Below are 72,089 nucleotides of genomic sequence, written 5' to 3' on the forward strand. Positions count from 1 at the left end.
TATATAACTGGAATAATCAAATCATTCATGTTAAGATTTGTGAAGCCATGGCCTTGCCCAGCAGTGAAAATTATTCTTTATCCACACAGGACTGAATATATATAAATATATGTCACCGCAAAGTATTATAGAAGAAATATGCTTTCAGCATCCGAAACCATAGAAAGCGAGTTACACCATCCAGCAAATTGGTACACATATTTTTATTTCAGCAAGCAGGTCCGTCATGATGCATTTCAACCCACCAGGGTTGATGCATATAAACAGTGAGAATGGACTCCAAGTTGACGCATAAATACACATAGGAAACTCAAAGAGAGGGATGATAATTGCAGATGACATACCAATAATTTTAGATAAGCCAGTGTCACATTTAAAATGCTTTGGTCTTAATTTCATCAAAGTTTCTCACATTCCAATGTTCTAAATAGACATACTAGCTCAATATACTTGTTGCATTGGGGCACAAATCCCATTACATCCATTCAATGCTAGTCAATAATGCCACTCATATTGGTCATTCACCCATGATATATATTTATTGTCAGACTGTGGGTGCACCGCATCTCCTCCACCCAAAAAGTAATCAGTGTGTCTCGCTAACATTGCGTGTGGCCCTGCATGGGGCCGCTACTGTGATGCAGCGCACAAGGTTCAGCATGTCTGCTTTTTCTTAAAGTATGAACCCGACTGTGCAGGAGAGAGATACTTTTATCACATGTGGTCCTCTCCATACACTGACCACTAACCACAGAGGCCATCTTGGATGAGTATTAACCAGTTAGATTGGCTAGTACACTGCTGTTATTTACAGCACAGTGTCTCTTCACAGAGAGCCTATTAATCTTGGTCCAAATGGCTGACTTCTGCTTGTTATACTAAGGAATGTACCTTCAGTGTGTGAGCCAACGTGATCATCAGTGCATTTACCCCTTATATGATAGTGTCCGAATCATAACATCTCAGAAATGGGGGGTTATGAGAATGGTGCCTTATCCATTGTGCGTAATTACACACAGTGGGAAAATAATTTAGTACAGAGTACTATCATTGTCAGAACTAGAGTTACACCTTTGCTACACCTCCATACCTCCATTGTCCTGGGAATTATGTTAATACCCACCCTGCAAAGTACACTTAGTTGCAAATCACATACACATGTAATATCTATAAGGACAGATGCAATCCTCAAATATCACATTACAGCAAGTACGAAACATATTCATCATATTTCCATAACTTGGGGGATTTTGTTAATCACTACCTTACAAAATACCATCATATATTACATTTGCTGGAAATTTACATACACATGAAATGTTACTCAGGTCACAGGGAGAGGATGGTACAGGGGGCAATATCAACCATGAGAGAGGAAAACGAGGAATCAGACATACAGAATGTAGATACTACACAAATGGGCAAAAACCTTCCCCTCTCACCCATATTTAACTGTTAGAGAAGTATTGACCATAAACTAAAAGGTGTCCCTGGGAACTATTGTTGTTTTTCTACTAAGTGTGAATCAATATTATGTTCATACAGACCCCTGGCACATGATTTGTCAAGTTTATATGTGAATCATTTATTTGTTCATACAAGCCCCTAGAACGTCATGTGTTCTGTTTACTTTTGAATCATTGTTTTGTTGATACAGACCCCTGGAACATAATATGTCCTGTTTACATGTGAATCATTATTTTGTTCATACATACCGGGTACATGATGTGTCCACTTTTCACATGAATCAATATTTTGTTCATGCAGACCCCTGGAACATAATTTACGTTAAAAGTGTCCGGCGGTGTAAACAGGCACTTGTGTTTGGGTTTTGCATGGTACTGGATTTCCTGGGACCATAAATCTTCTGCTCGCTCTTTCATGTATGCTTTCCAAAGAACAGCTCAGACCTGCATAGCTGTCAACGACACCGTCATGAGTGTGATGTTTAGTGAGTCATACTCATATTTTAACAAAATGGCACTAAGCTTCCTGGAGCCTGTAGTTTGACTTTTTCCCACTATAATCTTTGTGTAGCAGCGGTGTAATATGCCCTAACAAAAGGCAGGAAAATGAGACATCAAGACCTTTAGCTGAATAGAAGTGGCCATGAATGGTTTAGAGCAGACATTAAAAGGAAGCACACCATTGATTACAATTGGCCTAAATGGGCTCTGCAGGATTAGTGTCAAAAATGTTTATACTAATCCCACAAAAATCCAGACTAGCATCCAAACTTTTGATGCTAGTCCCTTCACTATCGCCATGGTGAGCCACATTTTAAATTTGGCGCACACATGGTGGCATTAGGGGGGCGCTAAGGGGTGCAAGAAAAGTGGCACTTCACTTTGTGCAGCGACACTTTTCTTAAATATGCTGCTTATGCCCATATTTAAGAAAAATGACGCAAACTGTGCTAGCGCAGTTGTGAGTCAAAAACCTTACTGCGAGCTAACGACATTCCCTAGCACTATCTGTGTGCCATATTTATAAAATGACGCACAATTGCGCTAAGGAATGGTTAGCATAAACAAAATGACACTAATCACTGTGACATGCTGTAAGTAAAAATTACACTAATGCTGCAAAAGTGACGCTAGAACATTTTGTGGCATGTCTTTCGACGCACAACGTATTAGCACGTTATTTAACAGCATTGGCATAAAAAAAAAACACATGAGCAAGAAAAAAAATTAGAAGACAAGATGGAGAATGCAGACCAGGAGAGACCCCAGGGAGATCCCAAATAGCCAAGTACCAGCCAGGAGGGTCCAACAAAGTCACAGAAGAAGAAGAAGAGGAAGCAGAAGTATTGCTTTAGTGAGAAGGAGAATGACATCTTGGTCAGAGAGGTGACAGAGCACCAACAGGAGCACTTCATCACCTCCAAATTGCCAATAGGTAGGAGTAATGCTAGATGGCAGGCAATAGTAGATAAAGTCAACAGCGTGGCAGAGAGGAAGAGTACTGTTACTGATTGCAAGAAGCACTGGCATGATTGCAAGCACAGAACTCAGGAGAAACTGGCCTAGGAACCGAAAGGCAGCACTGCAGACTGGAGTTGGAAGTCCTGCACCCCAAGAGGACCTGGAGGAGATGGAGGAGATGGTGGCAGTGGTCATACTGGGGGAGCTGGTCATTGGAATTGCAGGACAGCGCAGACTAACAAGAACTACCACAAATGCAGGGTAAGTTGCAGGAGGGGCTGTCTCGAATTTCACAAATGACAGAAGGGCAGTGTAGGAAACTGGCACTTGTTGCCTTTACCCTTTCCCCACTTTTTGCCTGATATTGATGCTGACTTGACTAAGAGTGTGCTGGGATCCTACTAACCAGGCCCCAGGGTTCTTTCCCTAAAAATGTACCATTGTTTCCACAATTGGCACACCTCCGGCACACAGATAAGGCCCTTGTAAAAGGTACCAGTTGTACAAAGGGCCCAGTGACCAGGGAGGGTCCCTAAGGGCTGTAACATGTTTTGTGCCACTCTAAGGGACCCCTCACCTAACTCATGAACACTGCCATTGCAGATGCTGGTGGGGAGAAAAAGGCAAAGTCGACATGGCATCCCCCCTCAAGGTGCCATAGGTAAGTCACCTCTCTAGCAGGCCTTACAGCTCTGAGGCAGGGTGCACTATACCACAGGTGAGGGCATAGCTGCATGAGCAATATTCCCCTTCAGTGTCCAAGTCCATTATTAGACATTGTAAGTGCAGTGTGGCCATATTAAGTATATGGTCTGGGAGTTTGTCATTACGAACTCCACAGTTCCATAATGGCTTCACCGAATACTGGGAAGTTTGGTATCAAACTTCTCAGCACAATAAACCCCCACTGATGTCAGTGTGGGATTTATCAAAAAATGCACTCAGAGGCCCCTGTATTTTACCCAATCTTCTAGTGTAGGACTGACTGGTCTATGCCAGCCTTCCACTAGCAGACAAGTTTTTGACCCCATGGGGTGAGGGCCTTTGTGCTCTCTGAAGCCAGAAACAAAGCCTGCTCTGGGTGGGGGTGCTTCACATCTCCCCCCCTGCAGGAACTATAACACCTGGCGGTGAGCCTCAAAGGCTCATAACTCATCTTACAGTGCACCAGGGCGCTCCAGCTAGTGGAGATGCCTGCCACCGGACAAAGTCCTACTTTTGGCGGCAAGTTCGGCTGGAAAATTAGGAAAAACAAGGAGTGACCACTTCAGCTGGGACCACCCTTAAGGTGTCCTGAGCTGAAGTGACCCCCACCCTGCAGAATCCTCCATCTTGGTTTGAAAGACAAGGACCAATAGGGATGGGAATGTGCCCCCATCCCCAAATGGAGTGGACACAAGGAGGGTATACCCATCCTCAGGGACTGTAGCCATTGGCTACTGCCCTCTGACCCATGTAACGCCCCTAAATCTTGTATTTAAGGGCTTCCCTGAACCCATCTCACCAGGTTCCTGGCGACCTACAGGGAGAAGAAGGTCTGCTTAGCTGAAACACCCAGCAGAGAAGAAGGAGGACGACAACTGCTTTGGCCCCAGCCCCTACTGACCTGTCTCCTGCTTCAAAGAACCTGCAAAAGACCAGCGACACGTCCAGCAGGACCAGTGGCCTCTGCCCATCTCCAGAGGACTGCCCTGCATCCAAATGGATCACAAACCTCCGAGGACAGCGGCTCTGTGTAAAAAAAACCTACAACCAAGGACTCCCACCTCACTCCGGATGCATGAGTCTTGACCCCTGTGCCCCGACGCCCATGCCCATGTCCAGGAGGTCCACCCAGCAAGAGAGGGTCCCCAGGCAATTGTAAGAAAGTGTCCACTCTGGGTTTACCTCTCCACCCCTCCACGACGATGCCTGCAGGGGGAATCCTGAGGACCCCCTGACCGCGAAGCTCCAGACAAAGATATCCAACGCCTAAAGACACACTGCACCCGCAGCCCCAGGCCTTGGAGAACCTGACCCTGGGGTCTTCTCATAGACCAGCACAGAAAACCTGGCATCCTGTTTGCACCCTGCACCTGGCCGCCCCTGTGCCGCTGAGGGTGTGTGTTTGGGGACTACTTGTGGCCCCTTCAGTGCTCTTCTAATCCCCCTGGTCTGCCTTCCGAGCCGCGGGTAGACCTGATTCCGAGTACCTCGTCTCCATAGGAGCCCGTGTTAAATTTGCTCAACTTTGGCCTCTCACCGGACCGGCCCCTGTTGCTGGTGGTGGGTGGTTGGGGTTAACTTGAATCCCAACCAGTGGACTTCCTAAAACCTGGAGACTGAAAATGTAAGTGTTGTACTTACCTGTAAAATGATCTAACATTTCTTCCCCCCAGGAACTGTTTCTGAAAATTATAGTGTCCATTTTTAAAACAGATTATTGCTAATGGTTCAAAAACTGTATTACCTACATATTTCAAACAAAGTACTGTTGATACCTGTGTGAAATACAAAACGTTTAAGGTACTTACCTGCAACTTGAATCTTGAGGTTCTAAAAATAAATTAAGAAAACATATTTTTGATATATAAAAACTATTGGTCTAAAGTTAAGTCATTGAGTGTATGCTTCTTCTATTGTCTGTGTTTGTACAACAAATGCTTTGCACTACCCTCTGATAAGCCTAACTACTCAACTACACTACCACAAAAGAGGGCATTAGTATTAAATGCTTTAGCCTCTGTTCAGCTTTTGGGGAACCCCGGGACTCTGCACACTATATCTTACCTTGATATAGTATATATAGAGCCAGCTTCCTACAAGGAGGCACATAGGACACACTGAATGCATGCAAAAGGGTTGCATCGGGAGACATGGGGCCAGAATCAAAAGGCCCCATCGTCACCCGAGCCTCACTGTTAATGACACTCTGGTGGCACTATGCACTCTGACATACACACAACGTAGTCTTAAGCCACTTACTGTGGCGCAGCACCACATTGTGAGTATGGCCCGTTCACACGCAGCAATTTGCCTGGATCTGCTTGCAATCAGTGTGGCTATGCCACAGCAACACCCATTGCATATTGTTGTTGCCCAGGATCTAAGACAACATGTTCAACAGAGACTATGACTAAAGTCAACACCATCCCAGGGGTGGTGTCAGGATGGCGCAACAAGCCAAAATGCTTTCCATCCCCTTTGTGACTTTGCCCTTCTCATGTGTGCTGCTTCCTGTAGCACACATAGAAATGCCACCTTGCCATAGAGGTTGTTTATGTGCAGGAAGACAGACCTTCGTACATATAAACAATCTATTCCCTCAACGCGGGCACCCTTGCACCATGGTGAAAGGATGCTTGCGTTGGTGCAGGGAGCATAAAATTGTGCAGGCACTGGGGGAAACGCAGAAGTGTGCCGTATTCCAGAAAATACAACGCGTCCCTGCTTTTCAAAAGTGGAACAGTGCGGTGAGGCTATTTTTGTCGCTGCACAGAGCTGTGCAACTTAAGAAAAGATTGGGGCCTCAGTGTGCAAAAGTGGTACACAACTCACACAGAGTGGCCCAACAACAACTCTCACACACTTCCATGCACCATTTGGGGATGGCACAAAAGTGAACTTATACAACATATGGGGCATGTCTGTGATCATCATTTGTACTGCGGTACAAGTAGCTTCAATGTCACCATGTAACAGGTTGTCTGTGTTGTGTAAATGGTTGGTGTTGTGCATAAAGTTACACCCTCATGCATAAGAACAGGCACAAGTGACATCAATGTTGCCCTATGGGCACAATGTCACTAGCTGTAATGTAACAGGACCATCATACAAACAGTTGGCAATGTGGATCCGAGCTGTCTATTCCCCTAATGCCACATTAAAAAACACTCAAAATGCATGCATTGATTGACATTGTACATCCTTACACCAACATATGCCTGTGGCAGATATGCTGTATGCAAGGAAATGCCCCTAATGTAGGGAGGGACAAACTAATGGGGCTGACAATCCATTATGGTTGCACTGTGCCATCCAATTAGCACATGTGTGGGGCCTGCTAAAGGCAGATGACAAAGTAACACAAGCATTGTAAGCAATGGACCTCCCTGTGCTTTGCTCTACTAGTGCCACCATTCATCATGCTAATGCAGTAAAGCACCAAAATAGTGACAACACTCATAACACTACTGTGGGAATGTCCACAATAGTGAATTGGAATGTAAATAATGTGCTACCATGGTGTCAGTGGCTGGGGCAAGGGGCCTGGAAGGGATATAGGGGGTCATTACAACCTCGGCGGTCTTTTAACAAGACCACTGAGGGACCGCCGTGCGGAAGACCGCCAGTAGTGGCGGTTTGCCGCTCGGCGTATTATGACTGTTGGCTGCTCTCCGTCCTTTTTACGACGGAGAGCCGCCAACAGCCATACTGACGGGCGGCGGGGAAGTGGAGGTTGCTCCACCTCCACCGCCACACCAACAGAACACCGCCCACCGAATCACGTCCTGTGATTCGGCGCAGCGGTGTTCTGTTGGCGGTGTGGTGTCGGCGGAGAAGCCCCCATGGCTCCCGTCCCCTCCCGGAGGATCGACGGACAAGGTAAGTCGATCGTCCGTTAGGGGAGGGGGGGTGTGGTGGTGTTGTGTGTTGTGTGGGTGCATGGGGGTGTGCGTCTGTATATGTAGAGGGGGGTGTGAGTGTGTGGATGCTTGCGGGGGTGTTGCTTGTGTCGTAGTTTGGACTCTTGCTCTGAGCAAGACTGCTGGTCTCAAAAGACCGCAGCGGTCATTCTGACTTTCCCGCTGGGCTGGCGGGCGACCGCCAAAAGGCCGCCCGCCCGCCCAGCGGGAAAGCACCAGCAACGAGGAAGCCGGCTCCGAATGGAGCCGGCGGAGTTGCTGGTGTGCGACGGGTGCAGTTGCACCCGTCGCGATTTTCAGTGTCTGCTATGCAGACACTGAAAATCAATGTGGGGCCCTGTTAGGGGGCCCCACGACACCCGTTCCCGCCAGCCTGGTTCTGGCGGTGAAAACCGCCAGAACCAGGCTGGCGGGAAGGGGGTCGGAATCCCCATGAGGATTCACAGGGGCAGGGGAAAACCGGTGGGAAACCGCCGGTTTCCCTTTTCTGACCGCGGCTTTACCCCCATGGTCAGAATTGCCCTTGATGCACCGCCAGCCTGTTGGCGGTGCATCCTCCAACCCCGGCCCTGGCGGTCCATGACCGCCAGGGTCGGAATGACCCCCAAAGTCTCTTCCTTCAACTATTTGTAACTGTTGTCCAAACCTTACCGGCTTACTAGCAGTACCTCACCAGAAACACAATAGTAAAAGGTGATTTGTAGCAGTCGCTTTCGCATGGATTCAAAGTACAATATCTCAGGATTGTCGTGGTTAAACGGAAATTATCCTTTTCTGACAGATTTATTATGTCTCATACAAACAAAGGCAATAACACAGATGCAGTAAAGTTATAATAGTTTTTATTCAACATAACTGCAATTTGTGATAAGTTGCATGAACTGCAATGATTAGGATAATGAATATACCAAGCAACAGTATTGTAAGGAGGAGAGTCATTGTTATAAAGACCCCCACCATTATGCAATATATGAAAGAAATATATGTATATGTAAAAGATGGAATAAGCCCTAATACCCTAAGGAGAGTAGGTCTAACCTCCTACCTACAAAAGGAAGAGCTGGGTTCGTTAAACCTAATCTGCCAAAAGCCGTGTCCATGAGAGGAGCCCCCAACCCTCGTTACCTTGGAATGAGGTCTCTATCTCAGACTCCGCAGGGACACGAAGACTGGGTCAGTGTCAAGATGACTGCAGCATCGGTATCAGCGATGGTGGCGATGCCCTCTGGTCGGAATCCCTCTGATTATCTGTCTAAAAGTGTGTTGTATTTATACAGATCTACAAGGTCCCCTGACATAAGTGTTATTCATAACAATAGATAACAGGCATGCTTGGGACGGCAATTAATATCAACAATCCCTCGAAAGTATAGAGAGGGAAAATCCCTAAGTGTGAATGCCTACTGTATGTTTGTCTTTTGTGCTTGATCTTGACGCCTTGGTGCAGTGACACTGATAATAGAACCCATAACAAGTGGCCTAACTATAAACAAGGCCGCCATTTTAAAGGAAATAAATAATTAAATGGACTAAGCCAGAGCAAGCTAAGTAGGTTAAAAGTCACTGGGTGACGGGGGCACGAGTTTACAAGCCTACGGCTAAGCTAACTCCTATTAACCCGTTAAAACAAACTAGGATTCACTACACTTGTGTTGGGAATTAGTGCATGTATATCTGTATGTATGTCTGTATGGATGTGTGCGTGTATGTCTGTATATGGGTGTGCGTGTCTGACTGAGTGTGTGGATGTAGACCTGTATGTTGGTGTGTGTGCGTGTATGTGTGTTGGTGGTGCCTGCGTGCATGTCATGTGTGTGTGAGTTATGTGATGTTGGGGGTCGGGGTGGGGAGGGAGGCCCTGCCACCTTTGGGGGGTGGCAGGGGTGGTGGGGGGTGTAGGGGAGGGAGTCGGGTGGGGGTGGGGGAGACCCCTATCAGTGCCAGGGAAGGAATTCCCTGGCACTGATAGGGCTTACCGCCATGGATTTCATGGCGGTTCCTACCGCTGGAAATCCACGGCGGTAAGCCGGGTCAAAATACCGGCAGCGGTATTGTGACGCCCGCCAGGCTGGAGACCCACGTCTTTAGCCCAGGGGTCATCTCCGCCCCGGTGGACGGAACGGTGAAGCGGCGGATGACCATGGCGGTAACCGCCATGGTCATGATACTGAAAAAAAGACCGCCAGCCTGTTGGCGGTCTTACCGCCGCTTTAACACCGTCCGCCAGGGTTGTAATGACCCCCATAGTGGTGTGGGATCAATGCACAAAATACCTTGAAAGGCTGCCCCATGTGTGATGCACATTGCAACACATAGATAACAACTACAACCTAGGGTCTGTAACATGTCACTGAGCTTCCAATACCAAGTAAATGATGAGCCATGTCAACAGCCACTATAGTCACAGATTGACATTTCACTATCTCAGAGGATGATACCTTACCTCCTGCTGACCTGCCTGTCCTGGATTTTATAGATGACATTGATGACCAGTTGCCGACCATCAACGAAGAGACTCTCCAGGATGTCCTAGGTTCCCTCCAGACACACCTCCAGTTGCAGGGAGGACACACAGCTTTTGGGGTCTACACATGAACCTCCCAACTACGAACACCAGCACCAAGCAGTCCTGCCACAGCCCTGGACTCCGACGACCCAGACATCACCTTTCAGAGGACAGTGGTAGGAGTCCAACGGGAGCTGGCCAAGCAGGTGTGGGTGGGGATGGAGACCATGGCAGGCAGCCTAGAGGGAGTGAAGAGGTGCCCCAGTCGAAATAAGGACAACTCAGCTGACATCAGAGGCACCCACTCCACGCTACGTGGACTCCAGCAGTCCCTGCCAACATAGCTGCTGGCATGAGGCAGAGGCTTCGACAAATGCCTTCCCAAAGTGGCAGCATCATGATAGATAGCAGGTTGGGGGCAACAGAAAATGCCCTGGAGTCCATACAGCGGGAAGAGGCCTACCTCAGGGAAAACATGGCTGCCTACCATTGTGATGTAGCCTCAGTGTTGTGAAATCAGCAGTTCCTCCTTACTGCAGTGATGCCTTATGTGTTCCCAAATATGTCAGCTGCCAAGGCCTTTGATTCCACATCTCTACACCCTGATGTGTGTGGCCCCCTCAACTTCAACAACACCACCACCCATGGCATAAGAGGCACCACACACATCGGAGGATAAAGATGTTGAAAGAACAACATTCACATGCAAAATCACCTGGTCGCACCAGTCTCTGCCACATAGACAGTATCTCCTTAGTTCTGTGCTTAAGACCATGTCAGTGTTGTGACAGCTGACAATGTGCCATCTTCACTCAATCACTGTTGACATATCTTCTATAGACTGTCATTATCTCAATTCCTACCTACTGGAAATTCGGACAACTCCTCGGTAATGCACACTTTTCATGACCATGTCTCATGACATGTCGCTCACCCTTGGACTGTGAATGAACAAGAAATGGCTCAAGATCTTTCATGGAGTCTGTGAACTGAAGGTTTTATTGCACTGAAACATACACTTACACATACAAATAAAGCTCCACATTCACATGTATCATGTCATCTTTTTCTGTGATCCATCAACTCATCGAAATGTATGCATTGTGTGAAGCTATGTCAATGATAACAGAACCGAATTACAAGTGTGGCTTACTGTCAGACCTAAAGCCACACACTAGGACTCTAACATGAAAAAGGTTACTGGTGTTGTTGTGGGCTACAACCAACTTACAGCCTTAAAAGCATGCATTGAAAAGATATCCATGCAAGATGACATATGGCATATATGGGCCAGAACCAAGGTTGGAATTTACCCTGTTGAGAGCACCAGTACAATTAATTTGTGTGGAAGAGAAGATACAAAATTGATAAGTGATGGACAGCTGTCAGTGTGCCAGGGTACATACCTCAAATAAGGTGAAGTAATATGTGCTACACTTTACAAGATATTTTGTGACAGACCTCAGCGATGACAGTTGATGTTACATTCTTACCTGTCAAAGATTTTGTATACATACACAATGTAATTGTCAGGAACTGGGGATGACAAATGTTTTGAGTAGCTGATGTCATATTGCAGCCAACCTGACAGCATCTTTGTCATAGGGGATACACATAGTCATACATGTAAATCAACAAAGAAAGCATACCCCAAAGCATTCCTCTAACTTGAACATGAGAACACCCAGACACTCAATCAACATGGACACCTAATTGTCAACAACTAACAGGGTTTATTAGTACTTAAAAACAACACCTTTTAAAAACCTATTCTAGACACTATCCTACACTAAGATAACCTTCACTAACTTATCTAAACTTACTAGCTTTCCTAATATAAACTTATCGTATACATTTAATGCCTCTGACTAACTATTGTCCCCCCACCCCTCTTAAGAGACAAGATACAAGCAGGACAAAATTAACTAAAGCTACACATATACTAACAACCTATATCCTAAACAAATACATATATATTTTTTTTTTTTTTTAACATTGACCCCCATACATAATCTCCCACCCAATCCCCCAAAACAAAAATAAATATATTAAAACCCACCCCCAACTATACTTACTCTATCCTACAACTAACCTAATCTATGTTGTCTAATCTATCACTACCCACCTAAAACCCACTAACATTAATTACAAATTACAACCAGAATGGGAGGCTGTGCAATTACATAATTACACCTTCTTCAGCTTCTTTTTGCAATATTTTACCAACTTGAAATTGCGAGCATTGTTGTGCTCAATTCTGTCCAAACTCATCATAATGGCTGCCATTTACCTCCTCATGTCCGCATCAAAGTTGGAGGATGTGGCTGCTGCAGGTAGCTGTTGTGGTGGCTGTGTTGCTATAGGTGCTGTCGATGTAGAGGGTGTTGAACCAGCTAAGGCACCCCTGATGTTATGCTTGATGTGCTCTGCATTGTTGCAGCCTGTCTAGGAGGCCCACCATGTGGGAGGGCAAGCCAAGCCCCTGATGATTTTTCCCACCAATATCTCCTGGCCATCTTCCGGTACCCTGTCTGTACCTCCATGATGCATCAGAAATGCTCTGCGCTCTTATCAAAAGCCCTCTTCTGTTCTTTGGTCATTATGGCAGCCAAAACATGAGGAGAACATGGCATCAAATACTGCATTGGGTAGAGGTAGAAAAAACGTGCAATGTACACAGCACCATCAGATAACATATGCTGTCCACCAGCCATTCCACAACAATGCCACTTACCAATTCAAGACTAAACGTCCTACCAGCCATCTACAGTATCATACTCATGTCACTGGGATAACAGCTATCCATTGTTGGCCATTAGGGCCCAGAGGTAAGTAGACTAGTGCTTCCTTGTGCCACATTTGTATCATCATACTAGTGAGGATCAGGTGTCCCAAGAAGTCCAAACTCCCTGTGCCATAGTTTCAAAGTAGTGCAATGCATGTATTCCACCACATTGACATCCCATGCGCTACATTAAGCCTTGATCAGGCATCATGGGTGCAAGGTGGGGTTCACCCGGTAAAGGGGCAGGAAAAATGGCACCGGGAATTCTGAGGAATGCCAATACATCATTCATTTTTCCTTTGGTTAACCCCTGGTTCCAAGTACACACTCAGCATCCACATTCTATACGCACGTGATGTGACCAAGCTCACTCACAACTATCATGGTGGATAGATCATGTTGGTTAATCTGCACACATCTAGTTTGCTATAATCTATAGACAAGTCCCACATCCATTAAGAGCAGAGCTGAAATCTCATTGTGTACTCAACTGACTGTTGCCCAGCACAATAAGGCTCCTTGCACAGCCGCTGCCTCACTTAATTTCTGAAGAGTAGTGAGGCACCGGTGGTGCAAGTGTCCCCTTCACAAGCCCTCTAGAGACCTCAACACACGTACATCATTTGTACCATGTCCTGAGTAACTTAAAGCAAAATGTGGCACACAGTGTTGTAAAATGTGCTGTGTCAAATATGTTGGCAACAGGCATGCTAATATGATAAACAGCACCTCTGACACATCTTGACTGACATCACTGTGTTTGTGGGCATGCTTTTCTTTTCCTTACACCCACAATTCCATAGCAGCGCAGGTTGGCACTTGTGTAACAATCAACTTAATCTACATCCTCAACATTGCATCAGATATGATGTTAGTATCCTAACTCAGATGATGTTGTCTAATTGGTCACACATTGCCATTTTAACATTGCATTGCAAACATCATACTCTCTCACACAAAACCCTGGAATGACACATGACACATAAGGTGAGACCTACTGGTTGCATCGGAGTCTTCAAACTGGGACACCTCTCCAATTGTGTAGGGTGGAGGGTAAGACATGACAGGAACACCTAGCTTAGTCAATTTTGAACATTTATGAGCATGGACAACTGTTACACATTCAACTTGTTAAGCTGAGTAAGCAAGTCAGCTTTGTGTTAGGACTGAACAACTGTCAACCATTACATTTCTGTCTGTAAGACAAAGGGCCACATTAAAGAGGCCCTGGTACCACCAGAGTGTTACCTTCCCTGGCTGCTTTTCACTACACCATATGTACAAGGAGCTGTAATGCAGCGTTTTGTAGTGTAAAGCCTCCTGGTACATATGGGGCAGCATGACACAGTATTCTGCATTGGAGGGGCATGCAAAGGTTGTTGCAGTGGCCGTCCCATTGTAACACCCATAGCTTTTGACGCTGACCCAGATTTTCAAGACATCGTACTTACTGCCAGTGCCAAAAGACTAACAATAGCCCACAGTTGGTGCAAGCATGGAAAAGAATTGAGGAATGCTTTAATACCTCCTTGTTTCTTGCTTCTTATATGTGGGCACCCTCTGAAGGCACACTCAGTAGAGGTAGAATGCCATGGATATTTGCTTATGTGCACGTAGGTGTCCCTTCATGCACATTTACAAAATAACATAACAGAAGTCTTGCCACTACTATGTGGGTTGCATTCTGAAAAACACATAGAAGTTGCATATCACCATTGTAGATTGTTTATGTCCAGGAATGGATACCTACCTGCATATAGACACTCCCCTCAACACAGACTCACTTGCACTAGGGTCCAAGTATGCCTGCATTGGCACTGGCTGCTGAGTTATGTGCCGGTGCAGGTGCAGACGCAGGCCTGCCCCATACTCTAGGTAATACGGGGCAGGCCTGTCTTTAAAATTCAGCACAGCGCAGTGCTGCTGATGTTGGCACAGCACTGCGCTGCACCTGTTCCTCACATATGTGGCTCATAGTTATCACATAAGAACATGCACAGATTTGTGTGGCAAACGTATGTACATGTTTCAGATATATATATATATATATATAACAATATAGGGGGACAGGATAGTGGGTATTGGCTAGAGCATTGACTCTTGTACTTGAGCTATGTGAAGAAGCAGGCAACCACTCAGATGCTTGCCTGTTTTCAATCACAATACATCAACACATACTTCCATCATGTGCGTGCCATGTGTAACTTTTGGCAAACCATTGTGTATGTCAGGACAATGACATTGGGAAACCTGCCTGTATGGACGCGCTTGGCATTTGGCACCATACATGAATATGCTATATGTGCAAAGTGGAAATTGGCTTCTTGTTGACAAGGGAACATTCATGTAATCAACCAGCATTAGGCAGAAATATCAGTTGACTCCAATAAAGGAACAGTGTAACAAAATTGATGTTAAGGCTATACATTTCTGGTGCCACCTACAGCAGGAATACACAGCTTCCATTCCTCATGTCTGGTTCTGCTGTCATGTGGCACCAGTCTTTCACACTGCCACAATGCTTGCACTTGTCAAATTGTTGACATATGGTTAGGTAGCAGTTACCTCTAATGGCAACATCACCATCACCATCAAAAACAATTAGCCATAGATGTAGCATCATGAGGCTATCTCGCCTGCTTAGAGTTTTGTAACTGTCATGTCACTCTGCATATAAATGACTCTCGGCACACACACATCCATGACTGACAATAATCCTGCGTCATGTTTCCCATCACTTCAATTTTAATTACCCCATTTACACTGTTGTAATGACCATGATGGACATATAATTTTGTGCATAGGAAACACGTACCCTTTCACCATTGCACATGTGTGTCTGATATTTGACACTTTATGGGGTATATGTGATCCACAATATACACAAAAGAGGAATGTGCAATGCATCTGCAACCGGTGCATAAATAAGCTCTCTTAAATGACATTTGCTTTAGACACTAAGGCCCTCATTACAACGTTGGTTGTAACCGCCGTGCGGCCGCCAATGCGGCTGCACTCCCGCGGTGGCCATTATGACATCCCCGCTGGGCCGGGGGGGCGGGAAACAGAGTTTCCGCCCGCCGGCCCAGCGGGGATGTGGGCCGTAACATGTGAGCCGGCTCCAAATGGAGCCGGCGGTGTTGCGGCCGTGCGACGGGTGCAGTTTCACCCGTCGCACTTTTCACTGTCTGCAGGGCAGACAGTGAAAAGCCGCATGGGTCCCTGTCAGGGGGCCCCGCGACTCCCCGTACCGCCAGCCTTTTCCTGCCTCGGTCGTAATGACAGCCTGTTGGCAGTGCTTCCGTCATTTCAGCCCTGGCGGTCCTTTACCGCCAGGGTTGTAATGACCCCCTAAACTTTCTGTCCTGACCCTTGACAAAACATGCTGCAGTCAGCATTATGGGGGTCATTATAACATTGGGGGTAAAAGCCGCTTACCGCCGTGCAGAGGACCGTCAACACACCGCCGCAGCCACGGAATACCGCCACTGCCATTATGACCCACAGCTCGGAATCCGCCAAAATCTAGACACCCACACAAGTCCACCACACCAAAGGTCTGTGATAAACTGGCGATAACAAAACCTCCACCATCCTGCCAACAGGAATACGCCCACACTATCACGACCCACGAATCCACGCAGTGGTCTTTGAACCGTGGTATTCCATTGGCGGTACACACCGCCGCGCTCAAAATACACATTCACTTACAAAACACAACCACATTGGACAAATCAAAATACACACACCTGATACACATACACACACCACTCCCAAACACTCAATACACTATAAAACACACACCCAAATCACCCACAAACCCTTACGACAACAAATGCGACAGAAGGCCAAAGAGAGACACCACCAGAAAGAACAATAGCATCCACAGGCACTCAACACCATCACTCACACAACATCCACGCACCTCACACAACACACCTCTAAATATCACCCCACACATCACAACACACACCACCCCACACATCACCCACACCGCCCCATGGCACCGCAAAGACACCCCAGGTTTTCTGAGGAGGAGCTCAGGGTCATGGTGGAGGAAATCATCCGGGTAGAGCCACAGCTCTTCGGATCACAGGTGTAGCACATCACCATAGCTAGGAAGATGGAGCTATGGCGAAGAATCGTGGACAGGGTCAAAGCAGTGGGACAGCACCCAAGAACTAGAGATGACATCAGGACGAGGTGGAACGAGGGAAGGTGCGTTCCGTGGTCTCAAGACACCAGATTGTGGTTCAGAGGACTTCCAGCGGACCCCCACCTCCTCCCCCAGAACTCACTACATGGGAGGAGCAGGTCTTGGCTATACTGCATCCTGAGGGCCTCGCAGGAGTAGCTGGAGGAATGGACTCTGGTAAGTCAAACCTTTAACTACTTCATCCCCCACCCACCTGCATGCTATCACATACCCACACCCTCGCCCTCACCCCCATCACTCCAACTCCTCACATATGTCCTAATATCACAAACCACACATCCCAAACCCAAGCCCTGCATGTAACACCAAAGCATGGACACCCATCACCAAAGCATGTCCACTGCACATACCCATACACCCCCCTAAACCATTATCACACAAGAATGCAAGCACTGGGCTACAGGATCACCCACCCATTGCACACCATGACACAGACGGATGCAATAATCATGCATTTACTCCCCTGCAGGACCCCTACCCAACGTCACCAGACAGGGGGGTCCAGACATATCCACTCCACCCACAGAAGAGGCCCACAGTGATGACAGCAGCTCTGTCCAACTGGATCTAGATGACCAGCCGGCCCATCTGGGACCTCGGGACAGTCGGTTCCCCTCACACTGGCACAAGCCACAACAGAGCCTCCCCCCTCTGGAAAAACCAGCACAGCACCCACCCAGCGGGCCCCTACCTCTGTCCCCAGGACACGTCAAGCAGCAGTGTATCCACCACTACAGGGAACCCAGGCTAACCCACCCCCCAACAAAACCAGGGACCTGGGGTCAGTGGTAGTGGGCACACGGTTCAGGGGACAGAGGCCCAGGGAAACAGGGGAACTGGGAGGGCTGCTGTGCGACAGGGGGAGGACAGGCCCAGGGAACCCACTCTCCACGAGGCCCTTTCCAACATCATGGGAGCCTACCACCATTCCCAGGAGACGATGGCAACGGTACTGGCCAAGTTTCAGGAGACCCAGCAGCTGCAGGGGGAACAGTATTTGGGGTTCAGGGAGGAACTCAAATCCATCAATTCCACCCTGGGCACCACTGTAGGGGTGCTGAAGGAACTCGTCAACACCAGAAGGGACACTGTGGCACAACAAGGGGCCCCTGACACTAGCCTGGACGATGAACTGCCCACCACCTCCGCCGGCGCTAGTGGACAGGAGGCACCGCCACAGGGCCACGACACCAGCACCCCACACCCTGCAGATGGAGAACCACCCCGCAAGCGGTCCCTGAGATCTAGGACAAAGACAGAGAACAATGCCAAGACCCCCGCCAAGAAATGAGACCACCCTGATTGTCATCCCTCTGTCCCACTTTGTCACCCTGTCTATCCATCAACTGCCCCAGCTCCACTTCCTATGCCCCTTTGGACAATGCACCTGTGAGACTAATAGACTGGACTCTGCCATGGACATTCCTCCACCATCACCCCTGACCGTTTTACAACCCCCTCCACTATTTTGCACTTAAATAAACACCCTTAAATCACAAAACAATCTGGAATCAGTCTGTGCTTTCGAAAATGTGTATTAGCAATAACAGTGGCAAAATGCTATATCCAATGTAATGTCAACATACCTATGTCACACAGCTCTAGTCCATGCGGAAACAAAGCAGAGGTCACTCAGTGGGACCCACATCTGAGAAATCGAAAGAGAAAGTGACAACTCAGTGTCCATACACTGGGTGAAAATGACAGACAGATGAGAGGTAGAAGAATTAAATCAGATGTAGCAGGCAGTGTTGTCTCTTTACCTGTGTCTCACTGGAAGTATTTCTGGATCACCGTGTTCCTGTTGTCAATGTCCTCTTCTTCTGCTTCCTCGTCTTCACTGTCCACAGGCTCCACAGCTGCCACAACATCTCCATCTGGACCATCCTCCTGCAGAAAAGGCACCTGTGGTCGCAAAGCCAAGTTGTGAAGCATACAGCAGGTCACGATGATCTGGCAATCAATCAATCAATCATTCTATTTAAAATGCGAACTACATACCCGTGAGGGTTTCAAGGCACAGGGGTGCTGCTACTCCTCGAAGAGCCAGGTCTTGAGGTGTCTCCTGACGGTGAGCAGGTCCTGGATCTGTCTTAGGTCAGACGGGAGGGCGTTCCAGGTCTTGGTGGCGAGGTAGGAGAAAGATCTGCCGCCGGAGGATTTGCGCCAGACGCGGGGATGGAGGCGAGGACGAGGTTGGCTGAGCGGAGTTGATGGGTGGGGGTGTAGGAGCTGAGTCTGTTGTTCAGGTAGGCTGGTCCGGTGTTGTGGAGTGCTTTGTGTGTGTAGGTGAGGAGTTTGAAGGTGATCCTCTTGTCGATGGGAAGCCAGTGTAGGTCTCTCAGGTGGGGATGATGTGGCTGCGGCGGGGGATGTTGAGGATGAGTCGGGCGGAGGCGTTTTGGATGCGTTGGAGGCATTGCAGGTGTTTGGACGGGGTGCCTGCGTAGAGTACGTTGCCGTAGTCGAGCCTGCTGCTGACAAGGGCCTGAGGTACTGTTTTTCTTGTTTCGGTTGGGATCCATTTGTAGATTCTGCAAAGCATGTGGAGGGTGTTGTAGCAGGAGGAGGAGATGGCATTGACTTGTTTAGACATTGAGAGGGATGAGTCAAGGATGAAGCCGAGGTTTCGTTCTTGGTCGGTTGGTGTCGGGTGTTGGCACACCTTCTTTGGTGAGTAGAATAGGGAACCACCTGTCATATGGAGGCACCAGAACCTGGCCTTCAGGAGGCCGACGGTCCTCTCCATAATCCTCCTAGTCCGCCCATGGGCATCATTGTAGCGTTCCTCAGCCCTTGTCCTGCGATTCCTCACTGGGGTCAGTAGCCATGACAGGTTGGGGTAACCAGAGTCACCTGCAAATTTCGAGGGACAACTGTTAGACACACACTAACTCTTAAGGACATCCCCAGACCCAGACACCTAGTCACACTGTATTGGGTCCATCTCCTCACCTAAGAGCCACACACGGTGCCTCTGGAGTTGCCCCATCACATAAGGGATGCTGCTATTCCGCGGAATGTAAGCGTCATGCACTGAGCCAGGAAATTTGGCATTCACATGGGCGAGGTACTGGTCTGCCAAACACACCATCTGCACATTCATAGAATGGTAACTCTTCTAGTTTCGGTACACCTGTTCACTCCTGTGGGGGGGTACCAAGGCCACATGTGTCCCATCAGTGGCACCTATGATGTTGGGGATATGTCCCAGGGCATAGAAGTCACCTTTCACTGGAGGCAAATCCTCCACCTGAGGGAAAATGATGTAGCTCCGCATTTGTTTCAGCAGGGCAGACAACACTCTGGACAACACGTTGGAGAACATAGGCTGGGACATCCCTGATGCTATGACCACTGTCGTCTGGTAAAAGACCCACTTGCCAGGCAATGGAGTACTGACAGCACCTGCACTAGAGGGGGGACTCCTGTGGGATGGCAGATAGCTGACATCAGGTCTGGCTCCAACTGGGCACACAGTTCCAGGATTGTGGTACGATCAAGTCTGTAGGTGATAATTACATGTCCCTCCTCCATTGTCGACAGGTCCACCAGCGGTCTGTACACCGGAGGATGCCGCCATCTCCTCACCTGCCCCAGCGGACATGCTATTTGGAGGAGAACAGCGAGTAGAGAGTCAACCAACACTGAGGTAGGTAAACACAACTTAATCGGAAAATGTTTTAAAATCGACATATGGCTGTATTAGTGTTTAAGCAAGGCCTAGATATGTGTGATGCAGTCAAAAATAATGCCATGTGGCCCCCTGAAATGGCGGCTGCCTGACCTGTTATGTGGGACAAGGAGATATGAGGTAACTAAGCTGGCATTGTACACCGTCGCGGTAGGCGGTCGAAGACCGCGGCGCAATCCTGCATTGGTTAACATTGGACCCTATGGGTCCCAGGAGCCAATGACGATGTACACCGGCGATGACGGTACGTACCGCCACAGAGGTCACCGACATTTTCTGTTTGTTCAATCACTTGATACTTGATCTTCGACAGGAGAGGACCTACACTGCAAGTGCTGCTGTGACCACAGTCTGGAAGAGACAATGGCTCGTGTGTCTGGGGAAAGGGCCCCTGCCTTCAGCATGAGGAGTTGGAGAAACTAGTACACCCCAGTACCCCAGTACACGCTACTCTACGGTCCCTCAGACACACAGGTGAGTACACTGTGAGCATGCTGTATGGGCAATGCCTGTTTGGAGTGGTGTGGATGAAAGATGGCGGGGGGAGAATGAGGTGTGCATGAAACGATGGTGAGTGCATGTGCGTCATGGCAAGAGTAGGGATGCGGGTCAATGACTGTGACAGTGCGGACGGTTATATCTTATCCTTTTCCCCTGTACTATTCCTGTAGGTCAGCGCCCACCAGAAGAAGGATATTTGGCGTGCCATCACCAAGGAAGTCCAGACGGAGCACCCACTGCCGGAAAAGATGGCAGGATATTCGCCGCTGGAGCAAGAAGATGGCGGAGGCCCAGCTGGGGACGGCCTCCCAACGTGGGAGGGGTACCCGTCGCACCATGACCCCCCTTATGTTCCGGATCCTGGCGGTGGCGTACCCGGAGTTGGATGGGCGCTTGAGGGCATCACAACAGCCACAAGGGGGTGAGTACACTGTCATTCAGCACGCATTGTAGGTGTTTGGGTGGGGAAGGTGGGCTGTGGGTTCCTCTAGGCCAGGGCGAGTTTAGTAGGCAAAGTCCTTTCTTAAGTCAGACCCTGTGGCACCCCACCCCACCTGTGAACAGAGCCAACTACACCTAGTCAGGCTCCTGTGACTTCCATGTGTGCAGCAATCAGGCATAGCCTTGTAACTCATGTCCCTGTGATTGATTAGGGAACTCCAAGTGCAGGGGGTAGTGCAGGGGGCTTCTGTGTCTGTAGTGTCCGCCAACGGTAGTGGTATTGGATGCACTCAACATGTCTTTCTTCTGTCTTCCCCCCTATTTTTGTGGTCTCCCTGTGCTTGTGTGCATTAGCATCATCAGGCGGAGGAGCAGTGGCACCGGAGCAGGAGGGAGCTGCATCCCACATGGCCCTGGAAGGCGACACAATGGAGTCAGAATTCACCAGTGGGACGGAGGGCGAGGGGAGCTCCACGGCGAGGACAGGAGCTGAGACCAGTGACATGGACTCCTCATCTGATGGGAGCTCCCTTGCGGTGGTGAGCCCCTATGTGCCCCCGCATCTACAGGTACAGCCGCCACCCCCCCTACCAGCACTGCCCTCCCAGCAGCCCCTCAGTGTTTGCCCTGTGGCCGCCCACCCAGGAGGGTGGGCATCTCCTTTGCCCCAGGCACTTCTGGCCCTGCCCCAGTCATCCCTGCTGCCCTCAGTGACGAGGCCATTGACCTCCTCAGGTCCCTCACTGATGGGCAGTCTACCATTTTGAATGCCATCCAGGGTGTAGAGAGGCAGTTGCAACAGACCAATGCATACCTGGAGGGCATTCATTCTGGTCAGGCAGCCCATCAGCGAGCTTTTCAGACTCTGGCCTCAGCACTGATGGCAGCCATTGTCCCTGTATCTAGCCTCCCCCCTCCGACTTCCCTCACCCAGACCCAAACCCCTGTACCTCAGCCTATCCCAAGCACACCATCAGAGCAGCATGCACACACGTCAACACACAAGGGAAGCTCAGGCAAAGATAAGCACCACACATCCCACAGGCACTCACGCAATCATCATACACATGAAAACATACCAACAGCCACTGCCTCCACTGTGTCCCCCTCCTCCTCGTCTCCCTCCTCCCTCCCAGTCTTGTCTCCACTCACACCTGCATGCACTACATCTGCAGCCACTACCTCCATCACCAGCACACCCACCACCACACCCGCTCGCGTGCAGTCACCACCCCCACTACCATTCACACATCCCCTGTGTCCTCTCCCAGTGTGTCTGTGAGCCCACCTCCCAAGGTACACAAACGCAGCCACACACCCACCCAACAGCCATCCACCTCACGACAGCCTCCAGCCCATTCACCTTCACCCAAAGTCACCAAACGTACACCTCCTACAACCACTACCTCTTCCTCCACTCCCAAAACCCCCCTTCTACCCATCCCAGTGTGTCCAAAAAGCTTTTCCTGTCCAACCTTGACTTCTTCCCATCACGTCCCCCACCCCTTCAGTCTCCTAGGGCCCGCCTCTCCAGGTCCCAATCCCGGCGCCTCAGCCACAACATCAGCGGGAACAGTGGTGCCAGTAGCAACCTGCTTCTGGAGTGCGCCAGGCAGCAGGGCAGCCAGTGTGCCAGAGCACAAAAAGTTGGCCAGTGCCCGGTGGGAGAGAGGAAAAAAATCTTCCACAAAAGCCTCTCCCAGGGGTACAGTTGGGAGTGTGGAGACAGCTGCGCCACCATCCAAGGTGGGGAAGGGGCACTGTAAAACAGGCAAGTCTGAGAAAACCGCCACATGCACCGCTGCCAAGGACACAGCCACCACAAGCACTGCTGCCAAGGACACCACCGCCACAAGCACCGCTGCCAAGGAGACTGCCGCCACATGCACCGCTGAACAGGACACCGCCGCCACCAGCACCGCTGAACAGGACACCGCCGCCACCAGCACCGCTGAACAGAACACCGCCACAACAAGCACCGCTGAACAGGACACCGCCGCCACCAGCACCGCTGAACGGGACACCGCCATCACCAGCACCGCTAAACAGGACATCGCTGCCACCAGGACTGATGAACAGGACACTGCCGCAACAAGCACCGCAGGCCAGTGAGCGCCAAAGATTCCAACGCTACTGAGGCCGCCACAAGCAGGATGAAGCACTCTGGGCACAAAGCCCCATCCAGAGCCAGTGGAGATTCACATCCACTACCTCAGTCCTTGGCAGGATAAAGCACTCTGGGCACAAAGCCCCCTCCAGAACCAGTGGAGAAAGGCATCCACTTGAGAGACTGTGGCTTTGCACTCCCCAGGATAAAGCAGTGGGCAAACCACCCACTGGAGAGACTTCAGAGACTGTGGCTTTGCACTCCCCAGGATGCAGCAGTGGGCAAACCACACACTGGAGAGACTTGAGAAACTGTGGCTTTGTACTCCCCAGAATGCAGCAAGGGCAAACCACCCACTTGAGAGACTAGAGAGACTGTGGCTTTGCACTCCCCAGGATACGTCAATGGGCATGGAGCCCCCTCGTGGATCTGGCATCTTCCGGCAGAGGTGCCCCCACTTCCGTTCCCCCTGAGGTGCCTGTTGTATTTCTATCTGATGCCCCAGCAACGTTCTCTCCGTTTTGATCGGGTATTGAGTGTGGGCCTCGCCCATGCATTTTGGGCCCAGTGGTCCACGGACTATGATGGTGGAATACCTTGGACTTGTATTCTTGGTGTATATATTTGTTTCTAGTGTAAATATATGTATAGGAATGTATATATGTTTGATTACTGTATTTGAATAGATTACAAATGTTTGACTCATTTCCTTTTGCCGTTGCATTCTTCCAGGGGGAGTTGGGGGTTGTTAATGTAATGTATCAACATGTACTTGTGTGTGTGTTGTAGTGGGTGAGGGTGGGGCTCGGAGTGTTGCGTGTTGTGTGTGTGTGTCACTCTTTTTCCCTCCCCCCTCCCCTGTGTGGTAAGTGCAGTACTCACCGTGATCTTTGCCGCCGTCTTTGTTGTTCCTGGTAGAGAAGCAGGAAGATAAAGGCTGGCAGTATCTGGATCTCGGGTTCATGGCATCCTGATTCCTAATGGGGTGTGTAGAGGTGAGCGTTTTCCCTTCCAAGTCCTGTTTCCGCTGTGTTTTTGTTCACAGTGAATTCGCCCCAGAAAAGGTGGCAGATTTGACTGTTGTAATACAGTGGGTGGAATCTTGTCTTCCGCCTGTCTGTTGGCGGTTACCGCCGCAGTGTTTATTTGTACCGCCGTGGCGGTCGGAGTGTTAAAGTGGCTTTCTATGTTGGCGGTTTCCGCCACGGTCATGATTCCCTTTTTTTGACCGCCGGCCTGTTGGCGGTTTTACCGCCGCTTTAACACCAACCGCCAGGGTTGTAATGACCACCTATGTCTCTCTGTCATGCACATGCAAATGAGGATGTTGCAATGCAAAAGGGGTAATTACCAACTGGCCCACCTATCTGAATCACCAGGTGATCCAGTAGATCTCTCTCTCTCGTGCAATTAGGTCTGCCCAATGGTGTTTGATTTGGTGGTCCGTACACATGACACTGTAGATGGTGGAGCACCTTGCCCCACCACAGCTTCTGTGCCTCCGTTGGGTAGCCCTGGATGACCCGGCCACCCATACTCAACATTATGGGGAGTTAGTGCTTGACCAACCAGATGAACCCTCCCAGTTCATCTCCACTGATTCTTTGTGCTCTCCCCTTCCCCGACATATTGCAGTTTCCCTCCAGTGCAAATAAAATAGCCCCAAAAATAATTAAACACTACCCCACCTAACCCCAAATATCCCAACAGTCTAAGCTACCTCAAGAAAAACACCCCACACAACAATCACTATGAAAGGACAAAAACACTACACAAGTCTGAGCAAAATTACAAATTTGACAGGACAGCAACAGGACACAGCACAAAACTCTGAAAAAACACCACTCCTTGAACTGCAGCAGCTCCCTACACCCTCTCAGATTCACAGACAAAAAGACTGTAAAGTAAAAGTGAAATTTAAATCACTGTACCATGTTTGCAGCAAGGAAGTCCTATTTCATCACTTCCTGGCCGTGTGAGTCACATTTTCTGTTGATTTTTTTCATACATGACAGTCATGCATGGTATTGTTTCCATGAGGGCTGACAAGGCCTGTCTACTTGTGATAGACGCACAGGGGCCAGACATCATTTTATTGGTTAGCGAAGTATGGAGTATTGCTGTTTGCATGGAAAAATCTGACGCATAAAAGGAATGCAGGGATTTTGTTGGAAAGGCTGACAGTGCACCCAGATTCACATACCTTGTTACAGGCGCTATGCATGTATGTAGTCAGTATGGTATGGCACATGTGTGTGAGTGTGCATTCATATATGTAATGGTAACATCATAATGTGTTAATATATGTGTGTATGTGTGTGTGATGCAAACAATGACTGATACTGTTTGCATATGTGCATGTGTTGGTGTAATTTGTTCATATACATGTTACCACATGTGTACTGAGAGTGTAGATATGTGATGTTACACACAATTGTGAGTCTATCACATTGTTATGGCTGATTTCCAAATGTACGTTTGACAACACCACTTTAGATATGATGGGCTATGTCCAATATATGATCATGCATGTGATGCCCCTCACAAATCGTGCTCAAAGGATACAGTGGACTTTGGCTGGGTTGAGTCCACGTACATATGGCAACCTGAGTGCATGTCTCCATGTTGTGGTGTGTTGTATAGTTCAGGATTCATGATGTTATGCTACACGTGTAACATATGGTTCCCCATGCATATATGATGCAGGGGATGGTGTACTGACATGTGTCAATAAAGGTCGGTAAGTGATGTGTGTGGAAAGATATGTGTAGTGTAATATGTGTAATAAATGCCAAAGCGGTGTGTTCATGGGATATGAAATCTCCCAAATCTATCTTCCAGCATCAACACATGTTGGCCATTGTTTCATGGCTGTGTATTCATATCAGTGCCACCTATGTTTCTTTATATGGGAACATATCTGAAGGTCATATAATTCTATGTATGATCATGTGAAACATATACATTTTCATTAGTTGTGTTGTTTCTTCTCCACCTGTGCTGCACGATTGTCATCCTCCTCCTCATCGGGGACGTCTACCAGTTCATCCAAGGGGAGATTAGTCTGAATTCTTATGTTATGCAAGTTTGCACATACAAGGATCATCTTCCATACCAGAGGTGGTGCATACAAAAGGCTTCCTCCTCCACGCACCTGAACCTTGACTTCAGGAGCCCAAATGCCCTCTCCACCACATTTTGTGGCCTTCTGTGGTCTTCTTTTTATGCCCGCTCTTCCTCCGTTGTTGGGTTGCCAAAAGGGGTCATCACCCACAGCTGGATGCTGTAACCTTGGTCGCCTGCAAAGTAATGTGAGAACATGTGTCTGTCATGCATATTTGTTTTGTGTGTGCCATGGCAGATGGTATTTTTAGGTGGAGTGGTGACTCAGACTTGCATCTGGTATTGTGTGTGTTCCTGTTTTGTTGAAAGGTTGCATTGGTGTGTTGTGGTGGACGCTTTTATCGTGGGTTGTGGCTCATAGACCTGGTGATTCTCAATTAAAATCTGGACTGATAGTTCGACCATGCAAATTATGTGTTGTGTTGTCCATATTTTAGGCTGTGTCCTAATGTTAGTTGAACCTATCACCTCCTTGCACCACAATAGTGTCATTTGTATTGACACTATGGTAGCCGTACAAGGCCAAACTCAGGCCACCATGTTTCCATGTGGCACTACACATGCAGTGCGACACTTGGGCCCTCATTATGACATTAGCGGTAAATCCCACTTACCGTCATGCTGACTGCCGCCAACATACCTCCACTGCGGCGGATATCCACTATCCATATTATGACACACACACACCAATCCGTCAGTGTTCAGCCACACACACAAGTCTGCCAGCCCAACGGTCAGCGATAAAGTGGCAGTAGCAAAACCCACACCGTTACGCCAACAGAACAACACACACAACATCATGACCCACGAATCACCACGGCGGACATTCAACTGCGGTAAACCATTGGAAGTACATACCGTTGTGCTAAAAATACACACACACTAACAAAACAGCACCACATTGGACAATTCAAATGACACACACCTGACACCCATACACACACCACACCCACACACCCACACCACTATAAAACACACACCCACAACCATTTATGAATACCAATAGTTGCAAGCAGAGAGAGACAGCAATAGCACCCACACAACCAGAGCCACATACCACCATCACCTATACACCACCCACGCACCTTACAACACACACCCCAACACATCACCCTACACACCCACACCACTCACACTACACCCATGGTGCCACAACGACACCCCAGATTCTCTGAGGGGGAGCTGAGTGTCATGGTGGAGGAAATCATCCGGGTAGAGCCACAGCAATTTTGAGCACAGGTGCAGCAGATATCCATTGCTAGGAAGAGGAGCTATGGTGGAGAATTGTGGACAGGGTAAACGCCGTGGGACAGCACCCCAGAAGAAGGGATGACATCAGGAAGAGGTGAAACAACCTACAGGGGAAGGTGCGTTCCATTGCTGCAAATCACCAGCTCACTGTACAGGGGACTGGCAGTAGAGCCCCACCTCCTCCCCCACAACTAACAACATGGGGGAGCAAGTCTTGGCAATACTGCATCCTGAGGGCCTGGCAGGAGTAGGAGGAGTACTGGACTCTGGTAAGTCAACTCTATACTACTATCACCCCTCTACCTGCATGCCAACACATACCCCCACCCTCACCCTCACTCCACCACTTCCCACACACCCAACCATCACAACCTCCTCATCCTAATGCCAAGACCTGCCTACACCACCAATGCTTGGGCACCACTCACAGCCCTGCATGGACACCAATCACTAAAGCATGCACACTAGAGAGAATCAGCCAGCACACCAAATAGCAACTCACACAAGGCAAAGCTGCCAGGGCAATAACAACCATAGAGGGCAACCCACCAATGCACAATATGTCACACGCAGAAACAATAACACTGCATTTACATCCCCACAGGTCCCCCAGCCAATGTCACCGGAGAAGAGGTACCAGCAACATCCAGTCCCCCCTCCAGAAGAGGCCCACAGTGATGACAGCAGCTCTGCTCGCCTGGATCTGGATGACCAACCTCGCCCATCAGGGACCTCTGGACAGTCGGTTACCCAGGCACAGTCTCACACCACCACAGAGCCCCCCCCCCTCAGGAAACACCACCACAGCACCCACCAAGCGGTCCCATGCCTCTGTAACGAGGACACATCAATCAGCAGTGTGTCCACCAATAGAGGGACCCCAAGGCACCCCACAAACCCAGGACAATCAGGGACCTGGGGTCAGTGGCAGTGGGCACACAGTTCAGGGGACAGAGGAACAGGACAACAGGGAAGCTGGGAGGACTGCTGTGCGCCAGGGGGAGAACAGGCCCAGGGAACCGACTCTCCAGGAGACACTAACTGCAATCCTGGGAGCATACCAACATTCCCAGGATACGCTGTGCCAGATCCTGGACAAGATGCATGAGAACGTGTGGCTGCAGGAGGGACAGTACCTGGGGATCAGGGAGGACTTGAAGTCCATTAACACCATCCTGGTCTCCATTGCAGGGGTGCTGGCAGACATGGCCCACAGTATGAGGGAGACAGTGGCACACCAGCGGGCCCATGACACTGCCCAACTCCGCTGCCGCTAGTGGGCAGGAGGCCCCGCCACAGGACCAACAGGCCACCAGCACCTCTCCCCCTGCAGAAGGAGAACCACCCCGCAAACGTTCCCTGCAATCCAGGCAGAAGTCAAAGACTATTGCCAAGACCCCTGCCACGAAATAAGACTCTCCTGATTGTCACCCTTGTGTCCCACTCTGTAAATTTGTCCACCTTGAACTGCCATTGCTCCCCTTCCTATGCCCCTTAGGACAATGCACCGGTGCTACAAATAGACTGGACTCTAACCTGGACTTTCCTCCATCATCAACCCAGTCCATAGCACTTTGTAGTATGGAGTATGTCAAATGATTCAAGTGTGTATTCATTTAACTTGCTTTAAACATTGCAATTCAACTGTACTTTAATTTATACATTGTAATGGCCTGTAGTAGGCTGCAGATAACACACCAGGCAAAATAGTGGGGCTCCAACATCTGCAAAAAGAGATGCCAATGGGTACAGTGATTGGGCATAGAAGTAGGAATTCACAGCATGTCAGTGACAATGTCACACATCAAACTGTCAATTAAATGTGAAATAACACTGTCCTACCTGTGTGTCATTGGAAGTATTGACAAATGACTGCACTTCTGTTGTCCTCATCCTCTGCCTCCTCATCTTCACTGTCCACAGGGTCCACAGCTGCCAGGTGGCCATCTCCAGCCTCCTCGTCCTGCAGAAAAGGCACATGGCATCTCAAGGCAAGGTTGTGCAACATGCAGCATGCCACGATTATCTGGCAGACCGTCTTGGGTGAGTAGCACAGGGATCAACCTGTTAGATGGAGGCACCAAAACCTGGCCTTCAGAAGGCCGAAGGTACGTTTAATAATCCTTCTTGTTCGCCCAGGTGCCTCATTGTAACGTTTCTCAGCTCTTGTCCTGGGATTCCTCACAGGGGTCAGTGGCCATGATAGGTTTGGGTAACCTGAGTCAACTGCAAATATCGAGGGGCAACTGTCAGCCACACACTAACCCTTATGTCTCACATTATACCCAAACACCAACATCCACTGTGTGGGAACCAGGGCTCACCTATTAGCCAAAACCTGTGCCTCTGGAGTTGGGCCAACACATTTGGGATGCATCTATTCCTCAGGATAAAAGCATCATGCACAGAGCCTGGATACTTAGCATTGACATGAGAGATTAACTCATCCGCCAAACACACCATTTGCACATTCACAGAGTGATAACGTTTTCAATTTCCGAAGACCTGTTCCTTTCGCCGGGTGGGGGGGGACAAATGCAGTATGTGTCCCATCAGTCGCACCAATGATGTTGGAGATATGTCCCATTGCATACAAGTCATCCTTCACTGTGGCCAAATCCTCCACCTGGGGGAAATCAACGTAGCTGCACATGTGTTTAATCGGGGCACCCAACACTCGGGTCAGCACTATTGAGAACATTGGCTATGACATTCCTGCTGCCAAGCCCACTGTCACTTGGAAAGAACCTGTTGCCTAAAAATGGAGCACTGATAGCACTTGCACATGAGGGGGGATCCCAGTGGGGTGACAGATAGCAGATATCAGGTCAGGCTCCAATTGGGCAATCTGTGATTGTGGCCCTGTCAATTATGTAGGTGAGGATAATGTGTTTGTCCTCCATTGTTGCCAGGTCCACAATGGGTCTGTACACGGGGGATGCCCTCTCCGTCTCCTATTCATCCACAGCGGTTTCAATCTATGGGGCAAATGAGTGTGAAGCTGGTCATTATCTGTACATCATAACCACTACAGTACAATGCATATTGTGATTGCTAAAATATTTTGGTGGCATATGTCCAGAATGTGAAATTGTGATGCAGCTAGGAACCATGGCCTGTCCCCCCCTGAAATGGCGTCCACCTGTCCTGTATGGAGGGACAGACAGAAATGAGGTAATTCCGCTGACGTTGTGCACCACTGGGGACGTCACCGCCATTTTCTATCTTTTCACTCACTTGCTAGCTGACCTTCAACAGGAGAGGACCTACACTGCATTTGCTGCTGTGACCTGTGTCTGGATCCAACCATGGCTCGTGTGACTGGGGAAAGGGCCCCTGCCTTCACCTCGGCGGAGCTGGAGAGACTGGTGGATGGGGTCCTACCCCAGTACTGACTGCAGAATGGGCCTCCGCACCAAGAGGTGAGTACACTGTGACTACGATGCATGGGTCATGAATGCATGGAGTGCTTTGTGTGAAGGTCTTGTGTAGCGAGGGGTTAGTGGATGGGCCCTGGGCAGCATGCAGCATATATGCTGGGGCATGTCTGTGCTAATGGGGCTGGTAAAGGGCATGGTGGGCCATAAGTATAACAGGCAAGACAGCCTGACTAATACCTTTCCCTGTCTGTATTTCTTCTGCAGGTCAGCACCCATCAAAAGAACGGGTAGATGGTGTGCCATTGTCATGGATGTGCGGACCCTGGGGGTATACAGCAGGCATAGCACCCACTGTCGCAGACGGTGGGAGGACCTGAGATGCTGGGCATGGAAGACGGTGGAGGTCCAGCTGGGGATGGCCTCCCAATGAGGAAGGGGTGCCCATTGAACCCTGACCCCTCCGATGGCCTGCATACTGGCAATGGCCTATCCGGAGCTGGATGCGTGCTTGGGGGCATCACTGCAGCAACAAGGGGGTGAGTACAGTGCCCTTTGTTACTACTTGCGCCTGGTGGGGTGGTATCCGTGTGGGGGATGTGGGCCTTTGGGTGCCCCTAGGGCAGGCCTGACATTGCAGGGTAGGTCCCATGTTGGGCAGGGTTCTGATGTGAATATCTTCCAACCTAGCTAGTAGGCATCCACCACTGGGCAGGAGTGTGTGGGTCCAAGGTATGCTGCAGTTGGCAATATCTGTCCCTAACCATGGCCTGGTGACTAGCATTGTAACTGGTAGTGCATTGCCTAGTGTGTAGGACTGTTCCCTGTGTGTACGCCAATGGTGGTGTTGGTGCCACCATTGACCAAGGGTATCCTTTGTCTCTCCCTCCTTCTTTTTGTTTTGTCATCCTGTCCTTATGTGCATTACCATCATCTGGCAGAGGAGCAGAGGCACCAGCGACGGAGGGAGCTGCATCCTACAGGACCCAGGAGGCAGAGTGCACTGACGCTGAGGGCACCAGTGGGACGGAGGGCGAGAGGAGCACCACGGCGGAGAGAGGAGGGGACAGTTCGGACACAGATACCTCCTCCGATGGAAGCTTCCTGGTAGCAGCAGACACCTCTGTGACCACCACAGCTACAGGTGCAGCCGCCCCCGTACCAGCACTGCTCTCCCAGCACCCCTCAGCAAGATTCCTGTGCCCGCTCACCCAGGACGGTGGACATCTCCTTCGCCCCATGCACCTCAGGCCCTGCCCCAGTTAGCCCTGATGCCCTGAGTGAGGAGGCTATTGACCTCCTGGAATCCATTTCTGTCGGGCAGTCAACCATTGTGAATGCCAACAATGGGCTGGCAGCCCAAATGCAACAGTCCAGTGCATTTCTGGTGGGCATTCACGCTGGCTTGGCAGCCAAACAGAGATCAATCAAGGCTGTGGCCTCCTCTCTGATGGCAGCCATTGTCATTGTTTCCACCGTCCCCCCTCAAACTTCCTCTTCCCAGTCCCATTCCCCTCAACCCCAACCTATTCCAAGCACAAAGGCAGATGAGCATGCACACAAGAGAACACACAAGAGTGGACATGGCAAACACAAGCACCACACTTCATCCCACAGGCACTCACACAAACAACATCCAGATGCAGACATACCAACATCCAGTGCCTCCACTGTGGCCCCCTCCTCCTCGTCCTCCATCTCCCTCCCAGTCATGTCTATACTCACACCTGCTAGCACTATATCCTCATCCACTACCCCCATCACCAGCACACCTATCAGAACACACACTTCACTGGCAGGCACCACCCCTACATCCATGCACACGTCCCCTGTGTCCTCTCCCACTGTGGCTGTGCTCCCTCCTCCCAAAGTGCACAAGCGCAAGCACTCAGACACCCAACAGCAATCCACCTCACAACAGCATCCAATTCATGCACCTGCACCCAAACACAGCAGATAGACACCTCCTACAACCACTCCCTCTTCCTCCACTCCCAGACCTTCTCCCTCTTCCCGCCCCAATGTCCCTATTCCTCTCCACCATTGACCTCTTCCCTCCCCCTACCCCCTTCCTCCATGTCAGGCCAGGGTGGTCAAACCCAGGCAAGCACCTCAGCCACCCAGTCCATGGGCCCAGTAGTGTCCCCAGCAACTCCAGGTGGGAAAGGATCCCGGCCCCCAGATGGAAAGGGTGCCGGCCCCAAGTGATTCAACAAAGGGCAAGGAGCCAGCTCCATCTGTAGGAAGGAAGGGCAAGGAGCCAGCTCCAGCTGCAGGAAGGAAGGGCAAGGAGCCACCCCCAGGTGCTGCCAAAAGGAGCAAGGAGCCATCCTCAGCTGCTGTCAAAAGGAGCAAGGACCCCTCCCCAGCTGCTGGCAGGGAGGGCAAGGGGCCTGCACCAGCAGGCAGTGAGGACAAGGGGCCTGGTGCTGGGACTCATTCAGAGCCCCCACCACCAACCATGGTTGTGCAGCTGTCTGAAGCTGCAGAGGATGTGCTGGGGCCTCCCCCACCACTACCACCACCAGCTCTGCCAGCAGCACCGCCACCAGCACCACCACCAGCTCTACCAGCAGCCCCAGTGGGCAGCCGTCCAAGGCTGCAGGGGATGGGCTGGAGCCTCCCCCCACCACTACCACCACTAGCTCCACCAGCAGCACCAGTGGACAGCCGTCCAAGGCTGCAGGGCATGGGCTTGCGCCTCCCCCCACCACTACCACCACCAGCTCTGCCACCAGCACCGGTGGGCAGCTGTCCGAGGCTGCAGGGGATGGGCTGGAGCCTCCCCTCACCACTACCAGCAGCAGCTCCGCCACCAGCACCACCACCGGCTCCGCCAGCAGCACCAGTGGGCAGCCGTCTGAGGCTGCAGGGGATGGGCTGGAGCCTCCCCCCACCACTACCAGCAGCAACACCACTGCCACCACTGAACAGCTGTCACCTCCGGCAGATATTCTGTAAACCTGCCTCCATGGGCTGTTGTGTGGCCTGCCCCTTGCAAATCCTGTGGGTCTGACACCCAGCTGTGAGACTGTGACCTTGCACACCCCAAGAGCTGCATCACAGACATGATGCCCCCTCCAGAACCAGTGGAGAAGCCATCCACTCACCCCATCCTCCCTAGGATGATGCTCACAGGGCAAGATGCCCCCCTCCAGAACCAGTGGAGAAGCCATCCACTCACCCCATCCTCCCCAGGATGAAGCAAAGGGCATGTTGCCCCCTCCAGAGCATGTGGGCAAGTCACCCACTGTGGCCTTGCACTCCCCAGGACAAAGCACAGGGCAGGATAACCCCTCCAGTGCCAGTGGGCAAGTCACCCACTTGAGAGGCTGTGGCCTTGCACTCCCCAGGACAAAGCACAGGGCATGTTGCCCCCTCCAGGACCAGCGGCATTGTTCCATCTGCCGGCTGAGGTTTCCCCTGTTCCCCATCCCCCTGAGGTGCCTGCCTATTTTTGACCTGATGCCCCTGCAGTGTTCTCTCCATGTTGTTGCAGGAGTGAAGTGTGGCCTTGGACTTTTTAATGTGGCCCTGTTGCCCATGAACATTGACGACTGGGCAGTGTCCCTTCATTTGTAAATATGTATATACTTTTTATTTGGATCCTCATATTTCTACTATATTTATCTTATTACACTCACATTTCTCTATTGAAGTTGTCCTTGCATTATTCCTGAGGGGTACAGTTTAAATATGTTATGCTACTGCATCTGCTTGTGTGTATGGTGTTGGGGATGGGGGTGTGTCTTGTGTGTCTGTGTGTCACTTTCTTTTTACTCCCCCTACCCTGTGTGCTAGGTGGCTGAACTCACCATGGTTGTCTTTGCCGTTGTTGGTGTTCGTAGTGGAGCAGGACATAAATTAACATTGGAAATATGTGCAGCTCGGGCTCCTTGGCTTTGTGATTCTTTCCCTAGTCTCCACAGGTGAGTCCTTTGACTTCTGAGCTCTGTTTCCTCCAGGCTTTTGATGTCATTAGTACTGCCCCAGAAAAGGTGGCGTTTTTTTGTGTCTTAATACAGTTGGCGGAACATTGGCTTCCGCCTGGCTGTAGGCGGTTACCGCCGTGGTGCCTGTCGATTCCGCCCTGGTGGTCAGTGTGTTGAAGTGGCTGTCTGTCTGAGCTGTTTCCACCATGTTCATAATTTTTCAGTATTTACCAGCCTGTTGGCAGTATTACCGCCACTTTATCACCAACAGTCAGGGTTGTAATGAGGGCCTTAGTGACCCTTTGTAGCAGATTGTGCCTGTGCCAGCCATCATGTGTACAAGGGGGTGATTCACACAATAGGAGGACTAGCTAAATTGGTGCAGAGGATTCTCCAAGGTTCCTAGACATGATTTATCATACATACTTTCAACACCTGCACAGAGCAGGCATTAGGAGGAGGAACACCATAGTTTTGAATGGGTCCCTATGTACTGTGCATAAAATGGTCAGGTATGTTGTCAGTACTCCTTCAGAGTCCAACTATGGCATCCATTATCTTGACACTATTGCACTTACTCTGCACCATGGTGCATCGTTTATTGTGTACGGGACCCACATGGTGGAAGTTGGGTCCAGCAAAGGGGCACAATTACAGTGGAACTGCTGTCAATGCTGCCCCACTGTTCTGACATGTGGCCCTCAGTCTCTTCACAGTAGACTTGCAGAAGAGTGATTTCTGGGATTTTTAACCTATTTTGTGTGTTGCGTGCAATGACACAGGTGCTGTGCCCTGTGTGCAGCATGTGATTCCCACCCCTTTTTTCATTAGAAAAGCTCCCTTGCACAAAGTTTTGTTGTTGGCAATTGCTGGCTGGCATACGTATCTGCATGTGGATCATGAGCACAGTAAGGCACAGTTGTATGGTATGTTTAGTGATGTATTCTTGCGTTTTCAGACACCTGTGTGACAGGAGAGGGAATTATGTGTTTTTCTGCAATGCCCTGCAGTGCATGACCAGTCCTGCTAAGTCCCATGTCTCCTCATTCACATGCATTTCAGACCTCTCCCAGTACATTGTCAGTAGTCCAGCTGCCACAGTGCCCTGTTGGTACCCTGGTATTATGTTGTGGAGTTGTGGAATTACCAGGTATGACTGTAGGTGTGCTGTGAGGTGTCCATCCCTACACATGGTCTTTCATGGCTGGTGATGTTGTATTCCTATGTGTGTGGCACAATGCACCAGATAGGTGAAGGTGGACACAATGGGCACATCTGGTATGTTTAGGTCATTTGTAGTTGGTGATGGCAACACTTGGATGGCATTTGATACTGGTGCCGCTGGAGGCTTCTACACCATGACAAATGTAGAGCTGTGCCTATATGTGACTTTCTTCACGTTGACATGGACAATGCCATTCACATAGCTGAGCTGTTCCTTGTTAGGTGTGATGTGTGTGAGATCTGTATTTAGGTATCAACCAGTGGACACTGTTAGTGATTTGAGCTCACCTTCTGTATGCAAAGGGGACATAGCTCCACCTGTCCTTCATATGGTGCGCCAGTCAGGTTGTGCCCATATCATGTACATATGGGTGCATGTGTGTGTAATGTGCAATGCATGTGGTGTAGTGTGGCATATGTGTTGTTGTCTGTACATCTGTGTTCCCCTGTCCATGTGTGTTTAGTGTGGTGCATGTATTGTTTGCCCTACAAGGTTGGTGTGTTGTCTGTGTAATGATTGGTATGGTGGTATACCCACGAGTTGGCCATTGCGGTATTGCCCATCCTGGAACCGCTCGTTGATGGTGGAGTGCTGGAATATGTAGGCATCATGGACGCTGCTGGGATATTTGGCTAGGACATTTGTGAAGAGTCCACGGTGGTCCACAATTGCCTGCACATTTATAGAATGGGTGTGTTTGCGGTTCCTCTAGAGGTGTTCCTTTGCAGGAGGCGGCGCAAGTTGGACACGGGTGCAGTCCATTGCACTCAGCACATGCAGGAACCCAGCGATTTGGTAAAACCTTGCTTGATCTCCTGCTGCAGTTGCTAGGTGTTGGGGTAGCAGATGTGGTGGGTTGTGAGGCAGATGAGTTCATCCAAAACTTTTGAAGGAAAGCCAAGAAGGGTGGCTGGGAGATACCACCCACTTGTGTGCCAGTTGTCTGGAATGATCCTCATACCAACATATGGAGGACAGCCAGGAGTTTGGTCATGGGTGGAATAGTTGTTGGAGTTTCCACCCTAGCAGTGATGGCTGGCACAGTGTGGTGCAGCAGGTGTACAATGGACTCCTGCTTTAGACAGTAGGTGCTGATGACATCTCGTTACCTGAGCGCAAGGATGGTTGTGCGCTGTTGAAATATCCTCTCACGCCTTCTGCGCTGCCTTTGTGGCTGCTGTGGTGATGTTTGGGGTTGCTCTGGAGGTGCTGGTAGGATATTTTGTCGTCGCATGTGCCAAGCTGGAGCATTAACAGATCCATGTTGTCCAGGAGGTTGCCAATGCTCCTTTTATGTGTTTTCCTTATGTAGTACATTGGGAGGGACTGCTGCCTTGCTGCTGCCCTGCTGCCTTGCTGCTCTCTGGCTGTGCTGAGAAGTGCTCTCCAAGGGCTTGGATAGAGTTTGCCTCCTGTTCCCTGAAGTCTCAGGACTAAAAAGACTTCACTCCTGCAACGGGACTCCTTGTGTGGCGAAAAATCGACACACAGCCTGCTACAAACGATGCACAGCTTGCATCGCGGCGTGAAAATCACTGCATGCTGAACCGGAAAGGTGCAGGCCAAGATCGACGGAGCACCAGCGTAGCGACTGAAAATTCGATGCACGGCCCACTGGATCTATGCACAGCCGACCCGGAACGACGCCGCCTGACTTCCAGAGAGGAATCAACGCAGCACCTGCTGTGCGGGAGAAGTTTCCATGCAACGCCCACTGGATCGACGCAGCGATTGTGACTTCGCTCCACAAGTCTAGGATTCCACGCATTGTCCCTGGGGCACCAGAAAGCCCCGCAACCCAAAGAGGAACCAATTCCGCGAGCCGGAAATCGAAGCAAAGTCTTCCCCTACGTCGAAAATAACGACACAGGTCGGTGTGCGAAGGGGCGAAACCGACGCACACCTCCGCGTTTTCCACACATCGCCTCCTCTGCAGTCACTTTCGCAAACCAGGTACTTTGTGCTTGCAAAATACATTTATTGTTTTTAAGAGACATTTATTGTTTTTCAAAGATTTTTACAGTGATATCCCAACATTTACTTATTGCATTTTAATTGTTTTGACCTGCATCTTATCAGATAAATATTATATATTTTTCTAAACACTGTGTGTTGTATTTTTGTGGTGCTTTACTGGGTTATTGCATGATTTATTGCACAAATACTTTACACATTGCCTTCTAAGTTAAGCCTGACTGCTCAGTGCCAAGCTACCAGAGGGTGGGCACAGAATCATTTGGATTGTGTGTGACTTACCCTGACTAGAGTGAGGGTCCTTGCTTGGACAGGGGTAACCTGACTGCCAACCAAAGACCCAATTTCTAACACACTAGATAAAATAGTACAAGGAACAGCATTTGTATGTTTTCGTTACAGGCTTGCATAAGTAGAAATGATGCTTACTCCCTAATTTTGACCTGGCTCAGTCTGGGGTATATAGTACTGGCCTACAAAGCCTTTTAATAACTACACACTATAACATGTAGAATGAAAAATGTCCTAAACCCATCCTAGAACAGGGTGGACTGCTGGGTTGAAGAGGAGGACAAAGGCATCCCAGATGTTACAAAAATTGTGCGAATGTCCATTTTTAAATAATTGTGAAATGGCAAATGATCTGGCTCAATACACAATTCTGATGGAAGAAAACTGCGCTGGTTTGGATAAGGTGCGGCTGAGTTGAACTGGTCTGGTTTTGATTCAGTTTTACAGAATTAGGTTCAGTTGTATTGAATTAGGCTGAATTTTGCTGGGTACAGTTGAGTTGGCATGGGTTGGTTTTGGTTGAAATTGATATGGTTTGTCAAGGTTTTGTTTTGTTTTCTTTTTAGAATATATTGAGGTAGATTGGATTGCATTTACTTGTTGATATTGATTAAGGCGGGTCTGTTTCACTTGAATTACAGCTGCTTGGAATGGCTTGCAATATTTTATTTTAATTAAATGTGTTGTTATATTTCTGTTATTTTAACTGTTCATATAAGTTTTTAAGACTGTTTTAGGCAAGAGAGTAAAGTAAATTGCCGATTTAATTGAAATATGAAATTAAAGGATATAAATAAATAATGTTTTTTTTTTTCTTTCACAAATGTGAAACAGTTATGGCAGACAGTGCATCACTTTATGAAAACGCTAATGTTGCAATTATGGCTGATGTGTTGTCAGTGCTCAGAGATGAGGTAACCCTTATAATAAGTGCTGGGTTCTCCTACCTTAACTTAGGGAATTCTCTGTGAATATGACTGTCTTTGGTAAACAACTCAGGTGAAGGAATTCCAGGCACTCATATAACAGGTCCTCAATGGCACCCGTAGGAGAAAGGGTGCTGTGCGACCTCGCAGGATCCCCTGTAGGTTAGAAGACACCGAGCACCAGCAGGTTAAAACCCAGAGAATTAATAACTAACAATATTGTTCTCCCATCTGACCTTGATGTACAAAGACCTGGCTGAGCAGACAATAAGCAGACATAAGGGTTGTCTATGTCTGCACCTTAACCTGAAACATGGCGATCACAGCCAGGGCCGGCTTTAGCGCTGGTGGTGCCCTGTGCGGCAGTCTTTTTTGACATCGCCCCACCCCATGACCACCTCTCAGATTCTCTTACTGCCACCCGGCAAATGAGCCCCTCATCTCTCCATAGTCCCCATTTCACCTACATTTATTTGTTTTGAAGCACTTGTAAATGCTGACTTTAATAATTCACTCAGCTAACCACATAAAATATAGTTCTGTTTTTGCAGCAGGCACATAAACTCTCTATGCTACTTTATGGTGAGTCAAAGCTGTAGCTAGGCAAAACTTTAATCTCTGTCCCTAGCAGGGACATTAATCACAAGAGGTATCTTGACATTTTAATTGCTTCCTGAAGGTTGGAAGCACAAGGAACTTTTCAGCAGGTGCTTTTAAATCACAAGTTTCTTCAATTATTGCTGAACACAGTGCCCCATGAGGTCAGTGCCCCCAAATACAGGTCAGCACCCAGTGTGATCACACTGCTCACACCACCTTAAAGCCAGTCCTGATCACAGCAAGCTTTTCATTCAGTGCCCACTGTTTAAAATTCAGCCCAGCTCTCATAAATGCTTCATTATGGGATGCTTTAATAACTCCGTCAGCTGACTACTCTATTCAGAATATACATTCTCCTCTGTCAACTCAGTTATGTTGGCTTTGTGTCTGTAAGAAGGGTGTGAGAAATCCAGCCGCTTGCAGCTTTGCATAGCTTTTTTTTTAAACTTCACGTTTGTGAAGATTGCAGCGTTTAAATAAAAATAGGGCAGCAGCATGTCTGAAACAGAAATATCGTGGACCAAAATATCATGTTAAGAATATTGAGGACACAAATATTGTGAAGGTAAGTTTCTATAGGTAAGTAAAGTTTTGCTACATATAGCTCCACATATATGTACCTTGATAATATATATCTCTTCAAGGTACATAGATGTGGAGTTAAGAATGGAAAATCTATGCTTACCTATTTGCACTTAACTACTCAATATTTTGGTCCTCGATATTTTGACACTATCTTATGTCCACATGATATTCCTTATTACGATATTTGCTACTTGTTCAATTGTTAAAATGAATAGATCTAAATATCACTTTTTTGGAGTCATGGGCCATTTATGGAAACAAATCACACTTTTCCTTACAAAAAGAAATTGCTGAAGACATAATAAGTAACAAGGAGGAATTATCATCCTAGTTTGACAAGGATGGATTAATAAAACACTATCAGAAAATGTTGAAAGTTTACAAAGCTGAATTGAAACAAGGAAAACTTCGTAGGTTCAAAAGAGATGCTTTGGGTAATAGGAATTGTTTGATAACTAAGCAGAATTTTAGGCCTCAAACGTACACAAGGTAAAGGTTTAAAGACTAGTATAAGACCATCAAGTGAAGCTACAATAAAACTCAATTGACTCTATTGAACGTCTGTAGACAGGATTAGGGACAAATCCAGGAGAAGGAGCAAGCATCAAACAAATGCCTGTTTTTAGGGGTTATCCCTCACGTATGGAGGGGTAAATAAAAAACACTCAAACAAACAAGTGATCAGGCAAAATAAGAAAATATGGTGATAAATACCCCACATATATCTTTTTCAAAATCCACAACAATGAATTTGCCAATACAAATTACTTCACATTTCAGAGTAAATACTTAGACGCTGATACAGAAATTACAATGAAAAGCACATATTGAAATTTAGAGTACGGAATTAAACTCCCCAATTTTATTTAGGAAATATCATGTATATTTAACTTAAAAAAATATTGCATCAGTTGGAAAAAATACAATACACTTCAAAACTTTGAAATGTCAATATGGAAATCTCTCACCTCGAAGCTGTACAGCACTTAGCTTGAATAGACAAACCATCCTCAAATTGAGTGATGAAGGTGGTTCAGTTGCAACAATGAATGTCATATTATGAGATGAAAAATAATTGAAAATGAATGACATACAAAATCAACAACAATATATACTATTCATGCATGATCTCTATGTGGAATCTCATATATTTATATATTTTTATAATATATATATATATATATATATATATATATATATATATTTACATATTTATATATGTATATATATGAATATATATATTTATCATGAAATTCACAATACTGAGATATACACAAAATCACATAAAATAAGTTCATCTTTTATTCTTTCATATTTGTCAGTTTTTTAGTCTCATTATAAAGCACATACAACCAACAAGTTTTTTTCGCACACTGCGCTTCTTCAGGGCTGTTTCGTTTCATAAAATACAAAGATTGTACATCAGTTCATTTAAGGAACAACAATCTTATAGAATCTCACAGCACAAAGAAAAACCAAGATTATACCACTCCACATCCCAGGGGACAACCCATATCAATGTGACTTCCATGTATATAGCAGTGACTCATAACTTGACATAACATTTTATGTAAATCTAATTTCTCAAGTAAATATTGTCCACCTACAATATGCAAATAATTATCTTGAAAATATTAACTTTCTTCTGGAAACTGTATTCTTCATATAACAAAACAGTACCTCTTCACATCATGAAACATAACAATCTTCTGCACAGTTAGTCCTTGTAATACTCTATGCTCATATAAATGAACCTCCTTGACAAATATGCATAATACTTAGTCATTGGACACTTACCTCAATGCAAGAAAGTGATCAATTATTCCATCATATAGAGCCAATAGGTTTTAATATTTACAAACATCATAATCTTGCTCACCTCTGAAAATTAATAAATAGCTAAATTATTTTCAAAACTCCAATTGTCCCTTCACTCAGCTTCCCAAAATATGTAAATAACTATCTGACCGTATCCAAGATTTGTTTTATATATATATATATATATATATATATATATATATATATATTTCACCAAAAGGACTCGAATTACCGAGGCTCAAAAAGTGGCGGTCCGACCATGGCTTCAAGAAATGCCATAAAAATGCAAAGAAAATCTTGTAATAACAAGAAAGGTCAGGACACTTCCAATATAATTAAAGCTTTTTACTCTTTACAACGAAATTCCTCCCAACGCGTTTCAGCCGTAGCCTTGTCCACAGATTTTCTTTGCATATATATATATATATATATATATATATATATATATATTTCAACTGGCAATATTCCACTGTAGGAAACAAGCCTCTGCCACACGATGTATACTTCCAGATTGTTTTATTTTGGCAAACAGAAAAAATACTCTACAAGCTCCCTTGTTCACGAGTAATTCATAGTCTACTTCTATTTCCATATATTGCTATCATTGTGCTGTTAACATAAAAAAGTGACTAAATTTACTTCCCCAAGTACAGCGGCCATCTTTAAAAATCACTATAATATATTATAAATTCAACAATGCATTCCTAATTCATATTTTTAAACAAGTCATAATTCAAACATATAAATAAACATCTTTTAATTTAACTACTACATTATACTTCATGATTGGTAATAAATATCAACAAAAAAGCTAATTTTAGAAAAACTATTAGAGAAAAACTGTAAGGAAAAACAGACTGGTCAGTCAGAGGACCATTAATAGTAATACATCACCAATTTCATTGCTCTTCCACATCCCCGACAAACACTCCTACGTCTCTCCATTCAATTACATATAAAATATAATAGCTCTTCTGCAATCACAGCGACCAATCCTATTTTTCACCTTTTTATGAAATAAAAAATATGAAAATAAAAATAAATATCATTAATTCAAACTTCTTATAAGAAAAAAAACCTCATACAAAAGACTTTTAAGAAATGAAATTCAAAAATCCATATCACATCACAAATAACTACTTATTCACTAAATAAAGTATTCAATTTTTAACTTTTTCCAAATTTTTTAATTTTTAAAAATTGATCCTCTAACTCAACAGATGTACGGCTAATTCTTCATCCTTATTCAACCCTTCAGGTTCCATAGTATTACACTCAATAATTAAGCAAGATTCTAATTTCCTTAACTCAAGTGTTCTATTTCCACCTCTTGAGTTCAACACCATTCTATCTAATACCACAAATTTCAAATCGCTGACATTCTTCCTATGATATTCTTTGAAGTGTCTAGCAACCGGATAAGACTTATCCTCATTTTTTATGGCTCTTATATGCTCTAATACCCTCTTCTTTGCCATATGTATGGTACTGCCAATAAAAAACTTGTCACAGGGGCATTTCAAAGCATAGACACAGTAATCAGAGTGACACGACACATGCTTCCTAATCTTAAATATTTTTGAATTACCCTTAAATATGATCTCCTTACAATTTTCAATATGTCTACAAGCTTTGCATTTCCCACAGATAAAAAAGCCCTGGATCGCCTTTTTCTCCTCAATTGGTATCAAACATTGACTTAATGTATCCTTTAGGGATCTACATCTCCTAAAAGTGAATGTCGGAGAGTCATTGATCACATTCACTAAGTTTTCATCAGTTTTTAAAGCTGGCCAAAATGTATTGAACATCCTCTTTATTTCCCATGTCTTATCATGATAGGTTGTAATAAATCCAACTTGATTTTTGTCTTGTGTGTTCTTCCTCACTTTTGTTACCAACAAATCTTCCCTTTTAATTTGTTTAACTTTCGTTAAAGCTTTTTCTATGCTGTTGTCCGATTACCCCCTCTCTCTAAACCTTTTAATCATAATGCCTGCTTCTTTGTCAAAAGAAGTGTCCAGACTACTTTTTCTCCTAGCCCTCAGTACCTCACCATATTGGATACTATGAATTAAGTTCTTGGGGTGATTACTAGTAGCATGAAGTAAGCTGTTACCAGCCGTGTCTTTTCTAAATAGCTCACATTCTAATTTGTTTTCAATCACCATTACTTTTACATCCAAGAATATGATATATATATTTATATTTATTTATATATATAGTTAGGACCATGTTTTTATAGAAAAAGTGTTTTTTGACTTACCTATATCTTTAGCACCGTTTAATGAATCTTCACAAAACTTTCCCCCAAAAAGTGTGCTGGTGATTCTTGTTGCAAACGGAACGTTTTGGGGTGATCCATCAAGAAGGAGCCGAGAAAGGGGAGTGTGGCCTGACACAAAGGGAAATGGCCGCTTGAGACAGAACTCCATCACAATGTTGTCGGGTAAACCTTTTCAAATGAGCTACTGTCCATGTATCTCTGTACCCATGGCCCAGAACATTTGCAGGCTACATTAGACACCGCAATGTAAAAGCTGGTGGAGACGGGGTGCGGGTGGCCCCATGGGGGCCCTAGCACTGCCCATGCACTTGGCATGGGCAGTGCAGGGGTCCTCATGAGCAGCCTCGTCGTGCTTTCCACAGTCTGCTTGGCAGCGTCAAAGTTGTGGGCTGTTTCCCAGCGGGAAAATCATAATAGCCCTTGCGGTCAGGTCACCGCACTGGAGGCTTTCTGAACGCACGGCTTCAGCGGACGGGCGTTTCCATACGGCAAAGTCATAATGAGGGCCTATATGTGGATATCCTGCAACATGATAAACATATATACTTGATTCATCAGGCCATTAAAAACGTTCCCTCAGACACCTCCCTAAAAGATTAGCCAATTCAATTATATTGGAACACCCTTAAAGCCAGGGGTTATTCTTGGTATTAATGCAAATATTAACAAAGCTAAAGCCCTTCTTGAGAAACTGGAGACTGACATAAAATTGCTTGAAACCAGGCTGTACTCAGGGAAGGGGTATGGTCCTACTGGAGGCTCTAAATTAAAGAAAGAAAATAAAAGAAAGTACAAATATAATAAACTCCTAAGTACAAGAGAGATATTGGGTGACAAAATGTATCTCACTTACATTTTGCACAAATAACACTGCTGGGAAAACTTTAGCCCAATATTTGAAAGCTAAACAAAATCACCCCAGATGAACCCTATCAAAGACAAATTCGGTCAACTTCATTTAGATCCAAGGAAGATCTCAGAAGAAGAAAGCCGAATATATCTCAACAGAGTTGATATTCCCAAACTTGGTGATGAACACTATTCTCCCTTGAATTATCCTATTTCAGTTATGGAGATTAAACAGGCAATTAGCTGGCTCAAGTCTGGTAAAGCACCTGGGCCAGACAGTTTTTATAGCCCACTTTTATAAAACATTCATTGATGAAATAGAACCTCTTCTACTGAACCTATTCTAAAACAACGCCAATACCGGGTATATAACCGGGACCACTGCAGAAGCCACCATAACACTCATCCCTAAAGAAGGTAGAGATCACACCCTCCCCAAAAACTATAGACCAATATCACTAGTAAATTTGGACTGTAAAATGTATGCAAAAAAATCTAGCAAAACGCTTAAAACCAGTTATGCCATAACGTATTGGGCCTTATGAGGCCGGTTTCCTTAAAGGGTGCCTATCTAAAGATAATGTTAGATTATTAGGGCAAATTCTCCAGCTTTCCAAATACAAAGACTCTCCGTTTGCAGCAATCGCCCATTGATGCTGAAAAAGCATTTAATAAAGTTGCAGGGCCCTTTTTAAAATCCACTTTATCCTGCTTCAATCTGGTGAATCCTTTTATTAAAATTGTAATGGCCTTATACTCAAATCTACACACTACAATAAGATCCAATGGTGTTATTTTACACTCCTTCAATCTAAAATAATGAATGCCGCAAGGCTGTCCCCTCTCCCCTTTCCTGTTCCCATTAGCTATTGAACTCCTTGCATTGAACAAACATAATACCTCCATTGATATTCCCATTGGAGTTCTCTGCTTCAGGACGGCCGCATATGCGGAGTATATATTTTGATATTGGCTGAACAAGCAGACACCGCTAACTCTGAAATTATGACCATAATAGATGAATATTTAGCTGTTTACGGATATACTCTTAAAGGAGATAAATCTGAAGTACGCCCATTAAATACCCTCTGCTCCAAAGGCATTTAGGGAAACTCAGGACTGGTGTGGCAATTAAAGTTTCTTAAATATCAGGTCTTGAATTCAATGATAGTCTCACCGAATCGAATAGACATAATGAAACCCTGGTTCTCCAGAAAATACTAAATTTCTTTGAGGGATGGTCTCCTACGTTCCTAATGTATTGGGGCAAACTTGAGTCAACAAAAATGGTAATCCTATTGCCAATTACCTTCTAATAATATCTCCAATTCTATGCTCAGATGATTTTTTTATCAACTTAGACCGTCACCCAGTCACTTTCTATGGGGTACTAAAAAACCCTGTATTTCCCATAAAAAACTCTGCTTACGTAAGAATCTTTGAGGTACCAATTTAGAAGCTCTTAAGAGATTTTGCTTTCAAAATATATGCTTTCCTCTCCCATGTATAACCCCTTAAAACAGAAATGACAGGCAAAGTCATCACGGGATGGTCTGTTAAGCCCCTCACTTATTAGCTAGCACAAACTTTAGAACTTTCCATTCTCTGACAATATCACTCCCAATCTTGCTTAGATGAAATTCTTTACACAAACCTTTTTTTACACCTCACCGGGTCCTCAAACTAAGGGCCATATTTATACTCCGTTTGCGCCGAAATTGCGTCGTTTTTTTTGACGCAATTTCGACGCAAAACTAACGCCAACTAACGCCATATTTATACTATGGCGTTAGAGGCGAATAGCGCCAAAGTTCCCGGAATGTGCGTCATTTTTTAGCGTGAACCCCTTCCTTGCGTTAATGATATGCAAGGGAGGCGTTCCCGTCTAAAAAATGACTCCCAGGCCTTTACGTGGTATTTATACTCCCGGGCAAAAGAGACGCCCGGGAGTTGGCGTGGCTAAAAACGGCGCATTTGCGCCACTTTTTAACGCCTGCTCAGGGCAGGCGTTAAGGGGCCTGTGGGCTCAAAATGAGCCCACAGGTGCCCTCTCATGCCCCCAGGGACCCCCCCTGCCACCCTTGCCCACCCCAGGAGGACCCCCAAGGATGGAGGGACCCACCCCAGGGACATTCAGGTAAGTTCAGGTAAGTATAATTTTTTATTTTTTATATTTTTTTTTGGTGGCATAGGGGGGCCTTATTTGTGCCCCCCTACATGCCACTATGCCCAATGACCATGCCCAGGGGACAGAAGTCCCCTGGGCATGGCCATTGGGCAAGGGGGCATGACTCCTATCTTTACAATGATAGGAGTCATGTTGATGGGGGATGGGCGTCGTTAAAAAATGGCGCAAGTCGGGTTAAGACGATTTTTTCGACGTAACCTGACTTGCCCCATTTTAAGACGCCCATGCGCCATTTTCCCCCTACGCCGGCGCTGTCTGGTCTACGTGGTTTTTTCCCACGCAAACCAGGCAGCGCCGGTCTGATTGCGCCGTCTAACGCCATTCCATAAATACGGCGCCCGCTTGGCGCTTCAGAATGGCGTTAGACGGCGCAAAACTTTTTGACGCTAAACTGCGTTAGCGCAGTTTAGCGTCAAAAAGTATAAATATGGGCCTAAGTGCCTCAAACAACAGCAACTGCTGGAGCTGCAAATCCTCTCATGTGGTTTTGTGACATATGCTATATGAACACACTCACTTGACAGATGTTTGGACCAAAATCCATGAGAAGGTTTCCAACATTTTTTATGTTAAATTCTCTAAATGCTTTTCTTTTCTAGCCTCAGGGCCTATCATTCTTCATACTCTTTGAATTTAGGTCAAGATGATCTTTTACTAGTTGATATACTCTTTACCTTAGTACATAAAACCATATTGTCCTCATGGAAATCATTAGACAAAGTCTCCTATCATGAGTGGTGGGAATGGCTTAGGTATGCCAGAGGTGCCCATGCGACCTTATCTGCTCAGTACCCCTGGATTTCAGCGAACAAAGCACCATGGAATGAACTTGATTGTTTATTAGAAATTGTTAATCCTCCCTGAACATATCTCTCCAAGTCAAATATGATGGATCCAACATTCTCCCCCACACTAACATGTGTACTCATAATACTTTAGGTGTCAGTAACTTCTCTCTTAATACCTTGATTGTGTACACTTACTATACATAACCTGTACTATTGCAACCATTTTTTCTTTTTTTGTTTGTTCTTTTTTCTTATTTTACTCAATAAAAAGTTCTGAAATAAAAAAAAGAAGGGTCAGAGAAAAAGGGTGTGGGAAGGGTCAGACAAATGTGTGTTTCTCATGTTATTTCCCATAGGAGTTTTGGACACGACCACAGCCCAAACCGCTGGACAGAATTATACCAAATTTGTCAGAAAGGTAGCTTTCGGTATGCAGATTACACTTTTTTTCATTTGGTGTAAATCCATGCAGATGTTTAAAAGAAATTAAAGGAAATCCAAATTTGTATATCTAGGGCAGTGCATCCTCCCTGATGACTTTGTGAATAATACGAGGCTGTGCAATGATCTGCAGAGGTCTGATTGGCTGCCAACACTTCAACCAGGAAGTGCTGGTAGTCATACTGAGACTCAGCTTCAGCCACGTCCCTGAAAAAAAGTGAAAAAAAGAAAAGGGACCAGGGTAAGGACACCCTGACATCTTAATTCTGGTACTAGGTTGCCAGGGGGAGCCCGCCAGGGTAAAAAAGCACTTTTAAAAAAAATATATTTTAAAAAAGAGAAAAAAGTGTGGTCTCCTGCGCATCTTTTAAAAAAGCCCTCAGTGGGCCAAGTCCCATGGGCATGTAAAAAATGAAGACAGATAGAGCCCAGGGACCCCATCCTTGGCCTATTTATGCCTTTGGAACTGCCACCTCCCTGGGTCTTTATTTTAATAGATTGTGCCCCCCGGCCCTCAGGAAGCACCACCTCCCTGGGGCAAAATGAGTAAACTGTACTCGAGGTCCTGTGGACCCGCTGCACCCCTGGGGACAGCCACCTTTCCTGTGTTAGTATTTTTATGAAATGTGCCCCCCCTCACTCCCAGGAACGCCACCTCTCCAAGGCAAAGTGTGTAAAATGTACCTCTCTGACCCCCAGGGACCACCACCTTCTCAGGGCTACTAATTTATTATATTTAGAGGACCCTGGGGACCACCTCCTCCCCGGCTCCCCTGTGCAAAGTGGGTAAATCAGGCAGGGGGTGCTGCTACCTCACTCGTGGCAGAAATAGAAGAATGAAGGGGGTTTGTTGAGGACCCCCATTCCTGGGGACCACCAACTGCCAAGGTCTAAGAAAAATGTTGAAGGGGGCTGCACAGCCCCCTTGAGGAGCCAATAATGGCCCTGCGGACTGCCATTCCCCATGGCCGGCTCCTGCTACGTCCCAGCATGCCCACCCCCAGGACATAGCTGGTTGCTCTGATTTGGCAGGAGCTTTAACAGCTCCTGCCAATCAGAGCAAACACTTCGCTACCAGCCAGTGAGAGCTGTCAAACAGCTCCTGCTTGCTGGAAGTGGAGATTTCCTCTGTTTCCCTGCCCGCAGAGATGTGGATAGAGAAACAGAGGAAACAATTGCTTTTGCAGATATGGATCATGTTTAGCAGCTCCCTGTCTGCACAAGCAATGCCGGCACCCCCAGGAGGCAGGGAGCCAGCAGGGACCGTGGCGACCTTGAGGCTCCCCCTGTAGTCCCTATCATGCACACTGGTTGCACAGGGAATGCAGTGGCATGGCTGGGCCTTAGGGGATGGGGTCCCTGGGGCTGAAATCAGCCTGTGGAGGAATCCACACGGTCCCCACTCCCCAAAAAAAAGTTTTCGTAAAGCGGGGACACTGGAGATGGGGTGTCCAAAAGTGGCCCAGGGAGGAGACTGCACGGCCTCCTCCCCTATTAAATGGAAGGCCAAGCCCTGGGGAATGGGGCACTGTGGGCTGAAACTGGTCCAGGCAGGGGTGTCAGATCGGCCCCGTTCCCCACCAAAAATGTTTTTTGTTAAGGCTGGGGCCCAAGTCATGGTGTCTACAGGGCCCAAATTGGCCCAGGGAGGGGGCTGTGCCCCCCTCCTGAATTCAATGTAGGCCAGGCCCCTGGAGGCTGAGATCAGTCTGAAGAGCGGGGCCCTTCTCTATTTATTTGTGGTCCCTAGAGGATGGGATCCCTGGGGCCCAAATTTGCCCGGGGGGGGGGGCGCAACCTATGGTTGGACCCCAGAGATGTGATCCCTGGGGCCAAAATCGGCCCAAGGTGGGGGCTGCATGACCCCCCCACCCCTATTGTAAGAAGGATGAGCCCTGGACGATAGGGTCCACAGTGCCAAAATTGGCCCTGGGGAGGGGGCCCGCATAAGGGGGCATGTGTAGGATTGGATGATTATAAGGGAGAGGCCACAGACCTGGCTGCAGGCTAGGCTCTGCAGCTAACCTCCACCACACATGGCCAAGCGGTTGGGTAGTTATAGGGGTTGTTATACAGGGGTGGTTATAGGGCAAGGCCCTTTGGCCTACCCTTGTTGCACACTGCCTAAGACTGTGCACACCACACAGTTGGGTATTTATAGGGGCTTGGATGTGCACACAAAGGGTTGGGTGGTCATAGGGTTGCCACAGGGCCTGGCCACTGGTCAGGCCTTAAGGTCAACCTCTAATGCACGCATTAAGGTATAGTAATAAAAATTACTCCCGGTTTTTAAAAAAAATAGAACTTTATTGAAAAAAAACAGAGGTTAAAGGGAGGTTATAGTTAGGAAATAGAATTTAAAAAGCCTTAGAAATTCACTTAAAAACAAAGTTTAGAGGGGTGGGTATGGGCTTTTGGGTAGCAAGGGTAATTATACATTTTAGAGAGGGTATGGGTTTTTGGGTGGCACTAGAAATTCAGCTATTAAAGTTAAAGTTATTTCAATTTACTATAACTCATGCCCTAAGGTAACCCTAACTTGCTCCCTCACTATGCGCTGTTAATTACCCCAGATATTACAGCACTCATTAAATCTTTTAGGCCACCATTGATAATGTTAATGTAACATTTGTAGCAAAAATATTGATGAAATCTTTTAGGACACCATTGATAATGTTACTGTAACATTTGTAGCAAAATTATTGATGTGATAACTGCATGCCAGGGATGCACGTTTTAGTGAACTTAGGGCACCAGTTATAGCTACTTGAAATAACTCTAACTATACTAACTGAATATTTATGGTTTTGCATGTTTAAAATTGAAATGTGAGCATAACTAAAACGTCCTTCTAACTTTCGTTTTTTTGAGTGAATATGTATGTATAGTTAGTTAAAGTTTTTCCTACTTACCTATATCTTTGGCGCTGGTTGAAAATCATTCCAAATTTCCCCCCCAAATTTTGGCTCTCACATCAGCTCTACTCTCCGGAAGGTTTTGAGGTGATCTGTCAAACAGGGGTGAGAAAAAAGGGGGGGCAAAAAACATATGATTCCCATGTTAAATCTCATAGGGATTTTGAACAGGAATAGCGCCAACTACTGGATGGAATTTCACCAAACTTGGCACAATGTTAGCTCTTGGTCCAGAAAACACAATTGTTGTAATTTGGTGTAAATCCGTTCAGTAGTTTTTGATATATTAAAGAAAAATTAAATTTGTAAATATAGGGATGCGAAGGGTCAGTGAACCCTCCCTATCTCGTGCTGAGATCCGATTGGCTGCCAACACTTCAAAAAGGAAGTGTTGACAGGCATTTTGGGGCTCAGTTTCAGCCGACTCCCAGAAAAAAATTTAAAAACTAAGAAAAGGGGCCAGGGTAGGGACACCCTGACCACTCAGCGCTGGTGCTGTGGACCTCCACTATCCCAGAGCAAAAAGTATTTTTATTTTTGTTTTTATGCAGGAGATGCAGAAGAGCCACTGAAAAGGAAAAAAAGGAAAAAAAATAACAATCACAGGCTTCTGAGCTTGTTTAAATGCAGTCACTGGGTGGGCCAAGTCCCAGGGCATTTCAATTTGTAGTGCAGGGGGGCCGTCTGCCCCCCACACAGTCCCAGAGACCTCCCTCTTCCCGGGGGTAATGTTGTATGAAATTTGGTGGTGCCACCTGGCTCCCTGTATTCCTGTGGATACCACCTCCCCAGGGTAGAATGTTTAATGAAATGTGGGGGATGCCCGGCAAAAGCAGATGGACAAAATGCTGATCCTGTGTACTTATCAAGAACACAAGTTTGTATTTAGTAAGAAATAAGCAAATACATTACCACAATTAGCACATGATTGTGCTATAGACCTTCAAACAGAAGCTTTGATCCCACATGAGCCCTCAAGAAAAGCTCAGGGCATATTTAAAGAAAGTGGCAGCACCACTTTTCTTGCGCCCCTTAGCGCCCCCTCTAATTCCACCATGTGTGTGCCGTATTTAAAATACGGCACACCATGTCGGTAGTTAGGAGAGTATCATCAGATTTTTGTACGCTAGTCCGGTGCTTTGCAGGATTAGCGTCAAACATTCTGAAGGTAATCCTGCAAAGTCCTATTGTAACCAATGGCAGCCTCCTTTTAACTCCTGCTCTGTGCACATGCTAAAAGTTCTCAAAAAATGGCACAGGGAAATCTCTTAGATTTCCTTGCACCATTTGTTTGCCCCACCCCCCTAACGGGGGAACATCCCTTTTGCATACATTATGCCTGATGCAGGCATAATGTAGCGCAAAGGATTACAAAGTGGTGCAGTGCATGCATTTCTCCACTTTGTAAATACGGAATCAAAAAATTATGCTAATGTTGAGTTCGAATGGCGCTAAGGGCTCTTAAATAGAATGTTGGCAAAATGATTAATCAGACGTTCACTGCATCCAACAAAGGCTCAATCTTTCTCAAAACCAAATGCTGAATTTCTGTCCTATATAGAATCCAGGAAACTGAATGTCTTTACCGTCCACAATTGGCATCCGCTACCCTTCATTTCCGTTTTATTGGACCAAGAAAAAAAAAACTTAGGAGAACCTATCTATCAAGGAGGTAAATGAGTGGAAGACTCCCTTTAATGTGGCAGATGGCTATTATGAGTACCTTGTAATGCCTTTTGCTCTTCTCTATGCCCCTGCTACCTTTGAACAGTTGTCAGTGACATATATCAAGACATTTTAGGAACTTTTGTAATCACATATCTTGATGATCTATTAGAATTCTCTCCAAACCTCGAAGAACATTGTATCCATCTACAAAAACTCTTACAGAGACTGAAGAACCACTCCTCATATGAAAAAGCTTAGAAATGTATTTTTGACACAGATCATTCATCATTTCTGGGCTTCAAAACTTCAGAACAAGATTTCAAGTGGATCTAGACAAACTCAAAGCTTTGGAGGAAAGGATGTCCCCTAAGACTATGCAACCATATTGGATTTTACCAGTTTCAAAAATACTTCAGAGAAACCTCCGCCCAGATTATCAAGACCATTACTGAACTTGCTAAGAAGAATCAACCTATCAAGACTGTGGGGAAAGGAATAAGAAGTAGTTTCCAGACCCTTAAGAGTGCACTTACAACAGCATCCACATTGCACACAAGCTTTCTATGTAGTGACTGGTGCATCTTCATTTTTAGTTGGAGCTATCTTGTCCCAGAAGCATCCAAAAACATGAGACCTTTACCCAGTGGTTTATTTTTCTTGAAACTTGCCAGCGCCTTAGAGAAATAACACCATGTAAAATTGCGAATTATTAGCAATCAACTAAGCATTCAACATTGGAGGCATTATCTAGACGGCTCTCTTCACATATAATGATGGTGTGGACAGAGCATAGAAACCTATGTTTTCTAAAGAGTATGAAGTATGCTAAATCCTTCTCATACCTTTGCTAAGAAACAAATATATACCTGATTTCCAACAGGGAAAGACTGATGCCCTATCTAAACGAAATTTGAAAGAAGAAAATGAAGGGGAAGATCATATATCTACCTTCCTTTACAAACAAAACTAACATTAACTGTTGACATATTGTTGTAATAGACCAAACTGAAACAGCAGGAATTATAGAAAGAGGATATATTATGAGAGAATTTAAACTCGAAGAAGAAAGTTCACAAACTATTTTTTATGGAGAACCTTTTTGACCCAGGGGTGGAAATGCTATAGAAATGCTATAGAAAGTCCTACACTTTTGTCATGACTCCCCTTGAGGAGGATATCCTGGAGGTAGAAAAACTCAAATGGTAGGCATAACCATTTGGTGGCCTAGTTTAAGCAAATTAGTGGGACATTATTTCCAGAAATAAGTAGTTTGCACCCAAAGTAGCATTTCTACTAAGAAAGCCATGATGTTAACACTTACACTCCATACTCCTTGGACACATTAGTTTCACATATCAATGGATTTGATTTCATTTTACAGGTGCCACACTCCCAGGGAAACACAGTGTTATTGTTGATTACTTTTTAAAACGTGCCCATCTCGTGCCATTGCAAAACTTTCTACAGTGTCAGAATTGGCTAAATATGTTATAAGCGAGTTGGTTAGGCCCCATAGGTTACCAGAAGTCACCATAACCAGCAGAGGGAGTTAATGTGGATTTTTGGAAGTCGAGTCTGGTTCTCCCGTTTTTTCTGTGGATGAGGTGCCTTCTGCAATGGCCTTATCACAATCGCTTTCCCTTAGGCATAAATCTGCTGTACAAAATCTTTTAAAGCTTGTTTCCTGTCGTATTACTTTCCCATTCCAGAGTTAATTAGTTCTTTAGATAACAAACTCACATTACCAGATCAAAGGAAGATTAACCCAGTATTCATTATTTCCAGAATCAAACCAGCTCAAGTCATAGGGCCAAATCTCCTCTCATTATTTCTGCCCAGAGTTAACATGGAATTTGAAGTTTACGTGGTCTTACATTTCCAAATCAGAAAATACCTATATTTAATAGCCTAGAAGGGATATGATGCCTCAGATAGATCATGGGACACTCTCTCCTTCGTTCATGCCCCCAGCAGATTAAAGAGTTTCACAGAATGTTCTCTAACAAGCCAGGAGCACTAATGGGTGGGGGTAATTTTATGCAGGGGGGTACTATCCTCAGGGAAAGCGTAGAAAAGGATTGGTTACATGAGGAAGAATAGCATGGGAAAATGGCACAATGAAAACGCGAAAATCCTGGAAATTGTGGAGACTATCTCATTAGAAGCTGGAGATAGGCAGGAGCTAGGTCCTCCAGATCAGCCACTCACACTGGCAGGAGCACCCCATCCTGGGTAAATTAGGCAGCCAGGTAGCTGAAGCAAATTGCCTCCAAATTGCTTAGTTGTATGGTGCCTGCTCGATCACTATTTTGGTGTTTCCCTACACCTTTGTTTTGCTCTGCCCTTGAACATCATGTTTCCCCTTTGTTGTTACTTCACATGCCTCTGACGTCCAGGATTCAATTGACTTATACCTGCTGTGTGATATTCAGCGTGACCACCACTTCTCTGCATCTCATGATGCTCCCAAGCTCAGGGAAGGTTGTTGGGTACTTCCTGGGTTTGTTGAACATCAGGTAAGAGCGAAATGGCTGATGGATTGTTACTTACTGATATGCGGTCACTACTGCTATGACTTATCTTTTGTTTATGTTTCCATAGTCAGACCTGCTGCAATTCCTTGACGATATCCAAGGTAGAGACTGCAAGCCCACGTCGTGATACATCTAAACATCTAATTGTATTTTTTCTCAGTCCCCATTCTCCATTATTATGAACTACTAGGTTGGAGGTTCTTATTCCTCTGGTTACTGTTATTACTTGGTGGAGAGTGGTGACTAGTATTGAGATTTCCATGCAGCTTCCAACTGGGCTTTGACTATTAAAGACTTGCTGACTCATCACATGCTGAGAGCAGAAACCAGAAATCCACTTCTTATAAATGCCTCTTGTAAGATCCTTCCATAGATGTATCAAAAATTAAGATGTGATGGAGTTATAGTGATCACACATTTGGAGTTTGGTCAGGCACATCAAAAGCACAGCAAGAATCAGGGGTCATTCAATCAGTAGGTTAGATTCACATCAGAAATATTTATTAAATGTTTCAAATATAGATGAAAAAATTATTAAAAGCTGTCCTAACATTAGTATGGATTCATAATCTAAGAAAACAGATAAAAATATGATTACAAAGAAATGGTGAAGATGGTTAGAGATCGTGGTTAAGATGAATTATATAACCAGATCTAAAGCCTTGAAGAAGAAAGAGGCCAAGGACATATTTGTGAGAATATAATTGATAATTCAATACTGTAGGAGGCTGGCCTGGTTTGTAGTGGTACCAAGGGGTACTTACACTCTGCACCAGGTCCAGTTATCCCTTATTAGTGTAGAAGAGGTGTCTAGCAGCTTAGGCTGATAGAAAAGGGTAGTTTAGCAGAGCAGCTTAGGCTGAACTAGGAGACGTGTAAAGCTCCTACTATACCACTAGTGTCATATGCACAATATCATAAGAAAACACAATACACAGATATACTAAAAATAAAGGTACTTTATTTTTATGACAATCTGCCAAAAGTATCTCAGTGAGTACCCTCAGTATGAGGATAGCAAATATACACAAGATATATGTACACAATACCAAAAATATGCAGTAATAGCAATAGAAAGCAATGCAAGCAATGTACAGTCACAATAGATTGCAATGAGAGCACATAGGTATAGGGGCAACACAAACCATATACTCTAGAAGTGGAATGCGAACCACGAATGGACCCCAAACCTATGTGAGCTTCTGGAGGGTCGCTGGTACTGTAAGAAAACAGTGAGGGTTAGAAAAATAGGCCACCCCAAGACCCTGAAAAGTGGGTGCAAAGTGCACCTAAGTTCCCCAGAGAGCACAGAAGTCGTGATAGGGGAATTCTACAAGGAAGACCAACACCAGCAATGCAACAACGATGGATTTCCAGACGAGAGTACCTGTGGAACAAGGGGACCAAGTCCAAGAGTCACACTCAAGTCGGGAGTGGGCAGATGCCCAGGAAATGCCAGCTGTGGGTGCAAAGAAGCTGCCACCGGATGGTAGAAGCTGTGGATTCTGCAAGAACGAAGAGGACTAGGAACTTCCCCTTTGGAGGATGGATGTCCCACGTCGTGAAGAAGCTTGCAGAGGTGTTTCCATGCAGAAAGACCACAAACAAGCCTTGCTAGCTGCAAGGGTCGTGGTTAGGGTTTTTGGATGCTGCTGTGGCCCAGGAGGGACCAGGATGTCGCTAATTGCGTGAGGAGACAGAGGGGGCGCCCAGCAGGACAAGGAGCCCACTCAGAAGCAAGCAGCATCCGCAGAAGTGCTGGAACAGGCACTACTAAGAAGAGTGAACCGGAGCTCACCCGAAGTCACAAAAGACGGTCCCACGACGCCGGAGGACAACTCAGGAGGTCGTGCACTGCAGGTTAGAGTGTCGGGGACCCAGGCTTGGCTGTGCACAAAGGAAATCCTAGAAGAATGCACAGGAGCCGGAGCAGCTGCAAATCACGCGGTACCCAGCAATGTAGTCTAGCGTGGCTAGCAGGGTCCCAGTGATACATAACAAACATACTGAAAACATAGGGTTTTCACTATGAGCACTGGGCCCTGGCTAGCAGGATCCCAGTGAGACAGTGAAAACACCCTGACATACACTCACAAACAGGCCAAAAGTGGGGGTAACAAGGCTAGAAAGAGGCTACTTTCTCACAAATACACACTGCAAGCATTAAGAATATGAAATGTTGGAAAAGCATTGGCCTATCGTGGCACACAACAGAAATTACTTGGTAAGAGCTGAAGTGAACTGATGTTGACACTGTCAAGATAAATGAATCTGAAAGATCTTTTGAAAAAGTGGAGGACATATATAAGGAGGGCAAACCAATTTTGTCTTTAACTATTGTAGCTTCAAGGGATATTAGTTTGAGAGGTTATCTGTAGTATACTAATTATGTGTTGGTGTTCCTTTTGAGCTGGAAAAAGAGTATGTCTTTGGTGATTTTTTAAAGATGTTAGAAGCACGTCCCCTTTAAAACTATGTGAATGCAGATATCCAGTTTTTTTTATACAAATGCAATTTTCGCAAGGAGAGGAGACTGGCACCCTTAGCGGTGTAAATGGAAAGGGTGTACTGATGGTTGAAATTATATTCTGCAAGACACATTTTTACAGTTTTGAGTTATGTTGTTGTGGTATGTTAGCAAGTTTATTATAAAGTGCCTGGTTACTCCCTACGGAATGTCCCCGTGATAGAATACCCTGTCCCAAGGTGGTCTGCTCACACTAAGCTCCAAGAGGATTGTTTAAAGAGCCATGTTTTCATTTTTTTATGAAAGGTTAGCTCTGAATGTTCTTGCCTGAGGTTGACAGACAGGGAGTTCAACAGCTTGGCAGCCAAAAAGCTGAAGGAATGGCCTTCCGTAGGTGCTATTTCAACTCTTGGAATTACTGTGAGAGCCATCCCGGAAGATATAAGACATCTAATGGACTAGTAAAGGTTGAGCAGCCCATCGAGATAACGAGGTCCTTTTTGATTCAAAATCTTATGGCGGAAACAGAGGGCCTTGAATGAGATTCTATTCTTATTAGGGAGCCAATGTAGCTTTGGCAAGGCAGGGCCTATGCGCAAGAGTCTGGGAATGTTCAGCAGCAATTGAGCTGCCATATTTTGGACCCTTTGGAGGCTTCTTATACTGTCCTCAGTGGCACCCCGATACAGTACATTACAGTAATCCAGCCTAAACACCATTAGCACTTGGACTACCGTTTTCCTTGCCACATCCATCAAAAGGGAAAATTCTTGTGAAGGGTTTCTAGAATGCTAAAACAGACCCCGGCAAGATTGGCAATCCGACTATCAAAAGACAGGGCCCTATCAAATCAGATGTCCAGGTTTTTTGCTTTCTGCTTAGGGGTAGTAGTTGGCTCCATAATGTCTGGCCACCAGGCAGATGACCAAATAGAAGGTTGTTTTCCTATGATCAGGACCTCCGTTTTTTCAGCGTTAAGTTTAAGATAGCTTTGGTCAATCCACTTGGCTAACCCTAGCAGACAGGATCTAAAGCTGGATAAGGAGATTCCCTCATCTTATGTTAGGGTAATAATCAACTGGGTATCATCCACATAAGATACAATTTTAATGGTGAAATGTCCAATAACATCAGGCCAAAAGTGGGGGTAACAAGGCTAGAAAGAGGCTACTTTCTCACGAATACACACTGCAAGCATTAAGAATATGAAATGTTGGAAAAGCATTGGCCTATCGTGGCACACAACAGAAATTACTTGGTAAGAGCTGAAGTGAACTGATGTTGACACTGTCAAGATAAATGAATCTGAAAGATCTTTTGAAAAAGTGGAGGACATATATAAGGAGGGCAAACCAATTTTGTCTTTAACTATTGTAGCTTCAAGGGATATTAGTTTGAGAGGTTATCTGTAGTATACTAATTATGTGTTGGTGTTCCTTTTGAGCTGGAAAAAGAGTATGTCTTTGGTGATTTTTTAAAGATGTTAGAAGCACGTCCCCTTTAAAACTATGTGAATGCAGATATCCAGTTTTTTTTATAAAAATGCAATTTTCGCAAGGAGAGGAGACTGGCACCCTTAGCGGTGTAAATGGAAAGGGTGTACTGATGGTTGAAATTATATTCTGCAAGACACATTTTTACAGTTTTGAGTTATGTTGTTGTGGTATGTTAGCAAGTTTATTATAAAGTGCCTGGTTACTCCCTACAGAATGTCCCCGTGATAGAATACCCTGTCCCAAGGTGGTCTGCTCACACTAAGCTCCAAGAGGATTGTTTAAAGAGCCATGTTTTCATTTTTTTATGAAAGGTTAGCTCTGAATGTTCTTGCCTGAGGTTGACAGACAGGGAGTTCAACAGCTTGGCAGCCAAAAAGCTGAAGGAATGGCCTTCCGTAGGTGCTATTTCAACTCTTGGAATTACTGTGAGAGCCATCCCGGAAGATATAAGACATCTAATGGACTAGTAAAGGTTGAGCAGCCCATCGAGATAACGAGGTCCTTTTTGATTCAAAATCTTATGGCGGAAACAGAGGGCCTTGAATGAGATTCTATTCTTATTAGGGAGCCAATGTAGCTTTGGCAAGGCAGGGCCTATGCGCAAGAGTCTGGGAATGTTCAGCAGCAATTGAGCTGCCATATTTTGGACCCTTTGGAGGCTTCTTATACTGTCCTCAGTGGCACCCCGATACAGTACATTACAGTAATCCAGCCTAAACACCATTAGCACTTGGACTACCGTTTTCCTTGCCACATCCATCAAAAGGGAAAATTCTTGTGAAGGGTTTCTAGAATGCTAAAACAGACCCCGGCAAGATTGGCAATCCGACTATCAAAAGACAGGGCCCTATCAAATCAGATGTCCAGGTTTTTTGCTTTCTGCTTAGGGGTAGTAGTTGGCTCCATAATGTCTGGCCACCAGGCAGATGACCAAATAGAAGGTTGTTTTCCTATGATCAGGACCTCCGTTTTTTCAGCGTTAAGTTTAAGATAGCTTTGGTCAATCCACTTGGCTAACCCTAGCAGACAGGATCTAAAGCTGGATAAGGAGATTCCCTCATCTTATGTTAGGGTAATAATCAACTGGGTATCATCCACATAAAATACAATTTTAATGGTGAAATGTCCAATAACATCAGTGAGAGGGCGCACATACAGATTAAACAGAGTCAGGGTTAAGGCCGAATCCTGTGGCACCCTCTGATGCGAGTATGGCTGTTGTGTCACCTGAAAGGTCCAGTCCTGCATAAAACATGCCAGCCACTTTAAGGCTTATCACCCGATACCATACATCCAGAGACATTCCAAAAGGAGGTTGTGGGATACGGTATCAAAGGCTGCACTCAAATCAAGCATGGTCAGATCAGCCATCTTTCCTTCATCCATAATGCATTGTATAGATTCAGACACAAGTAGCAGAGCAGATTCTCTACTGGACGAAAGCCCTATTGGGTCTCGTGCAAGAGCTGTTCATTTTCAATAAAATGCTTTAGCTGTAGATTGACATGTTTATCTGCTATTTTAGCAAAGAAGGGGAGAAGGGAGATCGGTCTGAAATGTTCCTGTTTGCAAAGATCTAGCGAAGACTTCTTCAGCAGAGGAAGAATAGTGGCATGTTTGCATTCAACAGGAAACTGATCTGAACTAAAGGAGTGATTCAATAGTTCACGTAGAACAAGGAAAATTGCTTCTCTGCCGTGATCCAGTATCCTCAGTGGGTCTGGATCCAAGGGTGACCTGGATTTAACTTTGGACCATGTGGTGCAGAGGTCTTCCAAATATAAGTTATTTATTCCATATAAGCCATCTGTGGGCTTGGATGGGATTGAGCCATCTGTCTCCTTCACAGCTTTTGAGAAAGATGCATAGATCTTCGAGGTTTTATCAGCAAAAATGCTTAATAGGATTGCACTTGCCAGTTGAGGGACTAAGGGACTGGGAAACCTGCTCTAAGGAAGATAAAGTTGTCACTATCTGGAATAGCTCCTTTGACGAGTTCTTAGCTTGTTTGTTCTTTTGTGTGTAGAATAAGCTATGTGTGCACCTTATGTGTTTGTGATATTCTTTTAAGGCCTTTAGGTAAATCGCTTTGTCAGAGATCTTGTAGTTTCTACGCCATAGATGTTCCAGGCATTTACAGGACTTTTTCATTGCCTGCAATTCTGCATTAAACCATTCTGCTGATGGTTTTGAACAGCTGTCCTTGTAGTTCTTCAGGGGTGCAATATTATCAACCACCTCAGTAATACATGTTTCTACCTTTGTATTGGCAATGTTCACACAATCCTCAAGACTGCCAAAAAGGCTCTTGGGGTGACCTTAGACCATTTTTGAGTTATTATCTGTCTAGTTTCTTGGGATAAAAGGGGTAACATGTCCCAAGGCACTTTGACACAATGATCTGATCAAACAACCGGTAAGGAGGAAGCCATCCATACGCTGGTGAAATTAGCAAAAATAGAGTCTAAGTGTGATCCTGCTGGTGTGTAGGTCCCTGGACCATTAGAGTAAGCTGAAGGATGTTCAGATCTTCTATAAGATTTGTTCTGGGGAAAGTGACTTGGCAGACAATGATTACCTTACTTAAATTCATTTCTTGAGGTTTATCTCAATTTTATACAGGTTTATGCCCTTGCTGAAAGAATAAACTAACATCCACAATGCGAGTGGTGATTTACATTGCAGATCTTTCAAAGCACATAGGCAAATACAACGTGTATACCTCCTGAAGGTAAGAAATAAAATGTGATAATTCTAATGCTTTTGAAATGCACCTCCGATACTTGATGTGGTGCATCCAAAAAAATGTATTGCAGGCTGTTTTGTGTGTTGGTGTTCAGGCTAGAAGTCCCCCCGAAAAATGAGAATCTCTCCTTCAGACAATGTTTCGAAGGGGTGGTTTGGATTCAGAGAAGAGTTCTGTAAAATGGATCTTGCTACTTTACCATTCAATCTGAAAGAATATCGAATGTGAGATTTCTCTGCTGGGTTCAGGTCTTGAGGCACTCTTCTTAAACTGAGTCAACTACGATAAGGTTACTCTACCGGGGCAATTGAACTGGGCCAAATGACCTAAGTGGTAGTGCGAATTGATTCATGCTTCCTCTGCGACATCAGCGAACACTTTTTCTTTGTGCATGTTGTCTAGCATTTCAGATTTAGCAGTGCGTGTCTGCTCCTTCTTCTCTCCTTCTTTCTCTTCATGTGTCCCTCTCACCCCTCCCTTTACCTTCCAATTTACAACGCTGACACTGAGCAGAGTTGCTGCTTTGTAGTTCTCTCTCAACCTCTCCGACTCTCTCTATATATACCTTCCTTGCAGCCCATACTCCTGCTGCCAGATTTGGTTTAGCCAATGCATGCAGAGTTGTGGAGCAAGCATTGCCAATGGCAACAGCAATGAGCATACTTCCAAGATGGCCATCAAGCTATGTCTAGACTTAACTTGATTTCCCTATTCGAACTGTTCAGAAATGTTATTGTGTATGCTTGCTGTTATACCGTAACGATAACGTTATCTCGTTGTATATAACTTCAAAAAGCGCTTTTGAAGGTCTACAAAAATTATTCCAAGCTGGCCATTTAATGTTACTGGCTTTGCCAATGTTTGTGTGATGGAAAATCAAATACCGCCAGCAAGCAAATATTGTCAAAGTGCGATCGATTGATTACCCTTTTCAATGTCTGGCTTTCTAGTGCACCTATCCTGATCACGTCAGTACACAACTTCCTTAGGGGCACTGCATTCCTTTAAACAGATACTACAACAACAGAAGATGACATATTGCTATGGAAAGAACAGGCTGATTATTTTATCGATAGCTTCAAATCAGCGACCTGTGAAAACAACAAAGCAAACACCTCACTTTATAAATAAATAACTTACACCTAATCAAACATTACATTTGGGTGCTGAGTTTAGCTGTCGCTGTTTGGTGGCCTAAAAATTCAAATTCACTAGAATATATAGGCATTTTATTGGTCATTAAAACTCTCCCTTAATTACCAATACATATTATTCTGATTAAAAAAAATTGTAATCATGATCCTCTCGCTCACATTTCTATCTTTTTTCAGAGAAAATGTACCTTTTAATCAACACTAAAAATATCTTCTCTGTGTTTTAGTGGACTCTTTATTTCATAACCATCTTCATCATGATTACATTTTTCGAACAATTCAGAGGGGCTAGGGTTTTATATGGTCCAAACGTTGTACAATACAAAGCATACAGTTAAACATTAATGCATTTTTCCTAGGGGAGTTATGTGCTGAAGTGTTATAGATACTACTTCCTTGGACAGAGTTGTTCCTACTTTTTTTTTTCAATTTGCTCATTGTTTCCAAATGCTGTGTTTCTCGTGTTAAGTATATTGTTCCGGATCTGAGTTCTAATGGACACATGAAGCTGGACACCTTGCAGTAAATTTCTCCTGCTACATCTTGCATTCATCATCAACACAAAGTTAAACGAAAACAATTTAAATTACTCTAATCTAGAATCCCCACTTGCTCTACGTTGCTTTATAGCTAGGTTCGCACTGTGTACGTACATACACAGATATGTAACTTACACAAGCCCATTTATATTTAAAAATTAGGAATTTCAGTCGCGCTTCTTGACCTTTCAGTGCCATTGTTCTGCATTGTCAAGTGTGAAAAGAGGATTCTTTGTGATGCAAGCTAGAGAGCAAGGTCTGCGGTGCCTTTTTATAAAGAAAGGAAATATATATCTTACTGTCACACCGAGGAAAATAGATGTGCCAGAGGCCAATGCCTAACAAAATGCTGTTGTGCATTATCTATACACTAAATGTGTAGACAGAGACAATAGAGCGGGGTCTTCTGATGCCTGGTTATAGTTGTAAGCAATGATTTTAAGGCTTAATATATTCCATTAATCAGCCAAGTAAAAAGAGGGCTGCTAATCCTTTTAATGAGTATTTGTTTTCACAGTGCCCATTAGAGTCACACTAGTAAATATAATGTTGGGTGACTGTTTACCTGGTGTTTTCTGGTAGCCACTTGAAGATTTTTACAGCATTTTCAGTAGCTGAAAGCAGGTGGAGGTGACTGCCTTGACCTGTGCTGTCATGTCTAATTCTTCATCCAGGATGATTTCTAGGTTTCTGGTGAGGGTGGGGGTTTAGGACGGGTCCTAGGTCTGCCATTCACCAGGTGGAGTCTCACAGATAGTTTTTTTTCATAGTTCACCACTTCGGTTTTGGTCTGTGTTGAGCTTAAGGCAGTTGGACCTCATTAAAGTGGCTACTGCAGTCATGTAGGTGTTGAAGTTAGTCTTGGTCACAGGGGCTTTGTCTGAAAAGGAGAATATAACTTGGGTGTCATCTGCGTAGGAGAAGATGTTGATGTTGTGGGATCTGATGATGTCGACCAGTGGTGTCAGGGATATGCTGAACAGGGTCTTGAGGTACTACACAAATTATGTTTCTGGATTTTGACGTGTAAGGTGTCATGGTGACATTCTGTGTTCTTCTTGTGAGATAGGAGCTTATCTATTTGAAGGCAGAGCCTTGGATACCTGCCTCATGGAGTCCTTTGATCATGGTGGAGCAGGAGTTCATGTTGAAGGTGTTTGTGCAGGATGAGGGTCGCTGTTTCTCTTCTGTTGAGAAGCATCCTGATGTTGTCTGTGGCTCCAATGAGTGCAGTTTCTGTGCTGTGGATCGGTCAGAATCTAGATTGTGAGGTATTCAGAAGTTTGTGTTGGTCTAGGTGGTTGGTGAGTTTTCTGTATATGGCCTTCTCCGTGATCCTTACCGGAAAAGTTAGTAGGAAGATTGGTCTATAGTTTGCTAGTTGAGTATGGTCTGCCAAAGGCTTCTTAAGTAGGGCATTAACTGCAGCGTATTTCCAGGTGTCTGGGAAGGTGACAGTGGAGATGGAGGTGTTCAGGACGTGGTTGAGCGTTTCGCTGATGTTGTAGATGGTGGTGTGGGAATGGGTTCACCGGTGATCTGGAGTGGATGGTTCTCATGATGCTTTTTGTTTCCTCCATCGTCATAGTCTTCCAGGCAGACAGGGTGCTTCCAGCGTGGTGTTTTGGTAAGCTGGAGGTGAGGCTATGAGGGTGTGGTTCAGGGTCAAAGTTGTTGTAGACAGTTTGTATTTTGTCACTGACATTGTCTGATAGTCTGTCGCAAAAGTCCTGTGAGAGGGTGGCGCTGTTCTAGGAGGAAAGTTCGCTGAATTCTTTGATGATTGGGAAGATCTCCTTGTTGCTGTTGCCACTGCTCTCTATGTGTTCAGCTAGGACCTTGTTTTTGGTTTCCCTGATCTAGTAGTAGTATTGTCTTTGGGCAGCCCTGAAGGTATTCTTGTCTGTCTCTTATCGTCTGGTTCTTCATTTTTTATCTAATGTGCAGTGCAGTGTTGCTTGGTTGCTCAGAGTTCATCTGAGTACAAGCTGGCCTTTAAGTGGTGGCTGTATTTGAAGGGTACCAGGGAGATATCACAGTTGGATAAGCAATTGTTGATTTGGTCTGTGTCAACATTTATGTCTCTGTGAGGATGGATCTGGTTTTACATAGGGCATGGGCCCAGTCTGCTTCTGTGCTGCTGTTCAAGCTGCATTTCATCTGGCTGGTTTTGGCGGGTGTCTTGAGGCAGGGTGTGGTTATCTGGAAGTGGACAATGGAGTGGTTGGTACCTGAAGGGTGTAATGGTGGTGAACTTGACTCCTTTGAAGGCAACAAGGATGGGGTTGAGGGTGTGTCTGGCTACGTGGATGATGTAGGAGGTGAGTCTGAGGATATGGAGGCTTTCGAGGAGCGCCGTGGTGCTGAGGTCAGTCTGGTCTTTTAGGAGGAGGTTGAGGTCTCCTTGGAGAATGTAGGTCGTGGAGTCCAAGGCGAGGGGGGTGACAAAGCCTGTGATGTCTTGGGTAAAGCATGTTCACAGACTCGATTGGGTACAAGGAAAGGGTTCTGATCCATGTGAAGTTTGCTGTAGTTTGGAACTTGAACTGAGGGTACTCCATGGAAGGGATCATGTTTTCGGTTGTTGTGATGCAGTTGAGAGATTCCTTGAAGTTGCCTGTGACTCTTCCTGGTTTGATATCGCTCATGTCATGTGATTTTGTATCCTGCTGGGATTGCTGTGGCGCTGTAGGGGCCAACAAGGCTTCAGCCATGTTACCATTGTAACACCATAATCGTAGTCAGGATAAGGCACAAGCAACCCCCAAATTAAGCTGTGCTTATCCCCAGTAGCTTGGCGCAGAGCAGTCAGGCTTAAATTAGAGGCACTGTGTAAAGTATCTGTGCAACACTTCAAACAGTAAAACTGTGAAAACACCACACACAAAAAGATCCAGTACCAGGGTAGAAAAATAAAGCAAAATGTATTTAATAAAACGAGACCAAAACAACAAAAATCCAATGAGTAGACCCAGAGTTATTAATTTTTCAAGGAAAAACTGTAAAATTGCGCCCAGAAGCACAAAGTACCAACTGCAAGGTTTACCTTCCAAAGTTTAGAGGTGAGAGTCCTGTTTAAGTCAGAGGGGACCATGGGTAGCAAGGAGAGCATTGAGGGCGGTGGTCCGAGTGGTGGAAAGAATAGGCAGATGGAAGGTCTGTTACTTAGCGGTGGCAGTTCTCTGCGAGTGATCAATGCTTGCTGTGCAAAGAGATGGGCTGGCAGAGGCTTGTGCTGAATGTCTATGCAAGCAGTGTGGTTCTGGCCAGAATGGGCTGGTTTGTGGTTGTGAAGAGCCCAAAAGCTTGGTTTCAAGAATCTGAAAGCTACACCAATGTTCCACAACTTGAAAGGCACCCCTTGGGGGATCGGGAACTCACTGCAGCTGGGCCCAAGAGCTGGGTAGAGAGCCTTTTATGTCCATGAGGATCATATCAAGCGGCCAGAAGACTATCCCTTTGAGTAAATCTGGGTTCACCGGTGATCTGGAGTGGATGGTTCTCATGATGCTTTTTGTTTCCTCCATCGTCATAGTCTTCCAGGCAGACAGGGTGCTTCCAGCGTGGTGTTTTGGTAAGCTGGAGGTGAGGCTATGAGGGTGTGGTTCAGGGTCAAAGTTGTTGTAGACAGTTTGTATTTTGTCACTGACATTGTCTGATAGTCTGTCGCAAAAGTCCTGTGAGAGGGTGGCGCTGTTCTAGGAGGAAAGTTCGCTGAATTCTTTGATGATTGGGAAGATCTCCTTGTTGCTGTTGCCACTGCTCTCTATGTGTTCAGCTAGGACCTTGTTTTTGGTTTCCCTGATCTAGTAGTAGTATTGTCTTTGGGCAGCCCTGAAGGTATTCTTGTCTGTCTCTTATCGTCTGGTTCTTCATTTTTTATCTAATGGTGTGCAGTGTTGCTTGGTTGCTCAGAGTTCATCTGAGTACAAGCTGGCCTTTAAGTGGTGGCTGTATTTGAAGGGTACCAGGGAGATATCACAGTTGGATAAGCAATTGTTGATTTGGTCTGTGTCAACATTTATGTCTCTGTGAGTATGGATCTGGTTTTACATAGGGCATGGGCCCAGTCTGCTTCTGTGCTGCTGTTCAAGCTGCATTTCATCTGGCTGGTTTTGGCGGGTGTCTTGAGGCAGGGTGTGGTTATCTGGAAGTGGACAATGGAGTGGTTGGTACCTGAAGGGTGTAATGGTGGTGAACTTGACTCCTTTGAAGGCAACAAGGATGGGGTTGAGGGTGTGTCTGGCTACGTGGATGATGTAGGAGGTGAGTCTGAGGATATGGAGGCTTTCGAGGAGCGCCGTGGTGCTGAGGTCAGTCTGGTCTTTTAGGAGGAGGTTGAGGTCTCCTTGGAGAATGTAGGTCGTGGAGTCCAAGGCGAGGGGGGTGACAAAGCCTGTGATGTCTTGGGTAAAGCATGTTCACAGACTCGATTGGGTACAAGGAAAGGGTTCTGATCCATGTGAAGTTTGCTGTAGTTTGGAACTTGAACTGAGGGTACTCCATGGAAGGGATCATGTTTTCGGTTGTTGTGATGCAGTTGAGAGATTCCTTGAAGTTGCCTGTGACTCTTCCTGGTTTGATATCGCTCATGTCATGTGATTTTGTATCCTGCTGGGATTGCTGTGGCGCTGTAGGGGCCAACAAGGCTTCAGCCATGTTACCATTGTAACACCATAATCGTAGTCAGGATAAGGCACAAGCAACCCCCAAATTAAGCTGTGCTTATCCCCAGTAGCTTGGCGCAGAGCAGTCAGGCTTAAATTAGAGGCACTGTGTAAAGTATCTGTGCAACACTTCAAACAGTAAAACTGTGAAAACACCACACACAAAAAGATCCAGTACCAGGGTAGAAAAATAAAGCAAAATGTATTTAATAAAACGAGACCAAAACAACAAAAATCCAATGAGTAGACCCAGAGTTATTAATTTTTCAAGGAAAAACTGTAAAATTGCGCCCAGAAGCACAAAGTACCAACTGCAAGGTTTACCTTCCAAAGTTTAGAGGTGAGAGTCCTGTTTAAGTCAGAGGGGACCATGGGTAGCAAGGAGAGCATTGAGGGCGGTGGTCCGAGTGGTGGAAAGAATAGGCAGATGGAAGGTCTGTTACTTAGCGGTGGCAGTTCTCTGCGAGTGATCAATGCTTGCTGTGCAAAGAGATGGGCTGGCAGAGGCTTGTGCTGAATGTCTATGCAAGCAGTGTGGTTCTGGCCAGAATGGGCTGGTTTGTGGTTGTGAAGAGCCCAAAAGCTTGGTTTCAAGAATCTGAAAGCTACACCAATGTTCCACAACTTGAAAGGCACCCCTTGGGGGATCGGGAACTCACTGCAGCTGGGCCCAAGAGCTGGGTAGAGAGCCTTTTATGTCCATGAGGATCATATCAAGCGGCCAGAAGACTATCCCTTTGAGTAAATCTGGGTTCACCGGTGATCTGGAGTGGATGGTTCTCATGATGCTTTTTGTTTCCTCCATCGTCATAGTCTTCCAGGCAGACAGGGTGCTTCCAGCGTGGTGTTTTGGTAAGCTGGAGGTGAGGCTATGAGGGTGTGGTTCAGGGTCAAAGTTGTTGTAGACAGTTTGTATTTTGTCACTGACATTGTCTGATAGTCTGTCGCAAAAGTCCTGTGAGAGGGTGGCGCTGTTCTAGGAGGAAAGTTCGCTGAATTCTTTGATGATTGGGAAGATCTCCTTGTTGCTGTTGCCACTGCTCTCTATGTGTTCAGCTAGGACCTTGTTTTTGGTTTCCCTGATCTAGTAGTAGTATTGTCTTTGGGCAGCCCTGAAGGTATTCTTGTCTGTCTCTTATCGTCTGGTTCTTCATTTTTTATCTAATGGTGTGCAGTGTTGCTTGGTTGCTCAGAGTTCATCTGAGTACAAGCTGGCCTTTAAGTGGTGGCTGTATTTGAAGGGTACCAGGGAGATATCACAGTTGGATAAGCAATTGTTGATTTGGTCTGTGTCAACATTTATGTCTCTGTGAGTATGGATCTGGTTTTACATAGGGCATGGGCCCAGTCTGCTTCTGTGCTGCTGTTCAAGCTGCATTTCATCTGGCTGGTTTTGGCGGGTGTCTTGAGGCAGGGTGTGGTTATCTGGAAGTGGACAATGGAGTGGTTGGTACCTGAAGGGTGTAATGGTGGTGAACTTGACTCCTTTGAAGGCAACAAGGATGGGGTTGAGGGTGTGTCTGGCTACGTGGATGATGTAGGAGGTGAGTCTGAGGATATGGAGGCTTTCGAGGAGCGCCGTGGTGCTGAGGTCAGTCTGGTCTTTTAGGAGGAGGTTGAGGTCTCCTTGGAGAATGTAGGTCGTGGAGTCCAAGGCGAGGGGGGTGACAAAGCCTGTGATGTCTTGGGTAAAGCATGTTCACAGACTCGATTGGGTACAAGGAAAGGGTTCTGATCCATGTGAAGTTTGCTGTAGTTTGGAACTTGAACTGAGGGTACTCCATGGAAGGGATCATGTTTTCGGTTGTTGTGATGCAGTTGAGAGATTCCTTGAAGTTGCCTGTGACTCTTCCTGGTTTGATATCGCTCATGTCATGTGATTTTGTATCCTGCTGGGATTGCTGTGGCGCTGTAGGGGCCAACAAGGCTTCAGCCATGTTACCATTGTAACACCATAATCGTAGTCAGGATAAGGCACAAGCAACCCCCAAATTAAGCTGTGCTTATCCCCAGTAGCTTGGCGCAGAGCAGTCAGGCTTAAATTAGAGGCACTGTGTAAAGTATCTGTGCAACACTTCAAACAGTAAAACTGTGAAAACACCACACACAAAAAGATCCAGTACCAGGGTAGAAAAATAAAGCAAAATGTATTTAATAAAACGAGACCAAAACAACAAAAATCCAATGAGTAGACCCAGAGTTATTAATTTTTCAAGGAAAAACTGTAAAATTGCGCCCAGAAGCACAAGTACCAACTGCAAGGTTTACCTTCCAAAGTTTAGAGGTGAGAGTCCTGTTTAAGTCAGAGGGGACCATGGGTAGCAAGGAGAGCATTGAGGGCGGTGGTCCGAGTGGTGGAAAGAATAGGCAGATGGAAGGTCTGTTACTTAGCGGTGGCAGTTCTCTGCGAGTGATCAATGCTTGCTGTGCAAAGAGATGGGCTGGC

Source organism: Pleurodeles waltl, chromosome 4_1, assembly GCF_031143425.1.
Source record: "Pleurodeles waltl isolate 20211129_DDA chromosome 4_1, aPleWal1.hap1.20221129, whole genome shotgun sequence".
Classification (NCBI taxonomy): Eukaryota; Metazoa; Chordata; class Amphibia; order Caudata; family Salamandridae; genus Pleurodeles; species Pleurodeles waltl.